The sequence below is a fragment of the Melospiza georgiana genome, chromosome Z (genome assembly GCF_028018845.1).
Source record: "Melospiza georgiana isolate bMelGeo1 chromosome Z, bMelGeo1.pri, whole genome shotgun sequence".
Lineage (NCBI taxonomy): Eukaryota > Metazoa > Chordata > Aves > Passeriformes > Passerellidae > Melospiza > Melospiza georgiana.
In genome coordinates this window covers 61,459,003-61,531,091 of record NC_080465.1, presented here as the reverse complement: position 1 = coordinate 61,531,091, position 72,089 = coordinate 61,459,003, and the positions used below count along the sequence as shown (strand labels likewise).

Sequence of the window (72,089 nt, the reverse complement as noted above, 5' to 3'; positions counted from 1 at the left end):
TGACGGCTTATCTGTTGCCATTCCAAATCTCAATCAAGCGCTGGTGTGGAATGAACAGAGAATTTCTTCACCTGTAGAACATACAGTACTAACAAATCACCAAAACAATCTTACAATCTAAGAAAACGCAAAAAACCATGTAAAGAAAATTCAAGTCCAAACAGCTGAGTTTCAGGAAAAAGTCCACGGACTGAAGATGTTCCTCTTTGCCATTTCTGAAAGTCCTTTTTGGTCCTGAAACAGGCTTGCTGCAGAAAAGTCCATCAATACTTATCAAAGTCCATTGACAGTCATCAAACAATTTCAAACAATTTGAGACAACTTCTGGAATGTCCTTTTATGGCCCTTCAATGCTTCAGAGCTGCTGCCAGCTATTCAACTCTTTTTATTTAATTTTATTTTTTTTTATTTGGAAAAAGCAGCAGCAGCAGGGCAGAGCCAGAGAAAGGCCCTGGGAGGCCCTGGCCCATGAAGAGGCACCAGGAACCTCAGATCTGGCCCACAAAAAGGCGGGCCAGGGCTGGTAGGGGAAAGCACAACCCCCAAACCCATCAGGAGGCCGGGCGGTGGCCCTGGCCCAGGGACCCGTGCCCAACAGCCCAGGCCCAAACCATGAGGCAGGCTCTGCCTTGCCACAGGCCTGCACTCTGCTGCCAGTACAACAGCAGAATCAGTGGCCACACACTTCTTTTCCCCAAAATCACTGAGGCATGCCAGCAGCAGGTGAATAGAAGAAGCCCCAAGAATCCTCATCTCGGGTATAGGAATGTTTGTTTCTCACAGCAAGCAAGCCATGATCACTTCCCGCTGTGCCCTCTGCCTCTGCAATGCAAATGCAACAGGTGTGTCTCCCATCTGCCTCACGGCACCATCCCCTCTGGGCTGGGGACCAAAGGCAGAACTTTCGGGACCCACTTGCCCCTTGTCACTGGGGCTCAAGAGGGGCGGCAGAGATGGCAACCTCCAAGGGGTAGCAAGTGACCAAACACCCCCTAACCCACCAAGAATGCTGATCTTGAATGCCGGCAGATGGGCTGCACCCACAGCCAGCTAGCGAGCACCCCCTCCTCCACAGAAGGAGAGACCGGCGCACTCTTCCCCTGTCCCAGCTTCCCCCGCAGGGGCAGCCCCAGGATAACACGAAAAACTCGGGAGGGAAGCCACGCTGGATGCAGGAGCCGCTGCAGGATGCTCTGAGGGTCCCGCGGGTTCGGCGCCGTCTTCAGCATCATCCCGAACAGGCACTGGCTTGGCTTGAGGAGGCGGGGATGTGCAGGAACACACTGCTGCTGTGTCCCCTGGCTCTGGAAGCGGCAGCAGGCACAGCACAGGGTCAGCAGCGCCTTCTGCTGCTGGCTCTGGGGTCAGCTGCGGAGGCGCAGTTGCAGAAGCCGGCAGAGTGCACACGGGCAGCGGCGGGGCTGGCATAGGCAGCGGCGGAACAGCCGGGAGGGGCAGCAACGGAGGATCTCTGTTGCTTAGCAACATCAGCTCCGCTGCAGGCAGCGGTGTTCCTGAGCTCTCAGGTGCAGGCGTGGAAGCCAGCGGAGGCACAGGCGGGATCGCCCGGGGAGGCGGCCGCGGAGCGGGTCCGAGAGGCGGCTGCGCTGGCCCAGCAAGGGGGGCCTCGGAGATCGGTACCGCCCCCATTTCTGAGCAGGGCAGGGTCCAAGAGGCCGGCTGTGGAGGGGCCTGCCGGGCTTCCAGGAGCGGTGCTCGCAGGGCTGCCCGGGGCTGGGCCTGCAGGGCTGCCAGGGGCGGTGCCCGCAGCGCTGGAGGGGATGGTGCCGCCCACTCCCATCCTCCTGGAGAGAGAGAAGGGGGGGAAGGAATGGCTCCATCTGGACATGCTCTGAAGACAGAGTAAAAAAAACTTTGGCTCGCAGCGAAACTTTGCCCCCCCCACTGGGATGCAAGGGGGCTGGAAAGCAGCAGATCGTCTTCCTCCAAAGGGTCTTCTCCTGCTGGAGACGGGGGAAATGGAGCTTGTCCCTTGCAGTTAGCAATCCAGGGAAAAACAGCTGCTCTCCTTTTCAAAACTGGAAGGAGTATTCTAAATGCTGGATAGATCCCGGGGTAACCAAACCCACGGTCCAAAACGAATTGGAAAATGGAGTCCATGCACTCCCATACAAAAATATCCAGAGCATACAGCAGATTAGTAAAAAACCCAAAGAGCTTTTTTTCAAAAAAACTCATAGAAATCTGTCTCCAACAGGAGAATTCCTCCTCTTCACCTCATTTTTGCCAGAGGGCAATAAGTTTCTCCTCTGAAGCAGAGAAATGAACCTCATCCTCTATGGGGGAAGTCCCCCATATCAGCAGCCACAAACTACGAAGGGCCGCATTTTCAGGAAGGGAAAAGCGTACAGTACATTTTGAAAGAGTCCAGCATGCTCTGGCCAGCTCCATGGTGCTGCTAGGCCATCCAAACATCTTCCTGGAGGCTTTTCAAAAGGTTCTGTTTGTGGTCAGCCTTGGCTGTGAACTCTGTCCAAATCAGGATCTTCAGTTCTTCAGCTCCTGGCTAGAATCCACTTCTGTGGTCACTTGTGAAGCAACCATCAGGGTTTACCCAGTGCAGCACTTGCTCCTCTGGGGTCTCACCAATTGATGGTTTTCCTCCTCAGTCGGGGTTCACCAGTTGTTACAGGGCTTGCAAGGGTTTTTGGGGTGAAGAGAGAGACGAGAATGTTAATTCCATGTTCAGAAGGCTTGATTTATTAGGTTATGATATATATATATTACATTATTACTGTACTAAAAGAATAGAAAAGTTCTCAGAAGCTACCTAAGCTAAGAATAGAAAAGGAATGAATAAACAAAGGGCTGTGTCTCAGCAGAGAGTGAGACCCAGCTCTGCTGTGAGTGGTCAGTAAATCCAAACATTTACCCAAGACCAATCACGCATCCACCTGTTGCATTCCACAGCAGCAGATAACCATTGTTTACATTTTGTTGCTGAAGCCACAGCTTCTCAGAAGGGGGAAAAATCCTAAAGAAAGGATTTTTCACAAAAGATGTCTGTGACAGTAAAGCCCCTTCCTCCCTCCCTCCAAATTATCATAATTTTTTAATTAAGGGCCTCTCAGGCAAAGATATGGGAATAGGAACAACAGTTCTTTACTAGTATGTATAACAAGGCAAAACAAAACTACAATATTTATGGCATTAACAACTAACAGAATCAGGGACCCGGTAACAGTTCCCTTGCCGGCAGTCCCTCTGCCCCTTGGTACAGTTGCTATCAGAGCCGGCAGCAATGAGCAAAAATCCTGGGCTGGTGGGCAAGACATATCAGCACTTTTGCAGTAGCTGGAACTGTGGGGACATGCCGGCAAGGCAGCATGGTACAGGCTACAGCATGGAGAAAATGCAGAGCAGTAACGAAGAAACAGCGGAGGCGGGACAGCGGTGGCCCGGCTCTGAGAAGAGTAGGGAGAGGTGAATTCAGGATTCCACAAGCAGATAGTGATCGGTCATTGAGGGCTGAGATACAGTGGTGCTGGTGAATTCTCCTCGCAGTAAGCAACAGCCTAGCAGTCCGCCTCTGATACTGCAAAGCGAGAGAGGACTGCCCCCAACCCCATCTCCTTTTTTACCTACTCCCATTCTCGCGGTGGTATCTCTGCTCTCCCCATCACCGCCCCCTGCGCCCCCCTACCCCCCCCCCCCGCCAGAGAAACTCCCCAAACCCAAAGGAGTTCCCCCTCCTCGCCATCTGTGCTTATTAGCAACTCAATGGGAACAAAATTCCATATTTAACAAGGAAAGAAGAGAAATAAACCAACATCCAACAGACTGTTGCAACAATAAAAAGAACTTTTAAAAACATGTTAACAGGTAAATGTAGTGTAGAAATAGATATTAGAAATAACATTGGCCAGTCACATCATGGAGAGGGTCACTTCACTGAACAGGGACTTACACAAATCAGAGATGGTTAAAGCCTTCTTTGCTTTGGAACCAAGGGAATAACACAAAGCTCTGTCAAGGAGGGTTAAGCTGTGCTGGGCCAGGAGTTGTCTCAGTGCTACCAGCCTTGTGATGGTATTGTAATCTTCTGAGACTGAGTGTGATTCCCCCCTGTGTTCTCAATGCCTTTATGAAACAGGAAAATATATTTCTGAATTACACTATTAAGGCATTAGAAATCATTATGGTATTAGAAAAGCTGAACTAGTGTTTTTATTATTTTTCTTATACTAAAGAGAAAGTATCTTCATCAATATACATTTTCATAGATATTATATCTACAATCTGGCATGAAAGCATGAAATTAAAACAGACTATCACTGAACTGAGACAAACACTGACCCATGGCTGCCCCCATGGTGTTGGAAGCCTAGATAGTATTTCCACAAGCAAAGCATGAGATGTTTGAGTCACACTAAAGAATGAATAAAATTATCCCTAATCAAAACACAAATCTCTCCTCTAATTTTGTTTTGCAATGTGGAAACAGTGTTGTCTACTGTAAAATGTAGATACTATAAACTTGTCTGTGGTAAAAGTATAAAATTATGCATCAATAGATGACTTAAATCAGCTAGGAATTAAGGTGGTCATTAGAGAAGGTTGGGGAAAAAAAGACAATCCAAGACCATATCCTAACTTTTCTTTAACCTCAGTCTGCAATCATGTGGTTTCACAGGAAAACACAGGACCAAGCAAAAGCAAAAATACTTCCAATTGTACCCAGAGATTGTTCCAACCTTTCAAAAAAAGTTGATAATCACAATAAATTTGAATAGACTTTCAGTATTCTGAAGATAAAACGATGAAAATACAAAAGTGTTGAGAGAGAAGAACTAAGTGAGGGGAAAAAAAGAAGAATGTGAAGGGTGAAATGGCTCATCTCACTATTTTGAGCATAGCAAGAACAGCTACAGATTTGTATTTTCTTGTCAACTTAAGGCTTATTATTCAAACTTCAACAATAATTTTAATGCAGAACACCAAACCTTTTGAATCCCTGCCAAGCATGCAGCATCAGGATGTGATGCTTTCCACAGCTTTTCAAGAGCCATTTGGACCCACTACATATACAGCACCTGACAGAGACTCAGCTTCCTGCTGGGAATGGGAACAGGACTATTGTGTGGTACTATACACTTGTCAAAAGTTCTGGCACCAGTGCACTGCACACCACTAAAATGTTTTGATTTGCCAAGGGAAAAGAGGCTGACCTGCCATGTTTCAGATTTTGCTCCTCTTCAGCCTATGAAAATAGTAAATCTCATTTGTAAGAAGCTTTATAGAGGGAAAATCTGAGGCTAATACTGTAGAAAGAAAAGTGAATTTTGTTCAAGCACATAATTTTTTTTATAACAGGCAACAGGGTTGAAGTGGAAGTATTAGAATAAGTAATCTTCATCACCACTTTCCCCCTGCAGAGAGAACAAGAAGATATAATGGTTACTGGTATATTGCTCTGCATCAGATGCTGACAGTTACAATTTTATTTCCATTTTAATTTTCTGCTATGAATATGCTGCTCTCAGCAAATGAATTTACTGTTTGAAGAAATAAATTCCCATTAGGATCATATTTTAGGAGAGCAGCAACTGCATATTTTTGTATTGTTAAATTATGTAGTCACTACAGTCTAGTTAATTTAGTAGTACAGAAGTATATGCCGGGGGAGGGGAAGAAGGGGATCTCAGTGCCCCTGTTTGTCCATCTCAATTACTCTTACGCTCTGAAGCAAGAGAAGAATATCCTTTCTGAAGAGAATTTACTTACTTCAACAAGACCTGGCTTCCTGTTATAATAACAAATAAACACTTAGAATGCCAGATAGTGGAATCACAGAAAACTTTGCTTTTAAATGGAAATTAAAACTCAGGATTACCTGAGATCTGCATTGAAAACTTCACCTCAAGTTGCCTGAACAAGCAGAAGTTGTTGGATAAATGCAGTTGCTTCTACCTTGAGTATTTAAAATGGAGCTCAGCTACCTGCATGTTGTACTCCAGTTGGACACACACATGGGTAGTCCCTTCAGATATCTCATTAAGTGAACTTTATTTTTCAGATTGCTGAGGACATAAGTCTTTCAGTAGAGCTTCACCCAAACACTCTGAAGAATCTCCACAGAAAAACATGGCTCATGTTAAAATAAGCAATATGCCGTTTTCCTAATGATGTTATTTAACCATCTACAAGTGATGTTAAGTACTGTTCTAAAAGGATTTTATTGTTCAGAAAAATAATAATGGACCTAATGAGCACATTTTTCTAATGGTTTTTCTTCCTCATCCCAAAAAGTGAATTCTCCCTATTTCTAATTCTATATAACACATTACAAGTACCACTTTCTAAACCAAATCATAAAATAGAAATGCAAGGAAAATATTTTGTCTAACACAATGTGAAAAAGTTACGAGATAAAACTAATAGCTAGCACTTGGCTAGTTTCAATATGAAAGTGAAGGACAATAGAATACATATTGGGTGGACCAGGCAATTAATGCAAACCACTGTAGAGTTCAGGATTAATTAAATTTCTTCAAAGTAAGTCTAAACTATTCAAACAACAGAGTCTTATAAACAAGATACTACCTACCATTCACTATGTATAAGATTTCACACTTTTTCACAGAGCACAGAATAACAGCATCCAGCCATATTGAGTCCAGGTCAGTTCTGCTGACCACAGTACTGGAAAACACTGACTACATATAAACAAAGTAGACAAACCAAAAAATGGAAAAATTAACTACATTGTTGTTGTCAGTCTGGTTTAGCTTGATAATTTTTCAGAATGAAGTAAACCTAGTCACTGTGACCGTACCAACTTTACTACTGCCCTCTATGTAAACAAGGGATATAATCTTGAATTGAGACTTTAAGTATGAAATGCCATCACAAAACAATGTGCAAAACACAAGTTTCCTCAAGCACTGAAATTGAAGAGTAAGTTCCAAAAGACTCATTAACATGTAATTATAAAGATGCAAGGTATTACATACCAATGGAATATTCACCAAAACTATAACACAGTTTTTTTCCATAATCATTCCTGCACCAATTTAATTTCTTCTTTCTGTGACTTCTCTTGAAATTTACTTCATGGTACAATAATCTTCATTAGCACATAGCAAATAATAATAATAATAATAATATATTCTAGCAGAATAGGGAACAACACTAGTGCAAAGCTAATTGAATACAAACACCTAACTGGAATGTGTAAAAAATTTTCCTCCTTTTTACTCAGTTTTATTATCATGGGAATATACTTCTTGTACTCATGGACACTAAGTACTTTGACTAAGTAACAATGGGCTATAACTTACCTATGTGTTTCCCATTCTCCATTATTTATGTGGCTTTTGTATTTAGGTGACAAATATGTCTTAATTCCAGCATTTGGGATAGATATTCTACTAGATCAAATTTTATCCAGTTTATCCATTTCTCATCATATTCACATGTTCAGATATCCATGTACTCTCACTGAAATCATGAAACCCATAGAAAAGACTATGAAAGCTATTGAAACCAATTGCAAAAGCAGTTAATTCATTTGCAGTAGTAGTAAGTCTGCCCTGCATTATGGATCTTACTGCATTTTTCAGCAGAAGAGCTTTTGGGATATATTTGTTTTCTTGAGTACTTGAGCTGATAAGGAAACTCTCAGAGCCTTTTGGAGTTCCAAATTTTTATTGGTATAGTAGAAAACCCACCCTTTTTTTTCATTGCCTGTTTTGCTAAAAAGCTCTATTGGACATTTTCTGAATACTGAAGTTACCATTCTGGGAATAGTTAAACAGACACTTTGTTTAGTTTTTAAAATATTTTTTTCAAAATTTTGATGCCAGTTATGTGAGCAGACCTAAGCAAGTGAGATTTATTAGGTTTCAGAATGACACAAGTCTGATGAAATTTTTTTCTGTTTAAAAGTTAAGAGTTGGCCACTAAGGCATTGAAAAAAACTAAATGTCTTAGCTCAGTCTGTCTAAGAAGCTACTCAAGAAATTTTAGTATGTTGGTCTCCCATGCAAAATTTAAAAGTGCTTTACAGTTTCCAGAAGCAGTCCTCAAACTATCTGGAGGGATACTGACTAATGAATGAAGGTTTTTCTGTGTTCTCATAGAACCAAAGAATTATCAAGATAGGAAAAGACTTTCAAGATCATCCAGTTCAACCAACACTGTCACTGTCACCACTGAACCACATCACCCAGTGCCAGATCCACGTGTTTTTTAAGTGTACCTAGGGATGGTGACTCTACCACCTCTCTCACCAGCCTGGTATAGTTCCTGACCACACCAAAATTATTTTCTAGTACCTAATCTGAATCTCCCGTTGTCATGGTTTAGGCCTGGCACAGAGCCAGTGCCCCCATGAGAATACCCTCTCCCTGGTGTCTGCTGTGAGATGTGACCAGGAATAAGCAAAGCAGGCTCCAGCTTAGAAATAAAGAAAACTTTATTAACTAAACTTCAAGAAAAGAAGGGAAAAAAATATAAAGGAAAAAATTGAAAACCTTATAAAAAGCACTTTCCTCCTCCCCCCCCACCAAATTTCCCAATGCAATACATTCCCCCAAATCACCAACTCCCAGTCCAGCACCACCCTTTAGAATACTTAATCTTGAGTTCATGAAGAGGAGAGGAGTCCTTCTTGCACCATAGGCTTCCCCTGGAAACACGTTGAAACCTCATGTGCTTCCATGTCACTCAGCACCGCCCGGAAAATCCTTTTGCATCGTGACATCTTTCCTTCCATGCCCAGTGCTCTCACCACTATGCATGGACCAGAGCTGCTTCTAGGGTTGTCTTTCAAGGATGCATTTTCTCACTCCAAAAAAGGCACAGTCTCTCCTTTGGGACATCTGTCCCCCCCAATTTTTCACCCCTTGGGGCCGAGGGATACCCACACTGAACCCTCCTGGTTCTGAGGCACTGCCTCCCCCTAAATGCAGTCTCTTGTTGGAGAGTTTTGTTCAGACATGGCTTATAGAAAAAGGCCATGATCATATACAGCTGGTTAAGAAGTAAAAGGCAGCTCTAAGCAGCACGTTCTCAGGCTTTTTCCTTAAAAACAATAAACACTGTGTCCTTAGCTAAGTGATGAGAAAAACATGGTGGAAAACATGGAGTCCTTGAGGGTGCTCAATAACAAGTCAACAGCAGGATGAGGAAAACAAGTATTAGCCTGAACAAGAAACCACAGGTATTAACAACAAAGGAGGGGTTGGCATGTAATCTGTAACGAATGATGAGCTCAGGTTTTGCAATATATATGAGCTTAATTAACACTACTATAAAATCAATAAAGTGGAGATTGATGCTCATCAATCGGATGTGTGCTCGTCTCCCTTCACTTTCCTCAAATGGTGACCTCGATCGTGATACGGCGACAGACCGCATCAGGTTCCGAAGCAGCCGTAACAGCAGATAAGCGCGGAGAAAAAAGGAGAAAAAAGAAGCTGAGACGCGCCGTGCCATGGGTGATTGTACAGGCAAGCCCGGCCAAAAAGTGCTGCCGCGACCTTTAAGAGCTGCAACAGCACTGACGATTTAGGTATGGAAAGGCAAGCAGCATATGATTTATTTACTGCCTTTTTACAAAAACGGCAGGTTAGGGGAATAGATTTGCAAAGGATTTACCAGGGCTTTTGGCTTATGGCTATGCTAAGGGAGTTTTTATTAACCCCCATATGGTTCACAAGTTAACGGAGTGGCAGAAATTCGGTGATTTATTGTGGGAGGCTACTTTAGAGGACGATAAAACTGCCAAGAAGTTAGGTAAATTATGGAGGGTGGTTCACAAAGAGATGTTAAAGCTTCAGGCCGAGAAGAAAGCAGCCGAGCAGGCAACAGCTGCACATGGCCGTAATAAAGATTATGATCAGGAAATGGGTACACCGCTCGCTCCTGCAGTGAGGACGGTTTTCTTGCCTGCTTCGCTGTTCTCCTCTGCTTCAGCAGGCCAGGGTATAGAGCGCACCTCTGAGGCTTCCACATCCCCTGAACAACAGGAGCCGTGGCCAAGACCACCCGATAAGCTCCCGCAAAGTAATGAGCCAATCCCTGGGGTGGAAAACGACCTAGCGGAGGCTATTGCGAGGGAGCGACGGGAGGCTTGGGCTGCACTAGCAAGAAAAGCCATGGAAAAGGGGGATAAGGAGGTTATCAGCGCTGCTACCCAGCTGGCTTGTCCTGTTGTATTCAATCCGCAGGAGGGAGGGGGCATGCAGGCTACTATTACAGCCCTTGATTGGAAATTGCTGTCTTAGCTGAGGTCTACTGTTAGTCAATTTGGAGTGAAAAGTGAGCCAGCCAAACAGATGTTAGACTATATTTTTGATACCAGTCTTCTCTTGGTAAATGATTGTCGTGGAATAGCTAAATTGATCTTTACTCAACATCAGCAGTTCTTATTAAATGCTCATTGGCAAGAGCTTGTAAATGAATGTGTAGCGGTACATTGGCAGCAGGGAGACCCTCTCCATGGTATAACTGTTAAGGAACTTATGGGCTTGGGACCTTTTCTTCGTACTGAAGCACAAGCTTTGCTGGGGCAAGATAAGTGCTGAGAAGCTATGAGGTTGGTCAGGCTTGCTATAGAGAGGGTAAAAGAGCCAGGAGGGATACCTGTGTATATGGGAATTAAGCAAGGGCCAGAAGAGTCATTCGGGTGTTTTATTGGTGAGGCTGCTGCCGCAATTGAAAGGGCTGGAGTACCAGAATATCTTGGGGGGGAGGGGGGGCATTACTCAAGGAGTGTGCTCTCCAAAATTGTAATTCTACTACTAGGAGTGTGCTTAATACTCTGGGTGCCAATTGGACTATAAAGGAGGCATTAGAGAGGATGGCTTTAATGCCAATAGAAGCACAAGCCTTTGTAGTAGATGCAATCAAACAATTAGGGCTAGGCTTACAAGAACAGGCAAAGACCTCTCAAAATCAGGTGTTAGCTGCTCTTGCACCACTTCAAGCGTCAGCAGCACTGCCTCCAACATCTAGTTGGTGCCAAAAATGCTGCTCGGACACTCACAATACGGGCGCCTGCAAGCAGAGACCGGGAAGCATGAACCGCAGTGACCGCACACCGACACAAGTTGTCGCTGCCGCAACAGCACCCTCTCCTGTCTCCAACCCGCCACAACATGGAGCCTCGGCTTGGAACTGGCAGCCGCCGTAGAAGTTATGCTGACGGCCCCGCACCCATGAAAAATCCCGACAGGGGTTCACAGATCTATTGTTATACAGGGTCAAGCTGGGTGCTCTACTGTTCGGAAGATCATCTGCATTGGGATTATTTGTTTTGCCTGGCGTCATTGATGTGGACTATGTGGTTGTGGTGTATAACCCTTTCCCACCACTCCAAATTAACAAAGGACTGAGAATTGCTCAGCTGGTGCCACTTGAGCCAAATGACTAAGGGATTACAGGCTATAAAAGGACAAGAGAGGGGAGAAAATGGTTTTGAATCCACCGGAGGACTTACCTTACTGACTTTGAACCTTTCTGAGAGACCCAAGAAAAGGGTGGAAGTGGAATTTCAAGGACAGAAAGGATCATTTTCAGGCTTGCTCGACACTGGAGCAGATTCCAGCATTATTAGCCCTAGCCATTTGCCTCCTCTCCAGGTTTGCATGAATGAAAAACAGCTAACAGCTTTCTTTTTCAGTAGTCCAATTACCACCTACCCTGCAATGCCTGATAAGGCAGGACATTATGGCTCAGTTGGGGGTGGTTTTTGAAATAAACAGGGCCAGGAGACTTCTTCTCCTTTTTAATGCCTTTATTAAAAGTGATCAGCTCAGGATTGGGCAGCTCAGCAGGGCTGCAGTCCCCGTCCTCCCAGGGCGACTCAGAGGAGGAGGATATGCACAGCTTTGTCCACCAGGGGCAGAGCTGGGGATCAGATCCTCGTGGGAGCCTTTAGGGCTTGCTGATCCCTTCCAGTTGTTGATTTTGCTGGCTGTCTTAGCAGGCCCTCATCTCCGGGGACGACTCCCATGGTCAGGGCGAGAGGCTCCGAAGGTGTTCCGCATCTCTGCAGGCTCAACACTCGGCTCCTCACGTCCAGACATCACTCCAGTCTCTCAACTCTTATTTGGCTCGTTGTTTTTGGGGTTTTCTCCCAAAAAAACTTGGGGTTTTCAACCAAAAAAACTCCAAACTTTCTCCCGAGTTTGGAGTCGGGGGTCCCACAAAGCATTCTGGTCCTGGAGTCACTTTGCATAACCCCCCCTTCCAGGTCTCTTCTCACTGTTCGGGAAGGTCCCCATCCGTTACTGTCTCAGGAGAAGGGCCATTAACTCGCCCCAGCCAGGGCTTTTACTAATACAAAAACAACCATTAACGACAACGACCCATAATTACCATAACACAGGCAGCAGCCCAGCAGTAGTGGTAACTTTTTTTCAAGAAAAAATATTAACCGAATTTTTGTTCATAACAGTTTTAACCCTTTGGGGTAAAAGCCATTGCTTGGACCCTGGCTGGGGAACCTTGTGACATATGCTATAGGGATACTAGGTGTGCTTTTAATGCCTTTGCTTATTTTACCTTGTATTTTTAATTGTATTCAAGATATGGTTAGTAGAATGATAGAAAAAACCTGGCAGACTAACCTCCTTGCGCAAAAAAAAAAAAAAAAGAAAAACGGGGAATATGTTGGAGAGTTTTGTTCAGACATGGCTTATAGAAAAAGGCCATGATCATATACAGCTGGTTAAAAAGTAAAAGGCAGCTCTAAGCAGCAAGTTCTCCGGCTTTTTCCTTAAAAACAATAAACACTGTGTCCTTGGCTAAGTGATGAGTAAAACATGGTGGAAAACATGGAGTCCTTGAGGGTGCTCAATAACAAGTCAACAGCAGGATGAGGAAAACAAGTATTAGCCTGAACAAGAAACCACAGGTATTAACAACAAAGGAGGGGTTGGCATGTAATCTGTAACGAATGATGAGCTCAGGTTTTGCAATATATATGAGCTTAATTAACACTACTATAAAAGTGTGTAAGCTGGATCAATAAAGTGGAGATCGATGCTCATCAATCGGATGTGTGCTCGTCTTCCTTCACTTTCCTCAGTCTCTGTGTCACAGGAAAAAAAAAATGGTTCAGTCTATGGCCATACAAGAAAAGTCCAGCCAAAAGGCTACTCCGTCATCTCTCCCTCACTCAAGATTCTTCTGCACTTCCCTTATGGCCCATTCCTTCTTATCCCTTATCTCTCTTCTCATTCAGCTCCAGGAGCATCAGCATTTTGAAAGGTCTCTATCAGGCAAGAAAAGGGTTAAAAATTTCAGTCTCTGCCTGTCCCAGAGCTCCGGAACTCCCATGCTGCCCTGGCCAGGCACCTTCTTGCCGCACTCCCCCCCTTCTCCTCCTTGGCTGGCTGCTATCAAATTCTGTTGCTGGCTCTCCCTCTCTCTCTCCTGGGGGCCAGGGGTGGCTGCCCAATGTCTCTTGGTGCTCTTCCATCCTCAAGGGCCTCCTCACCCCCCCATCTCTGTCCAGGCCCAGGCCTACTGCAGGGCTGCCCCTCCCCCGCCCAGCAGCAGCAGCTGGACGGGGGAGGGAGAATCCACCTCTTCACCTCGAAGTCCCAAGAGAAGCTCACAGGGCCGAAGCTCTGGTTTTTAACCCCTGTGTGTTCTCAGAGGTGTGTCCAAACCCCACTGGCCACATCAGGTGCTAATATCAAAATCTGTGCACCCATTGGTTTGACCACAGCATCCCAGAATTCCTACTTCCTGGTCAAACCAGCACACCCGTGTATCAGCTTGAGGCCTTTGCCTCTGGTCCTCTCTGCAGGCACAGTAGCAGGGACCAATCCCTCTCTCACTGCAACCTCCTGAGCAAAGGGCTTTTTAGCTTCTCACCCCACCAGTGAGCAGGCTGGAGGTCCAAAAGGAGTTGAGAAGGGACACAGCCAGGACAGGTGACCCCAGATGACCAAAGGGATATTCCAGATCACATAGCATCATGCTTTACATATAAAGTTTAGGGAAGAAGAAGGAAGTGGAGGATGTTTGGAGTGTTTAGCTTCTCATCCCAAGTTATCATTACAAGTGATATAAACCTGTTTTCCTGGGGATGGCTGAACACCTGCCTGCTCATGGGAAGGGGTGAATGAATTCCCTGATTTGCGTTCTTTGCATATGTGACTTTTGCTTTACTTATTAAACTGTAGTTTTCTCAATGCTAAGGTTTTTTCATTTTTACCGTTCCAATTCTTCCATCCTCCCACCAGAATGGAGTAAAATAGTGGCCCTTTGTGGCTTAGTTGCCAGATGGGGTTAAACCACAACATCTACTACATACTGCAGTGTTCCCACTACCAGATTTGTTTCCAGGAGATTTTGTGCCTATGCAATTATCAACTGTATGCCCTTGTGTTCTGGCAGACAAAAATAACTGATTTACAAAGCTCTTCAAATGGAGGTCATTAACTTGACTATAATAAAATACATCACCATATTCTATATGAATTTGCCTGTGCCAGATTTTCAGCCTGCACTTGTTTTATTTCATTTCATATCTCCTGATATTTTCAGCATGTTTATTTGCCAATATCCTGCACAAAGTGCTTCAGCTCACTTATTGCAGGTAATTATTTCAGTTTTGGAGCCTCCATTACCTGACACCTTGCCATTTGAAGGAACAGCAAGACATGCTTGAGTAATGTGAAGTGCAAAGGTAGAGATGTGGATTTGCTTTATAATGGAGGTTTTTCCTAATATTTGAAACCAAACTCTACATCAAGCGAATTAAAATGTGACAAGTTAGACATTTTTTAAAAATTACTAAGTAGGAAAAAAATTTCTGAAAAGCACTAATTTTCTGTCTCTAGCTTGCATTTCTGTCATAGCTCAGTCATTTCTTACCAGGTTTATAGGTTACTAAACCCTTTCAGTTTTGTGACAGAAACTTTCTCCAACTAGATACATGGTATACACATCACACAACACACATCAAACAACTATTTTTGCAATTTATCTAAGCACCCTTATTCCCTTAAATAATGAGCGAAACTTTCACAGACTTCAGACCCATACTTTATGATTTTATTTCCATACCAATGAGATACTTCCTTCATTTTGTGTCTTTTAAAACAATCTCAGAATAAAATACTAGGGGCAAAACAAGGATCAATTGAGCCCAGAAATTTTTTAAGGTACCTGAATAATCTGGAGAGAATGATGATTTTTCTGGTTTATAGTTCACCTTTCCTCAAGAGCACCACTTAATACTAAAAATTAATATGTTAATTACAAAAGCTCAAAGATTAATAATGATCAGAAAGAAACTTTATATGTACCACTTGTACTTCCATTTTGGGCATTTGCTAAGGTATTCTGTAGACTGGAGAGGAACTATAACCAGTTACCAACACTCCCATTATACAGACTTTGAAAAGCATACACATGAGTAGGCTATCCAAATTCGTAAGACTCCTCTGTATAGCAGACTCATTCTTCTGGCTGGATTTTCCCATGGACGCAGCACACAAATAATTTATTCCCAATTTTTTCATCATATATTACTGAGATACAAGAGTAACAGTATTCCTCAGTAACAGTAACTTTCTAAAGCTTCTTTTAATCTAACATTGATCTTTTTTGCCTGTGGATTTCTGTCTTTCGGGGGAAAAAACCTCCACCCATATATAAACAGAGCTGTACAGTGTGCTTCACAGACATGTCATGAAAAGAAAATAAGTCATAAACAAACATATTCCTTTATTTACCACAAAAAGGAGAATCCCTGCCACTGCAAAAGCAGAAATCAAGCCAACAAAAGGCAAAGTTAGACTTTCATTAACTGAGTATTTTTGCAAAAGCTGCATATTATTGCTCTGCGTTGTAAAAATTGTGATATTGCATGCAAAACCCAACAAAATTGTCTGGTTTTAGCAGAAACAGAACCATCTGGTGGGGAGGGGGAAAAGCACACACACAAAATAAAAAATCCACAACAAATAAATTAACAAAAAAACCTCCACAAACAAACAAAAAACCTGAAGTTTAATGTCTTACTGTATGTTTGTCTGTCTTAAAGAATAAGACAGTCTTTTATACTCACTAATTCATAACAAGAAATACTACTTAACCCATAGCCCTTTTTGATGGATTTCAGACACACATGTTTTTCAGTAATTTTCTTACAGTTGCTTACACCTGAACCTACCTTAAACAAGGTAACTGCTTTAACTACCAGTTCTTCATACTGTCATCATCTCAGTAATGGTCAACAAACATGTAAAACCAGCTAATAAGCTGCAGCATTGCTAAGGTTCCCATGTTTCTGTCCATAATCAGTCAGTAGATATACTTTGGTCTACTGTGTTCATAACCAACATATTTCAGGTTCTAATATTCTAACATGCTTCTAATCATGTGCAAAGAGACCTCACAAACCAGGCATGTATACAAAATATTTTAAAGTTTTAAGTAATTATATTTATGGTAGCCACATGCAAAACAAAGTTCCTATTATTTTCCCCTTTCTCAGTATTCACAACACCAGAAAGAATGTACTCTTGCCATTGCAAGTAAATTTTGGTGTTAAGCTATTAAATTTAGAGAAGTTTTCAAACAAGAAGAATTAGCTTTTTTAACAGTGGCTTGCTTTCGCTGTCCAGACAGAGGCTGAGGTTACCCTATCATCATCCTTCCTCTTCAAATGAAAGAAAATGCAGTTTGCAGTCTTGGTTTTGAGATTAAAAATCCATATAACAACTAAAAAAGTTTAGATCAGTTTAGTCTCACCTCTAACAGTTAATTACAGTCACTCCCTTGTAAGACTAATGGAATCCTATATATTTACTGGACAGAGGCTCTAATAAACTTTTGGATAATTCATTTGCACTAGCCATATAGGGCAATGTACCTCGTTTTAGAAACTTACTTTTGGTTCACTGATGAATTACAATGTTTGTTCTACTACAATGTTTAGTTAGACAGTCTTGTTTATAGTAGGATATGTTTCTAAAAGTAATCATGCTAGTTAGAAGACATAACTTTCAAAAAATCTTAAAACATCCTTATTTTGGACAATACTTGAATTTCTAAAACCCCAAATCTGTGGTAATTCATATAACCTCAAAGACAGAGTCCATGAATTTAACAGTCCAGCCATTCTAAATAGCAGTTCACAGAGCATGTAAAAATCACAACTTCTGATTGAAATGTTTTACCACTGCTACCATGAAAAGAACTATAATTACCCAGTGAGACATACACAGAATATTACTTGCTAACGGGTTGTTTAATATCAATATGAAATACAGGCTGATGTTAAACAAACAACAAAACAGCATAAAAACCCAAGAAAATAAACCAAAAAACACTGTGTAAAACCAGATAGATCTCTGTCATTGTAAGAACACATATAGAAGGTTCACATCATAAGGTGAATGGGGCAAAAGTCTCACCGACGACCATCTCACAGAAACACAGAATCATTCCGAGTGGAAGACTTGAGATCATCTAGTCCAAACCCTGTGCTCAAGGAAAATCAGCCAGAATAGATCACTCAGAATCATGGCCAGTCAGATTTTAAAAATCACCAAGAAAATCTTCACAAATTCCTGAAAAAACTTTTGCAGTGTTTGACCACTTTCACACTTAAAAATTCCTTGTGTTCAGAGGAAATTTCAGGTGTTTACTTTGTGTGCACTGCCTCCTAACTGTCCAGAAAGCTGAGAATTAACAACAGTGTAGTTTCTACCTCTTCAAGTCTCAGAACTCCCTTTAGCTTGACCTGCTGGCCAGAAGAAACTTCCCTACGTTGCAGTATGAATGATACTCCTGTTCCTTAATCTCCTCTACAGTCCTGCAGCACACCCATTCCAGTGAGTCTGTAACACCTTTGTTCTGGAGAACCCAGAAGTAGTCCCAGCATTCCAGATGTGATCACACTAGCACTGAGTAAGGACAGCATCACTTCCCTAGACCTGCCGTCAGCGCTTTGCCTAACGCAGATTAAAGAAACCCCTGGCCTTTTTTTGCAGAAAGTGTGTATTGCTGCCTTGTGGTCAGCTTGTCCACCATGAACTCTTGGGCTTTCTCTAAAGGGCTGCTTTCCAGCTGGGTGGTCCCCTACATATTACTGCTACATGGGGTTATTCTTCGCCCAGGTGCAGGCTTTGCTACTTTCTTGAAATTCATGAGGTTCCTGTTTGCCCCTTCCTCAGTTTTGTAAAGGTCCCTCTCAACAGCAGCAATCAGCCAGTCTATCAGCCACTTGTCCACTGCACAATATATCCCATCATTCAGGCCATCATAAAAGAGTTGAATTTTACTAGCCCCTGTATTGATCTGTGGGGTTCAGCACTAGTGACTTGATTCAACCTGGAATCATGCTTTGACACTCTGGGCACAGTTACCAGGTCAGTTTTTAGCTCACCCTCCCTGTCTGGATATACACAACACACTTCACTGTGATGTTTACCTTTGCTTTGTGAAACCTCTGGCCTCCACGACATCTACTTGCCTTCACTATGTATTTCTGTGAAACAAGGTAAATGGATATACTTCTATTTGGCCTGTCTTCTAGTTACTGTGATAATCCTAAACCAGCAAGGGAAATCTTTAATGGGTCATAAAGCCAGATTATAAATTACAAAAGCAATTATTCCTTCTTTCTCCCCCTAAATAACCACTCCAGAGCAAGACTGCTGATAACTTCTTCAGAAGAGAAAGCTCTCATTGCTCTGTCCCACAAGTTTTGTAATTTATGCAACCACATTAAGCAGCAGAAACTAAACTATGATCTCAGAGTCTAGGACAGAACAAAAGAGACAAGTTTAACAGTTGACTACAGTATTATATGTCTTTTAATCATCTGCTACACTCCACACAAACCATGTCAGAGCTAGAAAACTAATTCAGAGTTTTAGGCCACATTGCCAAACATTAAGGAGGATCAATATTTCATTCTTTCAGGGCTAGTTAATCTCTTGCTATGAGCCCATTCATCAGGAAACAAGCACCAAACTTATCAGGAGACATTCATCTATATTGAAGCAAGCAAATCCTGCCCTTTTTCTTCTCTCCCTCAAAAGCCATCAAGTCTTGTGCTTTCACATAGGGTACAGTAATTTTTTTTTATTTCCTGAATCTTTCATTACAAATAGAGGTTCTTCTTGAGTTGCATATTTAACCTCTACCTAATTTAACAGCTATATTTAGAGATTTAGATGAAAGTTGAGCCATATGTCATAATCCTTTGTTCTAGCACTTGTTTAAAAATCTTGACTGAGTCACTGAACACAGTCCTTGTAACCCAAGGAAGAAGGCACACAGTTTCATAAGAGTGACATGAACAGCCAATGCAACAGGAAAAAAAATACTACCAAAGTAAAGCAAGTGTAGAGGGTATCTTACTCATTACAATTTTCCTGTCAATGTTGAATGATACTTCAGAGGTAGGCAACATTGTTTAATGTCTGGTAATAGTGGCTAACTTGTGACCAATTGCACTGTGCTATACAAATATGGCTTTAATAACATGACTCATAACTTAATAAAACTTAAGTCAGAAAGAAAATGAAGCCATATTTTAGTTTTGACGCTTCCATACACATTCTTGCTAGCCCTTCATCACTGTGTTTCTTGGAATCAAGAAGAACTCAGTCACATTTGGAAATGACAAAGCATACACAGATGCAGTAAGAAAATAGGTTTTATTTTAAAATTCTATAGAAGCATTTTTAGATTGCTGAAATAAAGCAGCTGGGCAGCAACTTTCTGTATATAATCCAGACAAACTCAAGTACATAAATTAACAAATACTTTGATTTTACAACCCAGCTATTCTATCATAACTATTGACATCCTCCTACAAATATTAAAATATGAACTTATGCCATTAAGATAACATGTAAAAATATTTCTAGAACATAGCCAAACATGCACTTTGCCAAGTGTTCCTACAGAAAAATCCCCAAAGGCACTAGCCCAAATTATGTGCACATTAAGTCCTCTCTAAACATACACAGTTCCCTTCAACATACCAAGTCAATTGTTTTCTCCCACTACAGTAACATTTAGGGATAAACACAGCTCAGTTCACTTTATTTTTCCTGTTTTATGATCAGAGTATTCCATCTTACTTCAATTAAGTTTCATACTAGACTTTTAAAATTAGACTGCAAATTTCAGTGTGACTTCTTTGGACAGCCACAATGGAATACTAAATGAACTAAAGAATAGCGCAGATTCAAAATATTTCAAGTTCTTCAATGCTGAATATGATCTTTTATATTTAGGCAATGGTGTACAAGAACTTTGGTACAAGTGTTGTAATAATGCTTATATTTTTACAGTTTTCTTTCAAAAGTCCCTGATTTGCTCGTAATTTATGTGTGTACAGCAGATACCTTTTCTGAAGTCTTTTGTTGCAGGGCTTTAGTTAATGGTGGAGGCTTGTAGAAATACACTGCCATGATCACAAAGATGATTGTGACGATTTTGCAAGCAGCACCTGAATGAAAGAACAGGAGAGAGTTTTTATCACACTCACTTGCAGTAGCAGAGGAAGTGTTTCACTCATTTATAAAGCTTCATATGGTGAGTTACATACACCCTGTAAGACTGAAATTCACAGCCTTCATTTAAATGTACTCTACATGAATGACAAAGGGCAGATAAAGACAGTCATACAACTGAATTCAGATCACTCACCTGCCTGCCAATTTTTGCTTTGCTCCTGTATTTCTTCACCCCATTCTAGCCTGAAGTGCAAATCTTTCTTATTTCTTGTTTCAGTACTGTAATTTGTTATATGAATATTCTCTTTTCCAGAAACTAAAGCTTTCCACATAGAATATCTCTTAAGTATTCTCTGGTCAGATGTCTTAGAAGGCTATAGAAAGGTGTTTGCACAACTTGGAAGGCCAAGGAGAAGGGCAAAACCAGAGGGATTGTATTTGATCACAAATATGCCTTGAGATCCTTATCCTCAAGTTGTGACTGCTGCTTTTTCAGTTTCAGGATTAGACATCAGTACTTCAGCTCACACACTGTAAATATCACAGTTGCTAGAAGACAGGACATCAGCACTTAATCTCATGCAAGCTTAGCCTACACCCTCTCTCCCACTGGCATATATACCACACGTTTGAAGGGAACAAATTGTTAAACAAGTCAGGATTTTTTCGGACAAGTGTTCAGACATATTTTCAAGAACTTTATATAAAGTTACAGAAAAGAACTGAGATACAAAAAGAGAAAGAAATCTCCCCAGACCTTAACTGCCAACACGCAACCCAGATAATCACAGAATGATTTGAGTTGGAAGGGAATCTAAAGTCTGTCCAACTCTTGTGCTGGGGGCAGGCACACCTTCCACTAGATCAGATTGCTCAAGGCTCCACACCTTGAATACTTCCAGGCATGGGGCATGTATAACTTGTCTGTGAAACGTGTTCCAATGCCTGGCCAGCCTCTCAGTGAACAGTTTCTTCCTAATATTTAACCAAAACCTACTCTCTGAGTTTCAGTCCACTACCCCTTGTTCCATCACTATTCTCTCTTATAGAGTCCTTCTCCATTTATCTTTCTTGTAGGCTCCCCTTCAGATACTGAAAGGCCTCAAAAAGGTCAGCTTGGAGACTTCACTTTCCCAGGCTGAACCAACCCAATTCTCTCAGCCTTTTCTTTATAGGAGAGGTGCTCCATCCCTCTCATCATCTTCACATCCCTGTTCATGCTCACTGCTCTGAAGACAGACTGTAGTGTGAGCCAGTCCCTTAAAAATCTAGTAAATAAGTATGACAATGAAGCAAGATCAAAGACCAAAACTATTTTGTGTAATTTTTAAAGGAGTTTTTAAAGTAATATTTAGGGTTTACTTACTGTGGTGTTTCTCCTTCTGCAATATTTTGCTGATCATTTATGAAAGTAAGTTAAAAAACACTGCTGCCAAAAATAAAAAGTGTAAGGTTTTATATCAAAATAATCCCTATCTAGTGGACAAGGTCAGTATATATATTACCTAGTATATGTATTTAATATAAAAGACTTACTTATGCCCATGAGCAAATAAGCCATTCTCTCATTGTCATATACCCAGCAAGCTCCTTTAGTTTCACATTCATCAATATCCCACAGAGTACAACTGTTGTCTATAGCAGCACCAAACAAAACTGGTCCAGGAATAGAACCTAAAAAACACAGCAACACATTAGAATGTTTGAGTTACTTGACATACTAGTTTTCATGTGAAATGCTAAGCTGGTGGGGAAGATAAAATGGGAGAACCAGACACTAAATGTAACTATTTTAATCAAAGTCATAGGCTTCATATTACATAGTAAGTCTGCACCTAGCAATGCTCTCAGTTAACAGGTAGGATGCAGAGAGTTAATTCATTATACACTTGGTTAAGCAAGAAATTTATTCAAAGACTTGAGATTCTTAACTTCCTCTGTATTCACTAGAAAAAAAAAATTAAAATCAATGGTGAAAAAACTAATCAAGAAATCAGGAATGTAACTGAAAGGAAAAAAGTTCCTTTCTTCTGACCATACACACCACCCTGTTCCAAATTGAGAACTAAAATATAATTATGTTAAATGTTCAGTTACACATTTCTCCCTATTCCTCATATGTAGCAAAGCTTCCAGTAAAAATTTCATAAAAAAAAGAGCACTGTTTAAAATTATTCTTGTACAGATTTTATTAACTCCATGTGATTTTTGTGTGTTATAATGCACAAGTGTATTGCATCCAAGTACAGCCAATTTTAGAATAAACACACCAGGTACATCACTGCATGTCTACCCAACTACCCAAGGCCTAAACTCTCCTAGAGCTAACCAAGTAGCTATGTCACTCACTAGATCTTCAGCTTAAAACCCCTGTGCAATTCTTAAAGCCTACAGCAAAAAAAGGTCCCGGTAAGTAACTCTGGTACTGCCTTCTTCAGCCATAGTACAAGCAGTGCAAAAAGTTCTATCACTCCACAGTGAAGTCAGGAGTTCGAGATCTAGCATAAATATCTGAACTCTGAGTTAAGTCAATCAGAGGGACCCTTATACAACACTGATCACAGACTTCCAGCTTATTTATACCTGTGGGGATGTTTCTTTTATTACACTTTATCAGCAGAATAACTTATATTAATCACAGTTTGAATACAGCAAGGCGGAAATCATTACTGCGAGTGTTAGATATGTAATCTGAAAGGAGAGGGAATGGCTACAGTACTAAATATTGGCATGAAAGTCCAATCAGCAACTGTGTCTTGTCCCAGTCTTGAATTAAATATACCATTTAAAAACTGTCTACTACTAAAACAAGAATTTTCATTATGCCTGAGAAAATTCAAATGCTTGTGGACCAGAAAATACATACGCTTACCCTTGTTTTACTTAAAAAGATTCATCTGTCCTACTGAAATGCTGGAGATGCTTAGATATGGAATTAAAGTATTATACTTCCCACATTATACTCTGTAAATAATTATGCACAATTATCTATCTTAAGAAATGCTGAAGTTAGTAAAAGACATTTTAAAGGAAGAAGAAGAGGAAAGGCTCCACATATTCATTTTTCTTTTAAACTTCTGGATTTCAGATGTTACATGAAACTGTTTTCTATTACATCAGTTCTTCTTATCTCAGTTTTCAGAATAGGCCTTCTTCTGGGGAAAATAGCACCAGGTGTGTTTAACTTGAAAGAATGGCAGTTACCTCTATTTGGCTTGTGCTTGTAAGAGTGAGAAAGGCTAAAGAGAGCATGAATGCCCTATTAACAATGAATTTGAATCCAGATGTAACCTTACAAGTGTATTCCATAAGCCAATGACAGACTGCTTCAAGCGCCCCTGAAAGTTTTTTAAGGCATTATTTTAAAGTTGAGAAAAAAAAATGTCAAATAAGTAGATTTCTCAATGTTTCAACAAGAAAGTCATACCCAGTATTCGCAGAAACAGTAACTTTACTCCAAGAGCAAATGAACGCTGTTTATCTGGTACACATCTGTAAACAAGATTTGCAGTTTAAGACAGAGTAAACAGTTTCTACTTCTGTGCTGTGTCCCTCAGTGAATATGCTTTCTCTATATACTCTTTTAACCTGTTAAATGCTGAAGGGTTTATAAATCCAGTGTGCAGAACAAGTAACCCAACTATTTAAAATGGTGTTTAGATAAAAGACTGAAAAAAACACCAGTAGCCCATCAAGAAATTTTAGATTTAACTAGTTTAACAAAATAGTATAAATAAAAAGGAAGCTTGCTATCAGCGTCCTGATATAAACATTTTTTCCATAGAATAACCAAGGAAATTAAAATAGTGTTAGGATGCAATCCAGAGCTACTATACATAAAGAAGTAAGTGTTGGATTCTATTATTTATAAAGGCAATTAAGAGAAGGAGAATGAGCTCCGCATCATGCAGTAGATTTTTCCTAGCAGTAGAACACTGTCATGAATATATGAATTTATGTTTGAAATTGCACAACAAAGGCTTACAGAAAAGACATTGGAATATACTGTAAAATTTACTGACATTTTAGCTATTTAAATTAGTCTTTGAAAATTAATCTACTTACAGTCCTTTTTTCATAAAAAACTGTTCCACTATTTCAGCTGAATTATATAAGGATTCAAATATCCAAATGTTGCTGCTTAGAATTACTAATATAAAACTATGTCAGCTCAAATTTGAAGATAATGCAGAACTTTATGCTATTCTGCCTCCACACTAATGACAAGCTGTTAATTCCAGATTTACACCAAACCTGGACACGAGGCTATTACAAAGCACTGTTGGTAGGATATTACTGATTTCCTCAGCCTCTCGCCAAAGGGCATCTAGCCACATCCTCACAAAGCAACATGCTATTGCATCATGGTTATCTTTTAACTGGAAGTATTAGAACTACAAGTCAAACTTGTAGTTTGACTTCAACAAACACAAAAGAGCTCTGAATTCAGAATGAGAAGCAGATTTTAAAAATAAAAACAAACAAAAACTATATTTCATGCATATAAGCTTCAGCAATTTGGAAGACGGCAAAACCACTGGTTAACTCACTATCACATTTTATACTAGTGACCACCATACATACAAAATCAGTATCATGGGAAATAGTCTACAGTTCTTGACAGACTACAATTTTTCAAGCTAGAACTCTGAATTGAGACAGGAATCTAAGGTAGAAAATAGAAGACTAATTGTTATTTTGTCCTTTTCCTGACACAATTTGAATTGCCTACGCTATCAATAGGCTAGACAAATATTTTCTTGATCAAAGCACAAAGCACATTTATTCCTTTTTGCTTCAACTAAAACAGTCAAGAGTGCTCAAAATTCATAAAATGGACTTTGCTGCATGCTAGAGAAATTTTTTAAAAATAATTTCAAAACTCATCTACTAACAAGAGTGAACAGTGGTATGACTATGCTCTGTTTAAAGTACTGCTTGCTTACTACATAACCTTGTTAAAATACTGCATTGCAAAGCAAAAGAATTAAGTATTTCACTGACAGTAGTTTTCAAAACAATGTCACCTTTCTTGCAGACCAAAAAATGTACCTGAGAATGGCCACGGTTGTTGGAGTAGTAGCCATAAATGTAAAAACAACAGTAAAAAAGAAGAAGACCAGGAATAAAGGTAAAAGTTTGCATTTTGTTGGGCATTTCCCAGGAACAGCTTCATAGAGAAAGTCTTCTGAACCATTTCTTCTTTTTGATTTCCCAATACAGGAACAGTTGTGGTATGTCTACGAATAATTTATAAGACAAAATTTAGCTCCCAGAACGTCACAAAATGACACCTTTTGGTAAATTTTCATTACATTTGCATCACAGACGACAAGAATAAACATTGACCTTCCTATATGGGAAACAGTTAATTTCCTGATGAGCACATGACAATAAGATTAATTTTTAAAACTGGCTCACCAGAATTTGACTGATCCACCTCACCTGAGCAAAAGGTATTTTTGGATTTTTGACCTAAAAAGACAGTGACAGCCTCCATTTTGTATGCTTTGTAAGCTTTTAGCTACACTCATAAAAAAGTTGCAGAGGTTAGAGGCAAACCATATGCAGAGAGGCAAGCACTACACTTCAGACTTTAACAGGAAAGAATAGAAGCAATATAGTACCACTTCTATATGCAGGTGAACAAATGGAATATGCTCTTTATCTAAACTCACAGAGTTTGTTTTCAAAAAAAAATATAACATGTCAACAAAGTGTGAAATTTTGACTGCAAGAAGTAGTTACTCTCCTACATTTTCTTATGGATAATACCTTCTCTCATTTTCCAATATAAAAGTATAAAGGCCTTTCCTGTGTCAGCTTGCTTTTTGGATCTCTCTATACTGCTCCCACATCCCTTCTCAAGAGTCTATTGTACTAGAAGAGATAAGCACAGAAAGCCCCTCAGTTCCAGGAAGGCTTGATAATAACCTAGGCACTTTCACAGCTTACCATTCCTGCATCAGGGGCTACTGAGATTCAAGTTTTCAAAACTCACGGAAGCAGGTTGTCATGTATATGTATACAATAAACACTGCATTTTGCTTAAAGATCTAGATAAGAACTGCAGGTTCTTCAGAACCTCAAGATAATTGCTGACTTTTCCAATTGTCAATTCTATTTAAAGTACATTTAGATTTAACTTATTTTCAGCATTAGGAAGTCTGGTAGATGTACACTTGGAGAATGGCATCACACAAATGAGAAACACTGTGGCTAACCAGTAAACCCTTAGAACAAAAGAAGGCCCAGAGGTGGGAAAGACTGTTGTGCCCAGAAAACTCACAGAACAACGGAGGCTGTGAATGACCAGAAATGTTGCAAAGAAAGCTATATAGAAAACAAACAGCTGTGCCACTTCAGTGAATCAAAAGAGATGTAAATGCTTCTGAGTTCATTAAGAGAGTGGAAACATTTTCCTAAGTTAGCCAGACCAGCATGAACATGGGGGGTGGTGAAGGGAAGGGAGTATAGTTCCAACACACAGTATAAAAAGCTAGACAACTACCAGCAACATTTCAGAGAGTAATGAGCTTGACCCGGCTTCAACCCATGAATACCTTCCCAATAACTGGGGAGGCCCAGCACTGTGCAGTGAACATGTTGAGATCAGCAGTGGGAGTCACACTGGTACCGTAAATGAACTGTGTATTGTAATTGCTGGATTTTGTTAAATACAACCTATATTTGGTATTGGAGGAAAGACATCTTGAAATACAGTGCATTTTACAGGAAACCAGAACAAACCATATCAGCTATCTTCATTGCATAAAGTACCTTTTTCATGTTGTTTACAAGATATGAGGCACAACCCGCAAAACAGGGAGAAAAGTACTGGACTTCATCACTGCCACAAACTGGGTAGTATATGGAGCGCAAACACCGGCAGTTTGCATTGCATGGTGCTGTTAAGTTATACAGAGTGCCTGTTCTGAAAAGCAGAAGTTAATAGGCTTTTAAAAAAGCAATTGGAAAACAGAAGATATGTAAACAAGCAAAGCAATATTTATAGCATAATAAATTTTAAAATACTCTATTCATGTTACTTATGCACTTAGTTGTTTAAAAATAAGCATAGTAGTTAGAGCTCTGGATTTTCCATTTATTATACACCTAGGGTTTTTTATGCTGTTATTCTATCCAAAGATTATTCCTCCAATTTCCACTTAAAAAAAGAGATTACAAAATTCTGCATCTCAGCCCAAATCTTATATCATCCTCCTCCTCCCACTTAGGTATTTGAATTTCTTCCATTTATAATTTCAAGAAAAAAATACAAGATTAAAACCAGTATTTGGAGTTGTTTATTCTACTGATCATACTCCAACATTCTTCCCCTTTTTTGATTTGAGTCCAGTTGCAAAGCCACCTTACTTTTACTATTTCTAACACTGCCATGGAGACATCTAAATTGTATGAGCACAAAGACAACTGTACACTTTAAATGCAGAGTGCAATGACACCCTGAAGGACCTTAAAGATTTCCTCTGGCTCTTTAAGGAATAACTAATAACAGAGTTTACTTTAACTCTTGCACACTATATTTACTTTCAATTTACTTCTAATACAGGTAATCGTACGGTTTTATTTGAAGTAGTCCCACTGTACTATTAGCATGAAAGATCACATTGGTTTGTGTGAGGACTGTCCTAAGGCATAACCAGAGAGAATAAAAACATCCTTTGATTTTCAAATTGTAGTTCATTAATAAGTAAAGAATTTTCACAGCTTAAAAGTTCAGTCAGCTAAATCCAAGTTCTGGCACTGCCACTAGAGTTTAAATATTGTACTGTAAAATTAAAGTTCCACATCAATTATCTAAAGGTATGTTTATTTGTGAGAATTTGAGATTACAAAAAAATACTAATAGAAGAAATAGTTTATGTAGGAATTAACTTACATACAGTCAGACTTCAAATGGAATATAAGGGACATCATAACTACATATAAAATCAATTTTGTTGTAATTCAGCAGAACGCCACTAAATTAATTTGTGCTTTAAGCCTAAGCAAACTAACTTCAATTCTTCTAAGTACAAAGAATGAACTACTTTGCACCATAAGCAAATTCACTAATCAGATTTGTACATTCAGTGCCTTCCTAGCCTGAGAGGCATGCAAAGCCTAGAAATATTTAATCAATTTGGTGGGATTTGTCCTGTTTACATGTGCAGTGTTTCTTTCCCTGACCTCCAAAGAGGGAATGAACACTTAGTTATACCCAGTCAGAGAAAAATAAAACAAAAAAGATACCCCTGGCTATTCTAAAAAATCTAGCTGATGAGACCATCAATTGCTCATTAAAAAACTCTATTGGAGTTTTTAATCAAGAGACCCAGAGACACGTGGAAATAAAGTACAGAACAGAACAGAAATAGTCACTGCATTTCTGTTCCTTCAAGTTTTAAGGGAAGCACTGGGCAACAGAATTTGGCAAAAGCAATTCCCTGAAGTGCCTGTTGGACAAAATTATGTTAGTTCTGCTGATAGCCTATTTAGTAATAAAAGTAACTAAAAGTAACATGCTGCTTTCATTAACACAAACAAGTGATCCTGTACTCATATATTTCTGAGACAAAACCTGCAAAAGCTTCTCTCACCTTTCTGAGCTATTTTTCAATAAGAAGATAATGCTTGCCATGAAGGATTTCTTTAAATTCTCGACAAAAATCTACATCAAATTCTAAGTCAACTCTCAGAGTAGTCTCACAACTTATTAATTCAGAAGCATTTGTTCAGTAGCATGAAGGCAAAGAACTTGGCTGTTCTTGTACAAGTTTACACATTTATTAGTTTTTTAAATTTCTGCTTTAAAACAGCTACTGCTTTTAAAACATATTTTATTTCTGTATGGAAAACAGTTTAAGAACTGGCACTGTATTAATGCCACTAACTATTCTGATGCACACATCCAGTAAAGTATAAGCCAACCAGTAATACTGCATAAGGTAGAAATGAGCCATTTCTTATAATGGATACCAAGAGAAGAGATATATTTCAGGACTGGTTAACTTCCAACTTGGTTAACTTGCTGTAGCTAAGTAGCCTTTAGCAATAGTTAAGCTACATAACTGATAAAGTACACAAAACTGTAAAATACACGTTAGTGGTATATAACTTAGGATGACAATCAGTTCAGCTGTAACTTTTATCTGCTGCCTGTTACCATAGGACCTGATATACAGGTACCATTTTCTATACTGTATCTTCAGCATTTTATTGATGACTACAGATTCTTTCACTAAATATGTAACTATAACCTTGCTGTAGCCAAAATCTGAATTATGATTCACAGTTCTCAGTTGTCTAAGTCATCTGTCACAAAGCCATATTTTAGTCATCCAATTTCAACACTGGCCTTTAAATATGCTGTCAATTTATATAATAAGTTGTAAAGATGAAATCAGAATGAGTCATAACTTGGGCCTTTTTGGGCTTCAAGGTTTTTTATTTTCTTTCAGTCACCAGTGTATGGAACTTTGTTGATTCATTTTGCATACTTTTGCATACCAGTAAATTTCTACTTTCCACCAACTTGCATGGGCATTTGAGGCTACAAAACCAATTTCCTCCCCAACCCATTTCCTCTGTTTTCATGGTACACATCATGCTAATGTGTCAGCAAACTGCACCACTCCTCTTCCCCATCTCATTTAGCTTCAAGTGTCTCTTTATGCACTGGAGAAGAACTATGAGATTATGCTTTGATACAAGATAGCAGTATCTAGCCTTTGCATAAAATGGGGGATTTGGGAAAACAATAAAATGGTATTGGTAAGTTATTTGTCAACTTACACAGCATACAATTGACACCTATGATTTTTTTAGACGGCATCTATCAGTTCCTAAGTACCAGACTACTTGAATTATCTTGCACAGCCCCATCTAGCTCTTTGACAGACCTTCAAACAGCTGCTGTTGCCTCTGTTAATTTATAATGGGATAACTGACCACTTGAGAGCAGACTTCTGGAATAGCTAGTTGCCTTCCTTCTGCTTTTAAATACTGCTGGTGTGTACTATTTGAAACTATGGCAATTGAATAAATATTAATATGAAAGCCAAGAGTGCATTAAATATATTTACCCATTATATGTTTCATAGACACCTGCAAAAGGCTCATTCCCACATTTAGCAAATAAAAACACTGTGTTTAATATTAAGGCCACTGTACAGGTGACTATCATGAACTTGATTATGCTTTTCAAATCCATTTTGCGCTTGGAAACCAAGACACCACTTATGACTTGGCCTAGTGCTGCTCCTGGAATTAGTACAAGTCCTAGAGGAAAAAAAGACAAGGAGCAGTTACATAAAAGTGCAAGACTTAACTGTGACGCAATTTTATGCTAAGAAAAACAAACATCAAAACAGTTACCTGCAAAAAGCAGTCCATGCGGTATTGCTTTCAAACCATACTACCAGAATCTAAATACATGAGCAATTTATTGTACTGTTACATCACCTTTAGCCTTTCCAGAGCTTTAACTGGAAAGTATAATTTATAGTTGTCCAAAACCCAACTTCGATACAGCCAAACTAGATGACTTAGGAGCACTATGGGGTGGGAATGTCTGAACACCAGTAGGTGTCTCCACGAAAACAGAAAATCCTGTTTCATTCTTTCAGTGGTTTTTTGACATGTCCATGTTCTTTCTTATACATCTGTTATGAACTTGTTAATAAAAGAACATAAACTCTGTTATACAAGAAACACAAGATGCAAGAAGACATCTACTGAAAGATTTAAAGAAGTCTAGATCAGTGGGTCAGATTTGCTGTCATAGTCTATATAGTCTACCATGATTTATCCTCTTTGCACTCCAGATAAATAACTGAGCATTTTTATATGGCTAATGTATAATACAACACAGAACTCAGTATAACTTACACCAACCTGAGACAGCTAACTTTACAAACAGTTCAGGTACAGTGACAAAACTGCCCAGGCCACAGACCTGGGAATTCCACAAACCACAGTCAATGACAGTTTAAATAGTTTCCACAACCATTGGTAATGCTTAGACTGATTAGTTCAGTTCAGGTACAGCCAGCTTTCAACGTTACTGTAGGCATTTCTTTAAAGATGTACATTTAATAGGCACTCTCAATACTTTCAACTCAAAGACATTCAGTCAAGGTCTATTGACAAAAAATGCAACACAGCTTTTCACTTCACTCCTAGTCTCTGGTTAACAACTGAGCATATATTCCAATGTGTTTTTATGTAAAATTACAGATTATTTGTTTTGATGCAATGATACTATCTAATATTGCCCAGAGAAGTAATTTAGGAAGTCTTTCCCAAACACATTTCTGTTGGAAAAAGAGCAGCTCAACTACCACAGTTATAGTGCAGCACTCTACAGCTTAGCATGACACTTTCTATGAATATTAAATCTGCATATTGCAAGCATCTGTTTGCATTATGGACATTTCTGACTTGATCTGGTTGCTATTCTTCAGAATTAATTATGTCAATAACGTGAGTCTACTGAGCACAGCTCTTCTATCTGATGTTTTCTGTTCCTCCAATACTCAGTTTTTCATAGAAGCTCTCTCCTGGTCTACATATAAGTTCTGCATATCAGATAAAAATAAGTGACAGTAACCCAACTACAGCAGAGCCAGTTATATAACAGACTTACTACATATTCTGATCAGTCATGTTATTGCAAACTCATTGTAATGTCATTGTGGAATTAAAGAAGAGAAAGGCAAAATCAACTTCTTATTTGTGACAAGCACTGCTTTTTTTCCCTAGTTGCCCTTCATCGTGATTGTTTTAGTTGGGACTAAGATACTACTGCTCCTTCAGGCAATTTCAAATACAGGAAAATTAAATGTTTTTCACCAAGAATAAGAAAGGAATAAACTACTAGTAAACTAAAAGTTTCATCAGCACATAAAATCCTCAGTCTACTCTGAATATGTAGAGTACTTAAGTAATACTAGAATATTTAAGGGCAGGCAAGAATAACAAAAATACTGCTCTGATTACTGCATTCCACCTAAGTACATTCACAAACATCTCAAACAAAAAAGATACCCATATAATCTTCCACCTCTAATGTTAATGAAGTGTTCAACACAATATATATATAAGATTTAAAATTAAAAAGCCATATTACCTCCAAGAGTTGCTGAAAAACTTGACGACTTTCCAAACTGATTTTCTATAAACTTAGGTAGAAATGTGGCAAATCCAGTGGCAACCAAAGCTTCTGAGGAGCTGGCTACTATTAGACTCATGAGCACTGGATTCCTCAAGAGTATCTATGGGGAGAAATTATCATAACACTCTGGAAATTATTTGATTTTGGTACCAACTAAAGTCATTATATTTTAAAAGGAGATCCTCTGAAATGGAACTCCAGTAATATGCCTTTCTAACAATCTCAGGCATCAACAAAATGAATGTGCATTAAGTTATCAGTAATATTGAAGTTTTCCCTTTCACAACACAAAAAGTCATTTCTATAGGCCTCTAACATCTGGAAAATAATTTCATTTCTCAGAATATATTCAGTTTTAGCAAATTTGAATTTTTTCTTACCAGGAGAGCCATAGGAAAGTCTTTAAAACTTTGTCCAATATCATTGGTCTGAATCAGTACTTGACCTCCATCATCATGAGTTTCAGGGATTTTTTCAGACTGAATTTTTGCAGTTCCTACAAATAGTCATATTTATCAACAATGAAAACACTGAATACCTGCACTCTTAGACAATGTGAACCACAAAAACTTTTGTTTCCTTTAGTTGGGAAAGTGCTTTCAGATATTACAGGTCTTCTTGCCTGTTTTATTGGCACAGATTTTTAAAGAGATCAATACTGTATTGTTGAACAAAGATGTTTGTTGAAAGCATTGTACTTTCATTGGACATTGGAAGGTCTTGGCTGCAAGAAGATATTATCAGGGACATCCTAAAAACTTCAGAGTATGCTGAAGCCCCTTTTTTTTCTAAATCATCCTCACATTCTCCATTTCCTACTTTATTTTTTCTTTTTCTCCTCCATCATTTTTCTCCTTCAATATTACCATAGTAAGTCCCTTTGGATGCTCATGGAATTTCTACACTGTTCTTGCTGTGTAACACAGAAGCTTTAAATACAGTCTTGGCTGCTTAGCTACAAGCACCTTTCAAACTTTGACCACAAGTCTCCACACTTAGGTATTTGTTTCCAGTCCAGTCCATCATTACAGAGAATCACAGAATCACGGGCTGATTTGAAAGGGGACCTTGAAGATCATCTATTCCCAACCCCCTGGCCATGGACAAGACCACCATACACGAGATCCTCCCTCTAGCTGATTCACCTTGTTTTAAAGGCTGCATATTGGAGGAGGAAACAAACAAAAACAACAACAACAAAAAAAAAAAAAAACAAAACAAAAAAAAACCAACAAAAAACCAAACAAACAAATTTGTCCTCAGATTTTAGTCAAAGACAGTTAACTGAGAAACAAAATCAAACAGGAAACATTCGGTTCAGTACTCTATAACTCAAAAATATGAACAAATGTCTCTTTCAAAGTAGCCAAGCATTGCTAAACCTTTACCTGGTAGGTGCTTTGGAAAGCATGAAAAAGGTATTATAAGAAGCCAAACTGGAAAAAAGCATGCAAGAAATCCTATCCACCATGCTCCAAGCCAACGTGGGTCATCTTGATCCATCTTTGTACTGGAAAAGTAATTCAGAAAAAGCAGGTTTACCTTTCTGAATTTCACATTTTAGTGAGTTGGAATATTTCTTTTTAATACATTTTAAAACAAAGCCTTTTAATATTGCTATTTTCCTTAGTTTTATATTAAATTTATTGTTTGCTTGTTTAAACCACCTTCACTGGGCAATTATAAAAATACTGAATTCTACCAAATGTAGCCTTCAACTCATTAGTTAATGTCATTCCAATTTAAAGACTATTCTATGGCCCTGATTTCAAGATTCTGAGGCATTATGAAGATACTGGGAATGCTGGATTTAGAAAGATTCCTCAATCAATGAGTTATACCAAAACCAATTCAGAAGTTCAGAATGCCATTGCATCAATCTGAAGGCTCTAAAACACAGGAAACAAAAGTGTAAATGAAGCTGCTGGTTTAACTATTAGTACAATTTATAACACTTTTTTAAAAAATGGACTATTATTCAACACAAAGATTTTCTAGCAAGCTCTTCTCTAGGAGTTAAGAATCCTAATCCTAATACTCCAGCTCAAGGAAACAGTTCCACAAGACATCAGTAGATGGAGGTTTAACCCCGAATATACAACTAAGCAAAAGGAAAACCATTTTTTGCTACTGAGGTTTAGAATAGCTAATATTTAAATGCTAGAACTATTTGCACTACAGAGAAACTTCCACACACAATGGAGTCACTACTCACTCTAGGAAGTAACTCACTAACATGAAGCCTTTTCAAGTGCAACTTGTTTCCAAGTTAATGAAGCTTTTGAAAACACAGTACTTTCTGAAAAATTTTCTCCTCACAGGAAGAAAAGCTGAATATTTTAGTAAAAATATTAGAAAAAGAAAATAGGAAGCAATAAACTTAGTTGTATCTTGCCTTTTTGGGATCTGGATATCAATATAAACTTGAAGCAGCTGCCCTCCTAAGACATAGCCAATAGCAGGACCCAGCAGAGACATGGCATAGCCAACTCCTAGAAGTGAAAATACATCAAGTTCATGATAACTTCTTTACTTTTTTAAGCTCTCTTTTAATAACATTTTTAAGTCAGCTTCAGACCAAAGGGTTTCTGTAAGTCAACCTGTTCTTTTACTGTCACTACAGTTGTAGCACCTGGAAGACAAAATCTATAATTAACTCTCTACAAAGAAATTTGCAGCTCTCAAAAGATTCAGGTTCAGCAAAAGGCTGATGCACCTTTAAGCATTATTAGATTGCTTTTTTCCCCATTTGTGCCTACATTTAAAAAATAACTAGTGAAAAAAATAGTGAAATTATGAACATTGGTTGTTAACTGTATTAACTACAATCTTTAAGAGCTTTCTTATTTCTATTTTTCAATCTTAAGTTGTTTTCTAGATTTTCTAAAACAAGAAGACAGTTACATCAAAGTGTGTGACTGGAGTAATATCTGCCTTAAAATACAAAGCCAAGGCTCTTAACAGCTCCTGGCAGTTTTAAAGAAAAAAACTCAAACAAGCAACAAAAACAAACACCCTAACCCCCTCCCCCTAAAAAAGAAATCACTAACCTGCAAAGTTGCAGGTGTAACCATACCCTACAAAAGAGTATAAGACTTTTTTGATGTCACAATAGCATTCCTGGCCTATCAGACAAATTTCTGGCAGGCAGTTTAGCACTCACTGACAGCAGGAACACTGTCTCTGCAAATTAAGGTTTCCAATTAATAGCAACTAGATCCATCTTTAATTAATAAACATGCATTCCTACCATTTCCCCAGGTTGAATAATCTGGATTTCTCATTTGTTTCTGAAGTGCATGGATCACAAGTACTTAATTTTCCTCTAGTTAGTAAGAGGAAATGATGGGGGAGTCAGGAGGGTGACAGGGGTGCAGGAGGATAAAGCAATGCAGAATGCGACAGTCAGGTAAGTAAAATTAAATACTGAGTAGATATATCCCAGGTTTTCCTATATTTCAGAAACAGTGACATAGTCACAGGAACTTTCTAAGTTAAGTTCATATTCATCCCAGAGAACTTCAAACTGAGCTTAGAAAGTGCCTATTTTCTTCCACACACTCAATTTAAATACATTTGGAATTGTTTAGCTTTAGTTGTAGATGTACCAGTCCTCATGAACCTGCACCCAATATAGAGGATAAAGAAAATACCAACTTGTAAGTTGCAGGCTTACAGCAAAAGGTGCTGGCAGCTATTTACGGACCATTTTAGGGGTGGGTTCTGGGATTATTTGGTTTTGTTTTGTGGGTTTTTTTGGGGCTTTGTTATTCTTTCTGCACTGCATAAGCCTTCTTGTAAAAGGTAAAGCAACACAATATACTTAAATACTTAACACATTGCATGAAGCAAGGAAAATAGTTAGTTACCTACCCACTCACTTGCATTCCAGTTTTGTTATATTAGGCAGAATACACTGCTCTTCTGAAGTCAACTCAGTTGCCTGAAGACTGTGCATGAATTAGTTTTTTGTATTGATCTTTTTCTAAAAGTATAAACACTGACACCGTTCTCCTGAGTTTTCATGTCACTTCTTGTTTCCCCATTTATGCAGACAACCCTAATTCTGCTCTATTTATTTCACTGGATTCAGGGGAGGAAGAAAAAATTCAATATCATCCCTCTCAAAATAAAGAAACAGCAAAAACAAAACTTGTCTTTTTCATCTCAGAGTTGTCATAGGCACCTATCCTGTTTGTTGGCATCAAATGAAGTAACTTGCCTCGGAAAACTGTGAAAAATTTGCATGCAAACAGATAATTATTTCAATTTTGCCCCTTAAAATATTGTTCTAGTCTGAATACAGTCCTGGAACCTGAGATGTTTTGACTTCCTCCTGCAAGTAAGAAGTATAGATAATATGTTTTGAACCAGCTTACATATGAGGTAGGGGAAATAAATATCTTCATACCCATAGAAAACACACTTAGACTGCAATGAACTTGGCAATAAAATGGCATATAACCTAGAGAATGGTGACTGAAAAAGATTAAAAACTTTTGCTAAGTATTACTACTCCTTAGCTTTTAAACACTCCCAGTGAGGCAATCTCTGTACTTCCAGCCAAGTGCCAAATTTGTATGTGGCTAGAGAACAGGATTGATCAGATGAGACACACCAGTGTTTATGCACTGAGTGGATATGCACTGAGTGGACAGCCTACTATGAGAAGGTAAGTAAATTAAATTATTAAAGGATATAATATGATCTAGCTACTGACCTGACTGATACTTTTAGTCACAGGTGTTGAAAAATACTGTGTAAGTTTTTTGCAACAACTTATTCTGTCATTTACAGACATGAACCATTTAACAATTTTCAGTTACTGACATGAAAAGGTAACACAAGGGTGCTCAAAGAAGCTTTACCATGCTCTACAAAATGAAAATTGATAAGACTTGGTACTTAGAGCAGATTAGTATCTAAATTGCATTGTAACTGATGCAGAAATACTTCATGCACATATGTAATAATCAAAAAATTTTTAAATTAGATGAATTCATAAAAATACTTAAAATGCATTGCAGTCTATAATCTATGCAGACAGTGTTCTATAAACAGTTTTAAATTTACCTATGTAAAAGGAAGACTTGTGTTTTGGGACACTATCATCAATAAAAGATGTCCCCAAAGTATACAGAGGAGTTCCTCCAACTCCCAGCAGCAGCTGTCCGAGGATGAAGATGTACAGATGGTTGCGAAGTGGAGAGCTTGTGCTGGCACTGCAAGTGGCATTAGCAAAGGTGGTTTCTGCAGTTTGACATGTGTCTGAAAAACAGGGACAGCAAGACTTTACAACTCTGTTACCTAACTCACAGTCCAACTTGAAGAATAATCTGTACTAAAAGCTAAACTACAATGAATGCTGTTATGCCAGGCTCCTATTTTAATTTTCACACCTGTTAATATATCCAATATTGCAGTGCCAAGCCTTCTGTGATATCATATCGCCCAAAAGATTTATTAGGAGGGCTTGGGTTTTTTTTTCCTCTCTATGAAGAAACAGGATTGAAATAGCCTTATGAATACGCTTTGGCAACAGGGATCAAATGGCCCTATAAATATGCTTTGGCTTACTGAAAGTATTATTGACCAGAAATTATTGTATGAAAAAACCAAACAACCAACCACCTGTCAAATGGTCATTCCAAAGGTTATGAGTACTCCCATGTAACAGACACTTCATTGTGTGCCTGCACCTTATAACAGTTCTGAGGAGAACTAACAACTCCCACTCTTAGATGACAGAGCAGCCTGCCCAACCTGAGGAAATCTGCCTGACAGAAAGTGAAGTCATTAGCAAAGATAATCCTTTCTTTACATTCAGTCTTTTTAAAGTGTTCGCCTATGAAAACCTTAAAAACCTATACCGCTCTCTCTCAGAACACACACTGCTATGCCTCTAAAAGGAGAAGTTAACGTAAAACCTCTGCATTTATGCACACACACAAAAAGAAAGCAGTGGTACAGCAGCATAAGGCTGTGTCTGCTGGTGTAATATTTGGCACTACAAGGAGGGAAGAGAAAAGAGGAACTGAAAACAGGTAGTACCGTGTTGTCCTCTCCTTTCTCTTGCTATCATTGCACTCTTGGTAGCAGAATACCAAGAGACAAGATGTAGGAGAAACATTTCCATGGTTCTCCTCATAAGAGCATAAAACCCTAAGAAGGAGGATAAACCCATCCATTTGGTAGTAATGAGTCCCACTAAACAAATATATGAAAACGTCATCCAGATCAGATAAGTAGACTGATTAATTCACACTACTTCACTACAAAATTATTACAGCCTTTATTTTTCTTAGATCCTTTTACATCTGAGAATACTTTTTACTTACACATAGAAGAGCCAAGATCAATCCACACTATGGTCTCACAAAACAAAGCTTAAGAAAGTGCTAGCCATGCACCAGGTATTTAAAGAAAACTTATCTAAATCATTATTTCCTCTAGCAGACATAAGCGATACAGTGCCATTGCACAGAAACAGGCCAACATGTGGGATAAGAAAACCTCACATCAAAAGGAAGAGTCTTTAAAGTTTTCCTTCCTTTCAACTTAGGAAGTATCCTGAGTACGCTTGTCCCAATGTTTGACTGTCTTCACAATTAAGTTATTTTCCTTGTGTCAAGTGAGAAACTAGGATTCTCATTTGCTGCCACAGACATACTGAAACATGTTTAATTTTTAAAATAAAATCCGAGACTGAAGTTTAAAGGTACACTGCTTATAATATTTGTGGTTCTCACAGTCCTCCATGCTAATTAATCAAATTAAATTGATTCTGTTAAGGCAGCAGGGGGAGCCCTTGACTGCACATACCACAGCCAGCTGAGGCACCAGCAGCCCATGCAACCTGGAAATTTACCAGAACAGACAGCTGGTTGTACCTGGGTTACAAATTTGAGTCTAAAACCTTTCTGGAAAATAGAAAACACATTTTACAGTGTCTTAAAAAAACGCAAAACCCCAACAAACCAAAAAAAACCAACTCCGCCGCTCCACCCCTTCCCTCCAAAAAACCACAATTCCAAAGAAACAAAACCCAACCCCAAACAATAATTGGCAGACAATTGATTAGCAGATCTTTCAAAATGAAATGGATTAGACTATTTCTAGGAAGTAGTATTATGATAAATAAATTTGCCTTATAAGCCTGTTCAGAAAAAATTCAGTGGTGGATTTTAATACAAGCATAAAATACAAGCTTAATTAAAAAAAAAATTAGGATCTCTATAAACAACCTGCACAAATAACTAAAAGGAACACTTTTGGGGTGTGGTGCTATTAAACCCTGCAACTAATTGTATAGCTAAAATGTTTCATCAACCTCAGAACTAGTTAAACCAGACAACACATAAACCTGTGCTGTGGTTTACTTGACAGTTAAGAGACGCTGTTGCACTGCACCTGAAGATTTATTTTGACTGCCCCAGTGCTGACATTCCCTGCACTCTCAGTCATTTATTTTTGATAGTGTTTCGTTTAAGTCAGCTTAAGATCTGGAATGTGTTCACCACCAGCACAGCATAGGCACCTGCATTACAACAGTCCAAACAGCAGGCAAGCTGTCACCTGACAGTGCTATGGTGAAGAAACACATGCCAATTCAAAAATTCCCCACTCCTTTTAGGTTTCAAAACTCCATGGGGAACATGTACCTAATAAAGCTATCAATATATACAGCCATCTTCAATGATGGATGTTGGATAAAACAGTAACATGCTCCTTGGAATTTCAACTAAAATTGTTTGAAAGGGGGAAAATCAGTTGGAATAACTGGTAATGTACTCTCTCACACTGTCAGTATCTTGTTCCAAATGAAAAAAAAAATCAAACCTTTATGTATTACGTATTAAATTTAGCTTCCCCTTCATCAAAGTGCAGTAGAAAGGTGAATACTGAAACCAAAATTACAGGGCAATGGGACTGTAACAGAGCCAGGACCCTTTTGTCCTTCTCCCAAGAGCTAACAAGTGATTATCTGCTCATAGCCCCCAAAACAGTAAAGATGTTTTCTTCTGACCTTGTTCAGTTAACTTCCATTTCAGATCCTCATTAATTAGATAGGAAAAAATAGCTTGCCCAACTTTTTAGACTAACAAGTAGACAGCTCATAGAAGGGGACAAAATGATTACTACTGAAGATATCAATTTGAGGATCAACAACCTTTCATCATGTTTCTTCATAGCTACTGATTTTTTTTTAGTGAGCACTCTAATATGTTTAGTCATTGAAGGCATTATTTTGATTAAAGACTGCAATAACAAGACAATCCTAAAAGATTAAGTCATCCTGCTTTAAACATATCTAAACATTTCTGTATTATAGGTGTCCCACTAAATTGAAATACAAATAGTTGGCATTAATCACACTGTGCTAAGTCTTGTTTTGTGAACAAAGTTTAAGAACTGAGGGATAGCTACACCAATGACTTAAGTACTGCTTTGTTCAGTACAGTTCAGTACTGCTTGTTCCCTCTCTATTTCAAGTAAATCCTTAAGTTAAAATCAACATCTTTTAAAAGAACTTAGAAAAACTTGATAATGAATTAATCAACATGCCTTTAATAGTTCAAAACCACAAAGAAATGCAAGCACTAGTCACCTTCAGGTAAGATGGCAAGATTAACAGCTTTAACATCATTTCCCCTACCTTGCTAACCCAGCTTGATTCCATCTCCTAAGAGATGCCACATAATTTTTTTCTTTAGTGAATTTTAATTGCATTCCTCAAGGCAAGAAAAAAAAAGCATTTTATTCAAATGTTGCTTAATAGCAAGAACCTCTATTGACACTCATATTCCTTCTGGAAAAATAAAGTTCACTGTGCAGAGAGGCAGCTCTTGAACTTTCAGATTTCAAAGAATCGATTTTCAGTTACAGATAGCACCCTGTTTTAGGACATTGAGAGAGATTAACTGTAACAGATAGCCCTGTTCACTAAACCCCGATATAGACAATCATGTGATTGAGAAATATATGGTCAGCCCCGTATGATTGTGATTAAGAGATACATGGTCAACCATATGATTAAGAAATACATAACCGCATAACCTAAAAATAATATATATCAAGTTACTATTGTTTGCTAAATTCAACCATGTATTGCGCAAATGCTAACCATGCCAAAGGTTAAGGTTTTAGGAACTAAGAGGAGCTAGCCAAGAAACAGAAACCAGCCAAACACCACCCCATATAAGTGTTGGAATCCTTAAGGTTAGAGGGTTTTTAGGAAATGGTTAAAAAAGTATAGGCCTCAGACTGAAGTTTTGTTAGCATTGCAAATACAGCAGAAAAGTTTTCCATGCAAGCAGAAAAGTTTCCCAAGCAGTAGACGTGACAAACCACAATAGGTGTTTGTGGAATTGGCTTCAAGGATGCAACAAAGATTCAAGACTGAGACATCAATTCTTCAAAGAAGACCATCAACTCTTCAAAGAAGACAACCTCATCACTGGACTCCAACTGTGGTTCGAGTTTTTCAGCTTTTCCCTCAATCTTTTAATTTAATTTAATGAATACAAAGTTCAATTTTAAAGGATGTTAGTAATGAAACTTTACATCATTGGCTTTCATGTCTTTTTATAACTTTGCAATATAGAACTAATCCATGCTTTGTTTCTCACATTAGGGCGCATTCTTCACTTCCTGGATTTTTAGTGGAAGGAAATGCAAGAGCGGACAAGTTGACAATGGTCATTTCTAACACATTGCCAAATATTTTTGAACAAGCAAAATTGAGTCATGCCTTTTTCCACCAAAATGCACAAGCACCCATGCGAATGTTCCAAATCACTAAAAGTCAAGCTAAAGCTATCATTCATACTTGCCCTGACTGTCAAGTGGTACAACCTCCTGTTTCTACAGGAGCAATCAACCCCCGAGGCTTACAAAGCCTACAGTTGTGGCAAACAGATGTTACTAAATAGCCTTCTTTTGGTAAATTTAAAAATATTCATGTTTCCATAGACACGTTCTCTGATGCAGTTTTTGCTTCCCTTCACACAGGTGAAACTGGCAGCCATGCCTGTCATCATTTCCTGCAAGCTTTTGCTTCATTGGGTATACCCCAAGAAGTAAAAACTGACAATGGTCCCGCATACATATCTCAAAAATTGGCCACATTTTTAAACGAATGGGCTGTTCGACTCATTTCTGGCATTCCCCACTCTCCCACAAGCCAAGCAATCATTGAAAGAACACATCAAACCTTAAAACGCATATTAGATCAACAGAGAGGGGGAACAGAAATCACCCCACAGATGAGACTGAGTAAGGCTTTGTATGTTTTTAATTTTCTAAATAGTTCAAGTACAGAACCAGATCCACCAATCTTTAGACACTTTTCAAATAGCACACAGGCAAAACTGAAAGAACATCCTCCTCTTCTAATTAGAAACCCTGACTCTGGACAGATGGAAGGTCCGTTTCAATTAATAACGTGGGGCAAATGGTATGCTTCTATTTCCACAGGTGCTGGAATTAAGTGGGTTCCTGCCAAAAACGTCAAACCGTATCGCACTTCAGAACCTGTTGTCGAGCCTAGAACTGAGGAAGCAAGTACGCAGACGTGAACCGAATGGTAGGATCCCGGGTCTCGCCTGACGCCTCTTGTGCCTGACGTTCTTTGTGCATCGGTGGAACCCATGAACTCTGATTTTGTGCCAATGTTATTTATGAGTCTACGAATTGAATGCTGAATGTTTGTTTAACAAAGCTAATTTTTGGCTGAAAATTTAGGTTATTGTTTTTGTTTAGAAAGAATTCTGCCAAAACTTAGTTCTTGAAAGAGATGGGGCAGAATCAAATGGTATACTTGTTTTGCTTGATTTTAATTGTTTTTTGTCGTGCAGATTTGCCTGTGGATCAACCGAAAACGAATGTTTGGGTGACCTTAGCCAAGGCTGTCGGATCGGATACTATATGTTTGTCTAATTTGGAACCAGAAAAGCCTTTTTCAACCTGTTTGGTTGGTGTGCCAGTGAAAGAGTTGCCTTTGGTAAAAAAACAGTAAATGGTAAACCAGGTGGAATTGACAATGGAAACAGTCCTTCCTTCAATTGGAACATTTGGTCCAAAAAACTCCTTAGGGCAGCATCTGAACCTCAAGAATTAGAAATCCTTGTTCTTTGACCATGGATTTTTGTTTTACTTTCATGACTCGTGTCTGGCGAAAAGGTGATCCCCCAAAGTTCAGTGTTACTCCTCATTATTTTGCATATAAAAATTTGAGTTTTTGGTGTAATGTTTCAAACAGTTGGGATGTGTTTCCGGAGACAGATCAATATTCATGGCAATTGCCGAAAGGGTATTGGATCATTTGCGGAGACAGAGGTTGGCAAGGCATTCCAGCTCACCTTGAAGGTGGCCCTTGTAGCATTGGTATGCTCACCATACTTGCCCCCACTGCCAAAGCAGTGATGAAAAAGAAACAAAGGAAAACAAGAGCCATTCCTCATTATGATGAGAACTGTCAGAGTGATTTTATGCCTTGGAATGCCGCCAGAAGGGTTTCAGCAGGTATATTTCTACCCCAATTGGCTTCAGCTGTGGCATTGAGACAATTAGATCGAGTTGGATGTTGGCTGAGCAAACAAGCTAATGCCACATCCTCCGCAATCAGTGATATGTTGACTGATGTTGATAGTATTAGACATGCTACTCTTCAAAACAGGGCAGCCATTGATTTTCTTTTACTGGCACAAGGACATGGTTGTGAGGAATTTGAAGGATTGTGTTGTATGAATTTGTCTGATCATTCTGAATCCATTCACAAAAGCATTCAAAAATTAAAGGATCTGACAGGCCAGATTAAAGAAGATGGAGGTTCCTGGTTGGATGATTTGTTTCAAAATTGGAGTTTTGCACCTTGGCTAAGGCAACTTTGCAAGATAGGTCTTTACATATTAGGTGTTCTAATGCTGATATTGATAGTGGTACCTTGTATACTCTGTTGTGTTCGGCGAATGATGAACAAAACAGTCCGAGAAGTTTTTGTCATTCAAGCAGGAGAATTGGGAAGTAGAAGCACAGAGAGTGTACGAAATCTCACGAAAGCAGTAGATGAGGGTATTGACATGAATGAAGGTTTTGAATTAAGGCCTTGGAATCGACCAGAGTTTTTTGAACGATGACTTGTGACTGTTGCCAAACGTGATTCATATCTCTTTCAGAGATTGGGTCTTCACAGCATTAAGTTGCTGTGCCATAATATAGCAATGCTTCAGTTTAGTGAAAATAGGTTTTCAACCGCAATAAGCAGAAATTTTGCAATAGAGCTATGAAACGCAAGAAGCAAGCGACAAGAAAATGAAAACCTCTGGGTCAAACAGAGAGGGGGAAATGTTGGAATCCTTAAGGTTAGAGGATTTTTAAGAAATGGTTAAAAAAGTATAGGCCTCAGACTGAAGTTTTGTTAGCATTGCAAATACAGCAGAAAAGTTTCCCATGCAAGCAGAAAAAGTTTTCCATGCAAGCAGAAAAGTTTCCCAAGCAGTAGACGTGACAAATAACAATAGGCTTCTGTAGAATTGGCTTTAGGATGGCAACAAGGTTATTTAAGGTATATCTTTAGAAGGTTAGCATGAATAGAACTCGGTTCTTTGTCTCTTATCAACTAGTCTTTGTTTTAGCTACGATTACCTATGTTTTATAAGACTGGATAGAATGCTTGTCAATATGTGTTTTCTGTGTCTGATTGGCTGAATTCTAGTCTGAGATGATTTTATGTATTGCTGTATGAGCCCTGTTGGAGGAGACATTTTTTGGTGTGGATCAGTGAGCTGTCATGTCTCCATTTTGTATTTTGAGACTGATGTGCTGGAAATAAAAGCAAAAATCTCTTCACTGGTCTGGTTACCATGTTATCCATATTTGGATATTTTGCCACGGCCTAGTGGGTTCCTTTTTTAAGGCGTGGGTTCCTGACACCATTGGACTTATACCTGTCCTGTCCCTTGCAATAAGGAAGGCAAGAGCTCCGAGGTCAAGAGTACAGGCCTGAGGAAGACTTCAAGCCTTCATCCAGCGACCACCAGAGGGTAGAAGACGACCCCCTAGCAACAGTTGGAGCACGCGCCAAGGGAAGAACACGTCTACGGAAATGGACTAGTATAAAAAGGGAACTTGTGAGATACTGGGTGTGGCAGTTGGTGGAGTTGGACTCCTCACAACTCCCCTGTCGCCCAGTGCTGCTTTGCTTATTACCTATGCTTGTAATTAATAAATTCCAATTGGGCAACTTAACTCATTGCAGAGTTCCATTTATAACAAATTGGTGCCGTGACTCGGATGGTCATAGGTGAGGGAGCGACGGTGTTTGGGAGGCGCCCCACCCCATTTTCGGGTGGCCTAACATCCGACCTTCCTACCATACGTCCACTGACGAACCTAAAACTTTAGGTAATAAGCAAAGGGAGACCCCATAAAGACTGTGCACAGAAGCCCGGGCGAAGACTCAGGAAGCGTGAGTATAAAGGATCCTGGAGTGCGAAAGGCACTCCAGACGAATGGGCCGTCCGGTTGGGTTTGGGACCCTGGAGAAAGGATCCTGGAGTGCGAGGCACTCCGAAAGGATGGGCAGAAGAATGCTCCAGATGAGCCTGTGGATGGCGAGGGATCCTGGAGTATGAGCAAGTGAGGTGTGCATGAGAGGGGAACCGACAGTCGGATTCCCCAAGTGAGTGTGGACCCTCAGTAGTGCGGTTCCCATTAGTCCGCGAGGACGTGGGCCACGAACAAGGGGAAGCAAGTGGTGATTTGTGTGTGAGAGGTACTCCGAAAGGATGGGACAGGGGAAAAGCAAGCCCCCTATTTTCATTAGGTTTCTCCAGTGCCAAAAGATAGTTCGTTGGGGTTTATGTTAGAAAATTGGAGACATTAGAAAATTGGAGACATTTTCCGGGCACTAAGGAGAAGAATAAAGCTAAGACGATTCACTATTGTGTTGAAGTTTGGGGAGAAAAGAAAAGAAATTTTTAAAAGTGTATATTGGCCCATCAGTAAAAATCCCTTTAGTCAAGAAGAAAGTGATTAGCAATACAGGTCAAGCAACCAGGTACATTGGTGTTTAAATTGGTGGAACGAAAGAAACATGAGAAGAAGAGGGACTCTCCTGAGGAGGACCCCCTAATAGTTCCCCCTCCCTATGTACCTCCACCACCACTTCCACCCCCTCAGGCTCCCCCTCTCCCACTAGACCTAGACTCATAGCTTGGGCAGGCACTGCTGCGGATGCATTCTGTAGCACAGGCATGGGAAGATATTAGACGAAAGTTAGAGAAAGTAGACAAAGGTTGGAGAAGGTAGATAATTTAATTGGCAAGACGGAGGATAACTTGCTGCGGAAGGTAAAAGGATGGTTGAAACAAGGAGTTAGGAAGGAATGAGTTTGGAAAGCGAATAGTCAGGACGCTGGGATGAAGGAGCCTAAAGCCTGCTTTTACTGCGGAAGGAAGGGACATTTCAAATGAGTGTGTAGGGTCAGGATCCGGGATGAGAAAACTTCTCAGGAGAATCAGAGAGGGCGGGAGCTAACGAAGAGGACCGAATTACACCCAGAAGAGGCCTTGATAATAAAGCTAAGAGTAGGTCCTCAGAGCGAAAAACTTGCATTTTTGGTAAATACAGGAGTTTCTCAGTTGTCAGTGGCAAAATTACCCCAGGGATGTGAGATAAGTAGTGAGCGAGTTTCAATAATCGGAATTACGGGAGAGGCTTTCCCTGTTCCTGTAATAAAAGGAGTGCAAATTGAAACAGATAACAGATTTGAAATAAATGATTTGTTGTTAATACCAGAGGCTGAGAATAATATGTTAGGCAGAGATCTAATAATAGCCTTAAAATTACAGATAAAACCCTGTGAAGGAAAACTTAAAATTCATTCTTTAACTGAAGAAGATAATCCTGAAATTAATGACACAGGTGGGCATTCAGGTGAAGTGGGAAAGGTTTAGGATAAAGGAGTCTGGTCCCCTTAGTCCCTCCTGGTCAGCACAAGCCTGTGAATTTTATATATTACTCTGTGCATTATTAATACTAAAAAGGCAAAAAGGGACTGCTTATACAGACTCTAAATATGCTTTTAGTGTAGTATATATTTTTAGAAAAATTTGGAAGGGGACTTATAAATATTCAAAGGAAAGGGTTAATACACGGAAGATTGATAATTCAGATATTAGAAGCTTTAAAAGGCTCAAAGAAAATAGCAGTAGTTCATGTAAAGAAACACCAGAGAGGGAGGGATATTAGAGTCAGAGAAATAATTTGGCTGATAAAGAAGCAAAAAGAGCGACCTTAATTGGCAGCTATAAGGAAATTAAGAGCAACATTTAAGGAGGGAAAGTGAGTTTTTCCTGATGGCAGGATTATGATGCCAAAAACTAGTGGCACATTAAATTTTAGATAACTTGTATAGACAGACACATTGGGTAAAACAAGGGCTTTTTGTGATCACTTTTTTTTTAAAATTCTATGAGTGTATAGGGATATTTGGAATTGAAAAATAAATTACCCAGGGGTGTCTTACCTGTTAAAAGGTAAATAAAAAGGTGTTAAGAAGCCCTCCCTTTGGAGGATGCAAAACAGCCTACCGGCTATTTGAAAAGATCCAGGTTGATTTTATAGAATTGTTTAAAAGTGAGTCGGTAAAAATATTTGTTAGTTATAATAGATCAATTAACTCAGTGAGTTAGAAGCATTTCCAGCAGCTTGAGCTACAGTTCAAACAGTAGCTAAAATATTGTTGAAACACGATTTATATTAACCCTGAGTTATTAAGAAGGAACTAAGCATCCTGGAGTGGCTGCGGACCACAATTCCCTTGAGCTCAGAGGCAGAAAAATGCTGGTGGAAAAAGAATAAAGGACTTTCTAAATCGGTGGGAACAGCCTAAAAAGATCAAAGATCTCCTCCAGGGTCACCCACCAGCAACTGATTACAAAACTGCAATTCCAGAAACTGGAAGTGATAACACCTGTTGTTAAAAGAGCTCAAAAACAAGTAAAATGTTGGGAGTGCGGTAAACACGGTTTAGGGTGTCACCCATGAATATGTATTGTTTGTACATTTTGCTTTAACTCATGGTGGAGAGTAACTAAGGGAGAAAAGAAGGAGAGAATTAATTTATTTGTTTTGCTATGGTTATGTATTTAGCCAGCTAATTATAGAACATATTGCTAGTGATTTTTTGGGATACTTTTTGAGATTGGGAGACAGGACTCTTCCAGCAGCAATTAGATTAATAGGGAACTTAGATCAATTGGTTCCTGCTATATTGGCTATAGCACAAATAAAAGAAGGAACAACTCATAATAATAACATTAATGAAATTCAGGAGAGCCCTATGGGAAAAGGGAATGATTGCCCAAAGACCTCCTTTGGATCTTGCATTACATCAGGTAGAACGTGGAGATTGGGTCCTGGTCTGCAGCTGGAAGGAGAGCCCCCTCACACCTAAGTGGGAGGGACCCTACCAAGCTTTACTAACAACGGACACTGCAATTAAAACCATAGAAAAAGGCTGGATCCATGCGAGTCAAATAAAAGGACCAATAGAACCACCCCGACCAGTGGGCCAAAAACACAAAAAACTCTGAGAGGGAAGTGAGTGAAGTACCAGGAGACCTCAAGGGCTAAAATGGATAGCACAGAGGAACCTCAGAAAAAGTCTTTAAAGCACGAAAAACCATGAGTGTAAGTGATCGGCAACAACTTAAAGCTGTTTATAAGAGGAGCTGTTGAAGATAACTGAAGTGAAACTGATAAATGGAAAACATGAGAATGGAGACTCTGATATAAATTCGCCTTTTAAGCAATACAGACTGCACAGAAGTCAAGAAAGATGATCCCTGTGATGAGAAGGAGGAATACCTGTAACAAATTCAAAAGTAATAAGTGACCTTGGGTGTATGTATGAATGTTGGGATTGGGTTTATCGGACTTTTCTGTTGATAGATAGAAAGTCGGGAAAAATAATCAAAGAAGGGGAAGGATCACCGAACTCAAAAATAAGGGTTATATGTAATGCTCAAGGCTGTTGGGAAATTGTAATCCATTTGTCTGTATTGTTTGCATAATATGTAACGAAAGGTGGTGGACCCATTGTCACAGCGGCTATCCCCCTAGGGGAGCATGTTATAATTGTTATTATACACAGCAAAAATTAACTGAACAGATATTGGCACTTCGAGTAATATCTGAGACACTTAAAGTGGGCTCTAAAAATTGGTATGGCATTTATGTTAAGGGAATAAACCCCCAGTATTATTGTTACCACTCAAACGAACCAACACCATTCGTAATGAGAATTGTTGCAGGGGTTTGCCAGAGGTGGATCCCTGATCTGAGCTGTCTAGCTCCTCAGGTGAAAGACACGAAGTGGTCTAGATACCTCCAACGAATTAGGAAAAAGGGGCACAAAACTCCTCCTGAAGACTACCCTTGCTGCCGAGAAGATAGATCACCCCATAGCTCGCAGCAACCAAGTTGATGGGCGAGGCAGAGGGGCTGATAACTGTGGGGGAGAGGGCCCTAAAATAAGACCTGAACAAACTCGGGACCACTCTAAGCAAAAGCAACAATATCGGAAACCACAAAATTTGGAACAAAGAAATTATGGCAGCCGCTATGACAATTGGAAAAACTACCTTAGGATTTTTAGAATACTTTTAATAATGCTAATGATCGAGAATTGTAAATCTCAAACACACGAGCCCTTTAAATGGTCATTAATTAGGTGGGAAGATCAGGTTGTGATCAGTAACATCACACTAACGGGACCCCCCTCATTTAAAGTAAACCTTACGCAATTAATCACCTCCTGGGGAACCAAGCTCCCAAGTGTCAGTTCCTACATTGGTTTTTACATGTGCCCAGCCTCTAACCCTGGAAAAGCCTATTGCAATTACCCAGGGTATAATTATTGCGGATGTTGGGGCTGTGAAACAATAGCTCAGGGATTCACCCCAGGGGGAGGACCTGACAGATTTTTACAGGTTGGGAGAGGCCCTCCGGGGTGTACCCCTCCACAATATGCCTATGACAGATCGATTTTGGGAGGGGATACTCAGGATCGTGCAAGTTTATATATATATATGAATGTCACTCAGCCAGATGACCCAGGCTGGCTAATAGGAAAAACCTGGGGAATCCAAATATGGCAACCAGGGAGAGATCAAGGAGGGATGATACTCATTAAAAAGGAAGTTGTTCCCCATGACCCCGAACCTGTTGGACCCAACCATGTGATAGCAAACTCGGGCAATAGCTTAGGAAGGGTAGAGAATGAAATAGAAAATAACAAGACGCAGGTAGAACAGGTAGAAGCGACTTCAGCTGACGAGGGAGGTAACATACTTTGAAAATGGGATTAATCTTGCACGATGTTTGTGGAAAAAGGGCAGGATAGGACTCCGGGAATTACCCTACCACAAGTAACCAGAAAGGGGAGATGTATTGGAACTGTTCCAGGGAATAAGAAACATTTGTGTCAAATAACTAAATTGGTGCAGGATACCTTAAGACCAGCTGAGTGGTTAATTCCAGCAGCTAATACCAAATGGGTATGTAATACCCTAGGCGCGACCCCCTGTATCTCTATAACAGCCTTTAATGAAAGCCATGAATTTTGCTTACAGGGAGTAATAGTCCCCCGGATTATCTATCATCCAAGGGAATACGTGTACTCCCAAAGCCATATTTCGAAACATCATTTGCAAAAACGAGAACCCTTTACAGCCCTCACGGTTGCGGCATTATTAACCATTGGGGGAGCTGGGATAGGAACAGGCGCGGCAACTCTTGTACATCAACAACAGGGGTTTAAGGCTTTAAGAGCCGCTGTAGATGACGATCATAAAAAAATTGACAAATCTATCAATGAATTGGTAAACTCGCTCCGGTCACTTTCGGAAGTGGTTTTACAAAACCAAAGGGGATTAGACTTACTGTTTTTACAACAAGGTGGCCTTTGCGTAGCCCTTCGGGAGGAATGCTGCACATATGTTGATACTACAGGAATAGCAGTAGACACCATGGCCGAATTACGTAAACAAATAGAGAAGAGGGAGGAAAAGAGAAAATCCCAGCAAAACTGGTATGAATCTTTATTCAACTATTCTCCATGGCTTACCACCTTGTTGTCCACCATTGCCGGACCGGTGATCTTGCTATTACTAGGGTTGACCTTTGGGCCATGTATATTCAATAAAATAGTTAACTTAGTGAACTCCCGATCTGAAACAGCCCATTTGATGATGATGAAAACAGAGTATGAATCTCTAGGTGCCGTAGAAGTAGAGGACTATTTGGACTAAAGTAGGAAAGAACTTCAAAGGTTTAGTGAACAGAATGATAAATAGAAAAAGGGGGGATTGTAACAGATAGCCCTGTTCACTAAACCCCGATATAGACAATCATGTGATTGAGAAATACATGGTCAGCCCCGTATGATTGTGATTAAGAGATACATGGTCAACCATATGATTAAGAAATACATAACCGCATAACCTAAAAATAATATATATCAAGCTACTATTGTTTGCTAAATTCAACCATGTATTGCGCAAATACTAACCATACCAAAGGCTAAGGTTTTAGGAACTAAGAAGAGCTAGCCAAGAAACAGAAACCAGCCAAACACCACCCCATATAAGGAAGGCAAGAGCTCCGAGGTCAAGAGTACAGGCCTGAGGAAGGCTTCAAGCCTTCATCCAGCGACCACCAGAGGGTAGAAGACGACCCCCTAGCAACAATTGGAGCATGCGCCAAGGGAAGAACACGTCTACGGAAATGGACTAGTATAAAAAGGGAACTTGTGAGATACTGGGTGCGGCAGTTGGTGGAGTTGGACTCCCCACAACTCCCCTGTCACCCAGTGTTGCTTTGCTTATTACCTATGCTTGCTGTAATTAATAAATTCCAATTGGGCAACTTAACTCGTTGCGGAGTTCCATTTATAACATTAACTATGTTGTAAGGAGTTGAAAATAAGGAGTTGCACCAAGTTAATGCAGAGATTTAAATTTTTTGGTTTAACTTTCAAAACAACTGTAAGCTTACCTTCAATTTTACTTCCATACTGGTATTTTCCACTGCTGAAGTGTGGTAAGGAAAATACAAGTGAGCCCAGTCCTAACATAAATGCTGAGAAAGCAAGCCATCGTGGTTTGTGCCCTCTTTCTCCCAAGTAAGATACAAACAGTGACAGTAAACAAAAAGCAATATCATAGCTTGCAGAGATTAAACCAGTGAGGGAACTGTTCAACTCGTAACGCTTCTCAATTGTTGAAATACTAATGTTAATCAGGCCATTTACCACAATACCTACAAAAATAAAAAAAGGAGATAATTAGTCAAAGATACTTTAACTCAATAGAGTTGCAGAGCTAACTTTATATATATTTATACAAGGCTGCTTTATAAGGTATTTACTAGCTACAAAATACAGGTACATAGTAGGTAATACAGCGCCAGATTAGCCAGTCAAATTGTACAGGACCTATGTATTTGTCTGAAGCACAGCTTTCAAACAGAATGCTTTACGGTGTCACAAGACACTTTAAAAATTAAAGGTATTTTAGTCAAAGTTATAACTTGCATTAGAATACATGCTATGGCTGAAGCAAGTTCAGGACATAGTTTTCTACTTACTGCAAACACCCAACTTCCCTGCCACCACAAAGGGAAGATAAAAGAAGGTGAACAAACATGAATCCTCCATAATATAAAAAAGTGTAAAGCTATTCAATAATTCTTTGCAACTGTGTCAGAGCAACTGAGGTGATTTACTTCAACTAATCAAAGAAGGTTTGCCCCTTGAATCTGTAACTTCCCTGAAGTTACAAAACAACCTGGAAAGAAATCACTGCACAAGCTGCCCTACCAAAGCACAGATGAACTGCAAAAAAATTAACCAAAAGTACAACTCAGCTTTTGCACACAATTGCCAGTGCATGCTTAAACACTCTATGTCCATTTTTACACAAGCACTGTTTGTAGACACTGTTTGTAACTTAAATCTTCTACACTGCTTCACATTGTGTTTCTGTGAAAAAGACTAGGTAGCTAAACTTTGGTAAGTTTGGTTTCAGCAATCCCAAAATAGGATTCAGTTACAAGATAAACAGTTGTAACTATAACACTGTCAGATAACTTTATTATAGTCTAATTAAATTAAACTGTACCTATAATAAAAGAGATACCTGAAAAAATAGTTGTGAAGTCTTAGAGTCAGAAGTACAAACATGTTTGAGTTCTGTAACCTTACAGATGACTGATGAGGATCTTCCCTGACACAGGCCCTTCAGTTACTTTAAAATTAAAGCATGCTTTTCTATTGTCTATCTAAGAAAAGAGTACAAGACTAGTGACAGAAATGTGTTTAAGTTAGTTTTCAACAAGCTTTGCACCATCCATAAGTACAACTACTTGAGCTAAGTTTCAACATCTCATTAGAGCACTTTAATTTATTTAAAAAATTACTCCAAATAAACCAGCCATTTTCTAATAGCCAAACGTCAGCTTTCTATATGGAAACAACTCTTCGCACAATCTTAGTTCCAATACCCTACTATGGCCTCTTTATTAAGGCTGACAATTTCATCCGTTAGTTTAGTCATCACACTTAAATTCATTTGGGATTGACACAACTATACAGGTGTCCTTCCAGTGCCATTAGTTATACATTCAGTAACTTTATTTTCCTCTTAAGAAGCATTAACCAAATAACAATACCAGCATGAAGGAATGAACAAACAAGTTTTTCCCACCTGCCAGAACTTCAACACTTACTAAGGCTTTAAAACACTTGAGTGAAGGTGTGCTACACAGCAAGTGGATTACAGAGCTAGAAGGCATTGTCTTTTACAGGTATTTTAAGTTACTACCTTTAATTTACATTCTAAAACTCATAAAGTCTTCCATTTAATTATACTGGATAATTAGACTTCATCTGTAAAAACGCAGATGTGATGAATGGCAGCATAACTTCTCCAATTACATCATCCAGTGATTAATCACTAAAGTCTCTTCAAGAAAGACAGAATCTGACTGATAGTAGTTTGATCAGAAAACCAAATTCTGTAAGGACATCCCAACACTTAAAACTGTAGTATAGAAATTACCAACCAAAACCTTGTTGTCCTGCCACATCTGTTAGGGATTTAGGTAGAGTGTGTACTGACACAAAATCCAGATTAATTATACACCGACTTTATTTGCTATCACAAAACACAAGAGTATTCTTTTTCTTCATCCATTCAACAAAAAACATGTGTTTTGCAGTTGTCATAAGAATGGTGGCTTTAACAACACATAAAAGTATCAATTAAAAATGCCTTGGTAAAAGTACCAGGTCTAATCAGCCTCTAAAATCTTACTGATATACAAAGATTTTAGATATATTAGACTGAACAGTCTTAAACTGTGATTCAGTTTATTTACTAAAAATCATTAATGACATGAGAAATAAACAGTCCTTCTTGTACTCAAAATAGTGAGATAATCTCTGCCTTGTTTTCTACTACAGCTATGAACTGCAGCATATCCAGTTAATGTATTACTAGATGCAATCATACATTTTGGCAACTCTAAGTGCCATAGAGAAAGCAGGTATTAGTCATGTAAAAAAATTCTAGGCAAACAAGTGTTTTGTGCTCTGGAAATACAAGTTTCACATGTACTTGAAACAGAAATGGCCAGAAATTAGAGTTAAGCTCCACCTGAAATCTTCTGAGAAGCTGCAATACAGCATATCAGGTGCTAATGATAACAATCTATTTTTGAGAGCAGCTAGAAAATAAGCTGACAAATACATGCTTTCAGTTAGATTCACAACATACCAGATCACTACAGATAATCATCCATTATGTTCTCTCATTTAGAAAGACTAGGACAACAACTTACATTCAGCGAAAGTGTGTTATGGATTACTTCATTAACCTTCAATGCATTAGGAAACAATCTTTTCTAGAGGCACATTAGGCAAGTTTAATAGATACATCTTATCTTCCTCAGTGATGGTTTCTGTAATTTGGAGGGTAGACCCAAACTAGAGTACAGTGTTAGGTCACATAACTTCAAAATCCTAGGCGTGTTTTGTGTGCTTTTATCTAAACTCTGAAGCTGCAAGACCTGAATATTTTCACAAAGTTTCACATACAAGCCTGAATTTCTTATCGATGAACCTAGTTTTACACATCTCAAAAAGAATTGCAGCTAGTCTTCAGCACCCAGTTTCCTTTATGTTTCAAGCAAAGGAAAGATTCTTGTCAGAAAATCCAGTAACACATCAGGAATGTCACAAGATCTGTAATAGCCCTGCCTACACCTGCTTCCAAAACAAAAATTATTCAATTTCTATCCTTTAAGGCCTTAAACCTGAACTACATTCATTAGGTGCCTGGCGTACATATAGCATTAAATAACCAAAGCAATATTTGGACAAGTGGCACAAGCAACACAAATAACCTCCTAAGGGGACAGAGATTCTTATAATACAAGTTGTTTTTACAGTTGGAAACCTATCCAGTCTACAACCAAGATTTTAAAGTATGCTGAGTTTGTTGTTCAGCTCAACAATCAGATCAGAAGGACTGAATTTAAGAAATTCAGACACATTAGAAATATTCAAGACACTATATTTAGTTTTAACAATCTTTTCAGCGTCATATTAAGGCATTTTTAATTGCCCATCCCTATTCTTATGCCACCCAAAAAAATTTATATGTGTATTCTAAAAGTATTTTACTACTCAGCTACTATTGAAAGCTATGATGTAAAAAGTTTTTCCACAGACACACCCCACCCCCACCTCTTTGTGTTTATAGAGAAAACAAATTTGGCAGGACAACTGCAACAGGAATAATCTCCTGACCCTACCAGCCATAGCATGACCTTCCAAAGTCAAGCAAGAAACAACAGGCTTATCCCAAAACTTTCTAAATACTTCTTTTCTAAAACTAAACCTATATGCTAAGACAAGATCAGAATCTGAAGGGGATTAAACCAGAAAAAGTTCTCAGAAACACATACTAAGGCACTACTTCATGCAAGGAATCTCCAAGCATTACAAGGAGCATTGTAATCTTCTAGGTTTTAAGCAGCGTCTCCAATTCTCTTCTCCTCACACCATTCCAGCTGCCTCAGTGTGGTTCCCCATGGAATGGAGACATCCAAATAATGCATTTCTTTGGTACAGGCTGCTCTCTCCTCTAACATCAAATATCCAAATATTCCCCTCCATGCCTCTGTAGAAATCCCTTTATGAGTAACAACAAGGAGCTTCAAAGCAAATTGTCCAGGAAATACCCTTTTCTTTCCTAGCTAGTCAAATAAAGTTGAAAGGTTATGAATATAGACCCAGTCGTTCCCTTTGGCAGACATGCATCCAAGCTCCACAAATCTCATTTTCTAATTTTTTTTAGAGTAATTCTTCTCCTCCCCTCAGTGAGCATTTCTACTTTCTAAGTCTAAGGCTTACTAAGGCCCTAACCAATCATTACAGGAAACCAAAAGTATGGACAAGAATCTCTGAAGCTGAAAAACAGGAATTTAGGCCAAGCTAAACTTCAGGTTACTCCCAAGGTCAACTTAAATCATTAGTTAAGTTTTAAGACAATGGCTGCACTGTGATTCACAGAACAAAATCACTTTTTTTTTTGCTGTTTTCAAATTTACCCGAAGTCCTACACAACCAGGCCAGGATTCAATTCAATTAGCAAGCAGGTAAGAAAGTAGTGGGGTGCTACAATTTTATATTGGTGTTTTAATTCCTAGATTTTAAGCCTTTGCCTGTGTGTGCACATGAAGAGCTATTTCCCTGTGGGCAGTGGGGATGCAGCACTGACAAGTGCGTGAAGCAAAGAGCCTGGACTTCGTGGTCAATAAAGTACGTGCGAAAAGAGGAAAAGGACAAACGGAATGAAGAACAAGGAATACTGTGGAACGTCCCCATCCTGGGCACAGAAGAAGGTATACTTTCGTCCCTTAGTCAAACCATTACCGTCACTGTTCAGCCACAGCACTAGACGAACCCACCACCCAAAACATCACCAGTCCTTCGCCGCCCTCCCCAGCCCAGGCTCCCGCCCGGCTCCCCCAGCCCCGGGAAGGGGAACAGCATGTGCCCTGGGCAGCAGGGACAGGTTACCTTGGAAGACGGCCAACAGGCTATAAGCAGCCAAGTACCCCTTGGCATTGTTGCAGAACTGCAGAGCTCTGGGGGCGCAGGGACCCCACCCGCAGGGCCCCTCCTCGGGGTAAGGGCCGGGCCCGGCGAGGGCCGCGGCGCCGGCGCCTGCCCCGGCGGGGCCCGCGTGGTACTGCTGGCCGAAGTCGGAGGAGGGTGTGTCGAACGCTGGGTTGTTGATACCACCGCCCTTCATGGCGCCCAAAAAAGCTGTTGCCAGCCACGGTTGCAACCGGCACCCGAGCCCAACGCTCTGCTAAATACCCCGACGGCGGCCCAGCTCCGCAGTGCATGTGGCGGTGCTTCCGCCGCCCCTCCCCGGCCCGCCTCGCTCCTGCCCCCACTCCTGCCCCGCGGCCAGCCCTGCAGAGACTTCTCCCCGCACCGCGGCCTCGTAACATCTACAGCTTTGAGAGATTTACGGAACGTGGGCAGGTGGACAAGCATGTCAATGTTCTCCAACAACATTCTTCTGAGGGGAAAAAGAAGTAATAGTAATAATAATAAATCCCGTACCTGAGAAAAATCATCAGGAATGTTCCTTTCGAGAAGCAGAAAAGAAACCAAAGACATTAAAATGTTCTGTGTAAGTGTTGCAAAAAAGGGAAAAGTTGCAAAATGTACCAGATACAGTACTTTCCCACTTGAGGCAACATGATTTGCCCACAACAAAAATGCTAGACACTTGCAGATGCTATCCTTTTGAAATACTATTCTCTTCCTGTACCTCAGAAACTTTCCACATGCCGGCATTCCCAGTCATTAAACACATCGGCTCAGTTACAGACATCAATCATGAGAATTTGTCAAGGGCATAAGAAAGTCTGAGTTTGTTTGCATTTAGTATAAATTGACTCATCTTTGCAAGCATAACTGGGAGAGAGTCTGGGGCTCCAGACTGAGAGCTTTCACCACGGAAAGCTCTGGGCAGTACAATACAGTCCTGAAAAGTTCTTCACTTTTAAAGAGTCCAAGACGTTTTAGAATCAAGAGGAAGAGGATTGAAACCAGAGGCATCAGCAGTGTCTTTGGTTTCAGAGTAAAAGCCAGGGCATCACCTTGAATTCCCAACTGTTCTTAGATGCAAGCAAACATTTTCCAGTATTTAGATAACAACACAGAAACTTAATGGAGACATTCTTCTGTAAAATGAAAACAAGTAAGTTAGATGAGAGAATATGTTTCTATTTATTCAAATAGGTTGAAAATGGGAAATCAGCTGTTATTGATGTTTCTGCAGCATCTTGTAGGAACAGTGTGTGGTGACTGGAGCTGGAGGGGCATGGACTTCCCTGAGTCTTCTGTACCCTCTTCCTTGGCCACCTCAGGGTCCCTCCAAGGTGCTGTCCCACACCCACAGCCAGAAATCACCTTTCCAAGCCAACAGAAGCGCAGAAAGCTGCTTCCCATGAAGCATTCCTCTGCTGGTCACTGATGATCCCAAGCCCTGAAATTTATTATAATTTTAGGCTTTAATCCAGAATGTTGTTTCCTTAAGTGGCTATCAAGATATATCCCAGTTAACAGCTTCATGAGAGGTCTAAGAATATACCTAAACCAGCTGGCACACCAGTCTGTTTAAGGGAACTTCTTTTTGTGTTTCCAATTTTTTTTTTCTTTTATATCCTCCTAATTATAGTAAAGTATGACATGCCATTTGAAATAACATCCTGATCTTTGATAGAGTTCGTACATGCTTGTACAGTAGGAGTAACCCATGAAATTGCTTAACTATTATACTGCTAATAAGACATTAAAACCTCCCTTGATCTGCCACATCAGCTAGGTTTGTTGTTGCCTTCATCTAGTTGTCACTGTGTCAATTGGTGGCATTGTTTTATCACCACAGGAAGGTGACAGAACGGAAGACAAAAAGAGAAGCTAGTGGAGCTTGATATGAAAAAAAAGAGTGTTCATATGAAGCAAGCAACATTTTTAAGAAAACTGGTGAGGAGGGTAGCATTGTGGTGTCCAGTGTAAATCTAATCTAAAAATTAAATAAGGAATTGAACAATCAAGGAAATTAAATTGGGTTGAACTTAGAAGAGTACAGATTTTAGGAGAAACTCACAGGAACAGGAAGAGAGAGACAGAGAATAAAATATGTGGTTTTGCACTGGTTATGTCTCCAAAAGCAATTTACAGAGAAATGAGGAAGATTTAACCAGCTTTTATAAACTGCTTTCTCTGAGATAGTATCTAAAGCCAAAACAGACGTTTAAGTTCGTGGCATTTAAGACTGGATACAAAACCTACCTGAAAATGGCAAAATATAAGTGGTTTCTTTGATAGTATCTAGAGTGCTCAGATTAAAAAAAAAGACTGTGAGGTGAATTTGGTGAGGTATTTGCCTAGACCAAAGATGCTCATCAAAAGGGCAAATATGACCAACAGTTTATGTGTGTATTGAAGTCAGAGGTATCTGCTAAAATTCTTTTCTGTGTTATTCTATATAGTGTATTACTTGCATCCTCAACTTCAGATGGAATCAATTTTGCAGGATAAAATGTGCAGAAATATTACAGAGAAGTTTGTTTTCTACAAAAAGTTGAACAAAACAAGTTTGTTCAATCTAAAAAGTTGAAGTGTTTAATGAAATATGCAACCATAAGGAAAAAGATAAAATGCAACAGACACTTTCAGAACAAATGAGCAAACTGACTACAATTAATTTTCTCTTTTCCAACTAATTAATTTTCTCTTTGACATTAGAAGCCTTTTAATCTTCAGTAGAGGTGAGTTTTTGGAACACAGTAGTAATGGATTTAAAGAATTTTAAAATTCCAAATGGAGATGTATCAAGTTATAACCAGGATAAAGAAATGAGAACTGATTATCTAGGAAGTCCCTTTCAGTCCCTAAGTGTAAAGGAGGAATAGGAAAACATATCCTAGGGGAAAAATAAGGACATTTATTACAGAAGAATATAATAAAATTTAAACTGGAATACCTTGCAGAGATCCTATTTTAAAGAAAACAACCATTTTAAAGAAAAAAATCGGCAAATTTCTAGAAGAATTATAAAATTGTGGCCCTTCTAACTTCACAGTATTGTGTTTGATCAGCTACTGAGTCTGCACCCTCACAAGTCATGGTTGTCCAGTTGCATGTTATCATGCCATGTCACATTTCTTGCAGCCATGGGAATGCCAGATAATACCTGTGGTTATGTTTAAGAAATATTAATTGCATTATGAAGTCTCAGAACTGCCATTCTCTGAATTTCAAGTAATTGAGATTTTGCAATCAGATAAGGCAGATTGGGGAAAATACATATCCAAAATATTTTTTTCAAGGATCTCAAAGCCATCCCCTGTCATATAAAGGCCAAGTGGAGCACAAACCCACTCTCGTATTGCAAGATTATCTCCCAGAAACTCAGTAAAATATTTTTTCAATACAATATTTCCTTTGAGTCAGCCAGCTATAAAATAAGATGCAAAGTAGATTACCTGGGGTCCTTAGAACAAAGTTTCCAGGCAGCTTTTGAGTGTTTGCTGAATGTTTCAGACTTCAAATGCTTGCACAACTTTATTTCTGATACCTTGCCATTGGGAAAAATCCTCCTTTTTTTAGTTCTTTTGTCACTAGCTCTCTCTGCATAATTTTCTACAGTTTGGGCTGGGTCAGAATTCATGCAAAGAATACTATGAAAAAACAATTTTTTTTTTTTAATGAAGAATCTCCTCTTGCATCTTCTTTCTAAATTTTTTCTAGTTATGAAATTTGGTCTTGAATTTTTACATACCTTTTGCTATTTAAAGATGCAGCTAGCAGTTTTACCAAGTGTATTTCCTGTTTTGAAGAGGAATTTTAGTAACCAGAGAGAGTCAGAATCAAAATAGAAATTAGCCTGCTTGATTGACTTATAGAACTAGGAATTTTATATATTAGTTATTTTTTCTAGACTATCTTCATTCGTTTGTAAGATCTTAATCCTTTTCCCATCCTGATGGTGTGTTTGTTCTCAAAATAATGTTTAAAAAATGCATTTTTATTGCCCATGTGTAGTTTGCTACTTATTTATGTAAAAATTATCTGCTTTGGTCTCCTTTTGAAAACCCTAATATCTTTTTAAGTGGAAAAAGAAAACCTACAGCTATGTACACTTCTGTAGGATCTAAATAGCTGTCTGTATCTCCAAATCCCATTGTGCCTCAGGGAAATCATATTCTTCTGTCACCACAGTAGTGCTTATTTAGACTCTTTTATCTACATAAATTACAGCAGTGTAGCTTTTAGTTTGGACTGTACCTAATTTTGACACTAGTATGGGCCAAAGGAAGCAATATCAACTTTCCTATTTTGAATATATGACAAATGAGATATTTTCTTGAATCTTTTTTAAGGCACCCTGTTGAAGTGAGGGGGAGAACGACCATCCTTTAATGCATCGAACTCCAATTTATTGATCGATCAGTCACTTTAAATAACAGTGTTAATTAACTTCATGCATATTCCAAAATCCAGGTTCATGATAGGCTAACAGAGAAAACTCTAACCACTCCTTTTGTTTTACAATACCGTTAATTGTTTACACAAAACCAAACCAGTGTTCCCACTGTGATATGAAAGGTTCCCAAAACTTCCATATCTGTTCCCAGGGTGCCATCTTTTCCCAGAGAGGATGTTTCGCTTGTTATGGGTAGACTGTCTGAGAACCTTATTGTTTATAAAGTGATGCCTGAGAGAATCTAATTGTTTATAGAAATCAGGCTGGGAACTGCTTTTGGAACTGCTTTGCAACTACCTTTTACTTTTCTCTCAATTGCATGGCTTCATGGCCTTTTTCTTTAAGCCATGCTTGAACTAAACTCTCCAGAGCACCCCATTTTAATTCTTGGGAAGTCCAACCAACATATCCTGAAGTGAAACATATTTAAGTCTGTGCTGGTTTGATTACTAGGTTAGTGATACTAAGAGGGTTAAAGTGATATCCTACTGTTGGAAAAGAAATGAAATTTAGCAAAATATTTAATTATAGTGAGTTGTGTGTGAACTGGTTTGTTAAAAAGTAGTTTTGTAGCCGTTGAAAGTGTGTTGGGTTTTGTGTGTAACCTAGCAGGTAGTCTTAGGGATTTAATAAATAATTAAACTAGTGCAGGAAAGTAAGAATGCTAACCTGTCTGGAGGCAGCATACAATGCTCTTAGAATAAGATAAGCAGAGGATTAATGATCTTGTTTGTGAACCAAGGAATGTATCACAAGGGGTCTGTGACCAGGCAAGGGGAACGGAGAACTGTTTCTTGGAGGCTAGGCAAGGGGAACGGAAAACTGTTTCTTGGAGACTTTGTTGTGAATCGCATGTATAAGAGGGAAGCACCCATACGTGAATTTGGGGGCTCGGACTTTGGGACGTGAGTCCCCCAGTTCCCTGGGCCCTTAATAAAGCACCCACAAAACTTATCCGAGTTTTGTGTCATTTATCAATCGGGCAACACTACAATTAATACCTATAGTTATTCCCTTAATTTATTAAGCTGCCTAACTAATATGTCTCAATATGGAAACTTAAGGCTTCTCCTGTTTTTGTCTCAATGCCATAATCTTTTTGTTTCAGCCAAACCTCACCTGCTTTCTGTAACCTTCATGTTGTTTGAGCTGTAAACATACTCAGGGCCACTATCTAATACGATACTACTACCACTACCAGAGGGATTGATTTTTCATACAGTAAGTTTCATCCTTGGAATTTTCCCAGCCTTGGAATTTAATGAGTAGATCAACAGAGAAGAATGAATTATTTCTTTTCAGAAACACTAATTTCAGTATTTTCTAAAACTGGGAAGTCTCTTTTCTTTTTGCCAGGTTCACAGATTGAACAAAACCAAATTAAATTGGATCTGCTTCATTGTTTGTTTCATCAGCAAATAGATGGCCTGTAGTGGAAGGCAGCTAGTAAAGTGTTATGATATACAGTAAATTCTGCATATCCAGAGCAGGAACATTCACAGCATTTCTGTCTTACATACAATGCTTACAATAATGGCAGTTTGGTTTTTTTAGCAGTGAATTCAATCTAAATATAATGTTCATATTGCAGGTGAAAACACACAGACTCTCTGTATTAAATTTGCTTCACTAGTTTCATTCCCAGGTAAGTTCTATTCATCATGGGTGAGAGCACACTCATGGAGCTGTCCAGTTTGTGCCACAGCAAGAGAGAAATGGATCTGAAAAATGTGCAGTGAAAGCCCACTGCAATGTTGAAGGGACTGGAGAATCTCTCTTATGTGGAAAGGCTGAAATAGACAGGATACTTCAGCCAGGAGAAGAGTAGGCTCTGGACAGGGATCTTATCAAGGTACCTGAAGGGAGGAAGCAGAGAAATCAGGGCCAGACTCTTCAGTGGTGCCCTGTGACAGGATCAAAGGCAATGGACACAAATTGAGACACAGGATGTAGTCGGAACATCAGTTAATTGTGAGGATGCTCAAGTGGTTTCTCAGAGAGGTTGGGGAAATGTCCGTGCTTACACATGTTAAAATGATGACTGGATATGGTTTTGGCACCTGGTTGTAGGTAATGCTTGAGCAGGCTGTTGGACCAGACTGGTTCCAGAGGTCGCTGCCATGTTTGATCACTCTGTGATTCTGTGCTCTCTTGCATAAACACATATTTCAACAGCAGAAAAAAAAAAAAAGTGCATATTTTGGAGTGGCATGGAATAATTCTCTTTTGTCAGAGTTCTAGTTATTAGTCTAGGAAGTAGCCTAGTTGACTTTTCCTCTTTATTAACTGAGAACACTGCTGTAAATATGCATGTAGAAAGAGAAATTATCAATATCTACACTTGGGCTGTTAAAAAAATTCCCTGACAGAAATGTGTAAAAAAGAAACTTGCTAATATCTTAGAGATAGGGCTACAAAAGAAGTCCAGTCAGTACTAAGTACAGCCCATATAGTTAACCTTTAAAAATAGATTATAAAATCAGTTTTTATAAGATTTGAGTTCTAAATTAAATTGGCAGAGACTTGAGACTTTGGTCTATTAATAATAAATAATTAATAATTATCTATTTCTCTTTCCTGAATCTCACATTTTTCTAAAAAATTTAAGGTTTCAGTTTTGGAAAACCCAGTATTTTGTAAGGGATGGGTAAATTGATATGACATTCTTTGTAATGCAAGTCATCAAGATTATATAGGGTGGTTGTAGCAGTCTTGCAAATCATAGCCACACATTGCTTGAAAACATCTTACTAGCAGATATTTCTTTCTAGATGCCAGGAGTATATCCAGATAAATATATAAAATCTGAATTTGTTGCTTTGATTTTCAGAATGTCAAATATTTCTAACTGTTCTAGCCTTTTACCAGAAAATTTTAACATTAAGTATAATAAAACTAAAATTACACAATTTTGCCCCATGATTTTATTGATGCAGCATAAACCTGCCTGGGTTTTTCAGGGATTTTCCCATTTTTCTGAATTTATAAAGCTTCTGTTTGTATAGGAGATTTTTAGTATGATTTAATTCACTTATCCTCCTGGCTAAAAATGTTTCCAGGTTTATTTTTATATGTCATGATAATTGTATATGTGGAATATAAAAGGTGACCAGTATTAATATATATTACAAATTGAAAAATCTGTGCCAGAAAATTATTAATCTGAAGAACACCATAAAATATCTCTATCACAAAAATCTATTAACAAATTAAGCCTTCAAATGTTTCCTTGATGCCCTAGATTGCAAGGCAATATGTATTCTATTTGCCATCTGTTAGAAGTGTGGCAGTTCTCTTCTGTTATTCGGGCAGTTTTCTTTATCTCTTCCACAAACGAACCCTCCCTCCAGGGAGATACCTGCTGTTACTGGGCTGTTGAGTGTCACTGCATGACTGATAAAAATTACATCATCCCATTGTGAGATGCTCTGCCCAGAGGGAGGAGCCAAGCCTGCCTAACTGGATATAAGCCAAGTTTTTGGGACCCCAGAACAGCCTTCCCACTGGATTCCCAGAGGAACAGCTGCCTTTTTCCACTGAATCTTCAGAGGAAGACTACACCCTTCTACAGGATCACTGCTCCAATCGAACCATATCTGCTGCTCCAGGAGGACTGCAACCATCATTCCAATTGGACTGCCACCAACATCCTGACCAACAGGGTGTCAGGTTGTATTCTGACTCTGTCAGTGGTTTTTCTTTTGTATTATTGCATATATTTTAGGATTTTTTTTTCCTTTTCCTAATAAATTGTATTCCTGACTTGGAGTCTCTCACTGGTTTTGCTTTCAAACCAGAACACTTGAACAGAAAAATACTCTTTTTAACAGAAAATTTAAGCTTTGCACGTATTAATTACCTTTTTTTATTTATTTTAAACAAGAAAACAACAAAATACTGAAAATAACATTAAAAAGCAAATGTATAAATTAAAAGCTCTAAATGGAAAGAAAAAAAAAGAGAGAACTTGACAACTCAAAGTTAATTTGCACTGGAGTTCAAATAATTTTAGCTACAAATTAAGCAATTAACCTACTCAGCAGCCCACTGAATACCACGTTCAGCAAGTAGATATAATTCATGGAGTATATCAAACAAATGTAAGTGAAGAAAAACCTCAAACCCTTTGTATGTTAGCTCTTAACAAAGGCAGTAGCCAAATTATGAAGTTAAATAATGAGAAGACTTTTATATTTTTTGCAAAAATGCTCAAGTGACTTATTTGACTGGAAAAGAGTGTTGTTCTTCATTCAATGGTTTATTTTCAAGTACCACTTCAGAGGTCCATAGCACAATAATTGAAATTGCAATTTATTTATACATAAAATGATATGATAGGTGTTGGTCACAAGAAACCATAATAATACATTTCTATTTCTTTATTTTTGATTGAGAGATTGTATATAGCAGATTTAAAATTTGCTTCATATACAGTCTAATTTTGTACTAGATTTTTTTTTTACTTTTATAGTGACTAATGCAATGGAATAAGAAGATTTCTGTTTCAGATCATACAAGTAAAGTATCTGGGTCAGAGCTACCTAATTTGCTGAAGATTATGTGATTAGGAAGCTGAAGCTCTGAGAAAACAGAAATAAGCTAAACTTATGGTCTTCTATGAAATAAATCATATTTACATTTTTGTATAATGTATAGTTAATAAAGTAGGTGATGTTAAAGTACCTTGCAAAAAGGGCTGTATTCAATACAAGATTAAATAACCAAAACCTTACAGTCAATCTATTTAACAGCCTCAAGAGTGACAAAAGAGCTATAGGGTGAAAAAGGATTAGAGGATTTCCCACTAAATACAACAGGAGAGGGCATAACATACCCACCAGAAGGTTCAGGAGACATGGCACTAACAGGAAGGCATGGGAAGATTTTGACAGATCTACAGGCCCGTCTTACTATCACCAGGTTATGGGATCCAAGTTGGAATAGCTTCCTTGAATTTTGAATAGTTTGTTAAGCTCATATTTCTAGGGGAAACACATTTAGACCTCTAATCAAGGAATTATTGATAGTCCAATGGCGATGCTTTTAACATTTCGAGTCTAAGTTGTGTATAGCTAAAATGACATGGAGAAGCCTCTTGTGTTTCCCAGGATGGCTTGAGGCTTCAGTTTGGGTGATGGGAGAGAGGTTGCTATCATCTTTTCACTTATGTAACTTGGAAAAGGACATTGTAAAGGTAGGCAGGAGAGCAGCCCATGAATCTTCTGCTACTAGTCATTATCTCTCAATAGCTAAGGATCAGCTGAAGAGTGGCTTAGTCAAATTTCTCTATAAACACCCTGAATTCTCCAAGTAGCAATTTCAGCACTGACACACTGAGACTGTGAAATTTCAGGAGACCTGAGGGAGCAGAAATCAACTTCAGCCTCACAGAGAGTTGGGAAATAATCAATGACTGTAGAGGGATAGAACACAAGTAAATAAAGGTAGTATAGAAAGTAATCTTACCTCCCTAAAGACTTGCAGCTGAGCCAATTATTAAGGATTAGGAGTAGGCCTGATGTTAACAGGCCGCAGCTGTAGCCAATAAGAAGAGTGTTTTAAAAGAGTAGATTGGTTAGCTGAGGGGAACTGGAGTCATTTGGCTGCTGTGAGGACAACGCTTAGAGTCAATGCTTAGAGGAGGTGCCTACAAGGAATATCAAGGAGGTATGAAACTCTAGCAATATGGAAATCTTGCAATGTAATGGTAATAGAACTCTTGCAATATAATGACAACAAATGACTGTGTAAGGAGTAGCATTTTTTTGAGACGTCAGGTAGCATAACCCCTAATCTGAGGTCAGGGAATGAAAAGGACCAGTGAGTGTGCCAGGGACTAGGATCTAAGAGGAAACTCCAGAAGCACAGCCAGGAAGGCAGGGCAGGGGCCTCTCCTCTGTTCTCCCCTGAAGCCCCAGCTGCAGGCAGGAAGGCAAAGGTGTGGGTGCAGACCCCATATAAGGCTTTCAAAGCCTCAGACTCAAAGTGTCTTATTGTGTGTCACGAGAGGAAAATCAAAATCTCAGGAATAATTGTGGGTAATATGAAAGTGAGAGAGAAATCCATAGTGTTTTCCACTTGGCAATCAGAAGCACAGGGTGGACATTTGCAACCTGTCATAAGAAAAAGGATATTGAAGGTTATAAAAAAAGCTGTTACAGAGGGCAAACGAGTGAGCAGTGGTTGAGTTTTGGAGGCAGTACAGCTCCATCACTGTTAGACCTGTGAGCATGATGAAAGTATGTTCATGACTGGTTTTGTCAAGCAGCAGCACTTGCTGCTGTGCAGTTTCTGGGGCGCCAGGCACTGAGAGCATCAACACCACAGGTAAGGAGACCTGGGCATGATGCAGCTCCCAGGGGAAGCAGACACAGCCCCTGGGTTGTAAGGTATGTGTGTATTCTCTTTGCCATCTCTTAGAGGTGAGGCAGTTTTCTTCTGTTAATTGGGCAATTTCTTTATCTCTTCCAAAACCAATCATCCCTCTGGGGAGATATCTTCTGTTAATGGTCCATTGAGTCTCACTGCGTAACTGATAAAATTACATTATCCCATTGTGAGATGCTCCACCCAGAAGGAGAAGCCAAGCATTCCTACCTGGATATAGTCTGAGATTTAGAACAACAGATGCAGCCTTTTCCCACTGGATTCCCAGAGGAGCAGCTTGCTTCTCTGCTGGATGTTCAGAGGAAGACCAGGCCCACCTACACTACCATTTGGCCTTCAGAGGAAGACCCTTCTACAGGATCACTGCTTCAACAGAATGCCCTCTGTCACTCCAGGAAGACTGCAGCCAACATTTAATTGGACAGTTAGCAACACCCTGACCAACAGGGTGTCAGGTTGTATTCTGACTCTGAGAGTGGTTTGTTTTCTGAGTTGTTTGGGGTTTTTTGTACTATTGCTTTTATGCTTTTTAATTTTCCTAGTAAAGAACTGTTATTCCTACATCTTTTCCTATATCAGTTCCCATATCTTTGCCTGAGAGCCCCTTAATTTCAAAATTATAATAATTCAGAGGGAGGAGGTTTGCATCTTCCATTTCAAGGCAGGAGCCTAGACACTAGGGTAGCACAGCTGCACCTTCAGAGCTTGTGTGAGCACATCCATGGAAACCTGAAGAAGAGATAAATGGGAGTAAGGAGTCCGGAGCACTGGACATCCTTGTTGACCTGGTTAAAGAACTCATATTATGAATATTTGTTCTAATTTTCTTGAACTACTTCATTTCAAATAGCACCAGCTGTGCATCTTTCCCATCTGTTATTTCTTTCATTGCTATCACATGTCTTTCTTCTTTTGTTCCACACCCTTGTTTAGATGGTAATGGCAGCTGGGGACACACACATTTTTTTGTTGTGTCAGTATCCTATTATTTAACTTCCAAAAAGAATGTATTAGTAGTCTTATTTGAACCTTAGATAGTCTTTTTCTTGTTCCAAGCAGGCAGCTCACATCCATGAAGATGCAGAAGCCTTAAGTAGTTCTTAAAATTCATTCTGACTTTAGAAATTTTTCAAATTACTAGATTACAACCAAGAAGAAAGTGTACAATTTATTCTACTTAGAAAATATTCTCTTTGGAAGAATGTTAGTCATCTGAGGAAAACTTTGAGAAGGAATTTAACAGATTGGATAGCATTCTAAATAAATGAAGACCAGCAAGTAATCACTTGTGTGAGTAGGAACACTACAATGTGTATTCACTGTCAAGAGTGTATGAACTCTCAATAACTGCAATATTCTGCTATCAATATAGATTTAACTGCTAAGGAAATATTTTTAGAAGATGTAAAGGGTTACTACATGATGAAACTGATAAGACCCATGTGCCTCTAGTAGTAGATGATGAATGAATTCTTTAAATGGAAACATAAAAGTTGGTAGTTTTCAGGATCAGCAAGGCCTTTGACACTGTCTCCCACAGCACACTCCTGGATAAGCTGGCAGCCCACGACTTGGACAGAAGCACTCTTTGCTAGGTTAGGAACTGGCTGGATGGCCGGGCTCAGAGAGTGGTGGTGAATGGTGCTGCATCCAGCTGGGGGCCAGTCACGAGTGGTGTCCCTCAAGGGTCTGTGCTGGGACCAGTTCTGTTTAATATTTTTATTGATGATATGGATGAAGGGATTGAGCCTTTCATTAGTAAATATGCAGATGACACTAATCTGGGAGCGTGCGTTGATCTGTTGGAGGGTAGGGTGGGTCTGCAGAGAGACCTGGAACATTTGGATGGATGAGCAAAGTCCAGTAGGATGAAGTCTAAGAAGTCAAAGTGTCGAGTCCTGCATTTTGCTCACATAATCCCCTGCAGCATTAAAGGCTGGGGACGGTGCAGCTGGAGAGCGCACAGGAAGAAAGGGACCTTCCTTCACCTTTCTGAAGCTGTGGCTCTCTCAGTCAACCGGAGGTGAAAAAGCGGCTTCTTCGCGCAAAAACGATTGTGCCACTCACAGTACTCTCTGGAGCGCGGTTACTGCCGAATGGCGCCCGGGAGCCGCGCTTAGCTCGGGGGAATGCCGTACCTTCGTCTTCAGCGTATCGTGTCATCTACATCTTAGCAGAAAGCTTTTCCACTATGTCTGGCAAGGAGAAAATGTGCAGGCAGAGGAAACATCTCCCATCGTGTTTTAGAAGTTGCACGGAGGTCTGCAGAGTGTTTTGAATGAAAAAAAGGAAAGTTGTCCAAAACATCTTCCAATCGGACCTTCTTGTGAATGGAAAAGGCAGGAGAGTGGTAGGGTACTGTTTTGTACCATTTGGCAAGCTGCACAATAAAGGCAAGTGCTGCGCAGCTTCGTTCTTCACCTTTGCGAAGCGGCTGCTCTGTCCGGCTCCCGGAGGCGAAGCAGCAGCTTCATCGCGCAAAGACGATTGTGCTGCTCAGAGTGCTCTCCGGAGCGCGTCTTCTGCCGAAAGACACCCAGGAGCGGCGCTTAGCTCAGGGGAAGGCCGGACCTTCTTCTCTAACGTCTCTTGTTGTCTACATATTAGCAAAAAGCTTTTCCGCTATGTCTGGCAAGGAGAAAATGTGCCAGCACAGAAAACACCTCCCATCATGTTCCAGAAGTTGCACGGAGGTCTACAAAGTGTTTTGCAGGAAGAAAAGGAAAGTTGTCCTGAACAGCTTCCAATACGATGTTCATGTGAATGGAAAAGGCAGGAGAGTGGTAAGGTACTGTTTTCTATCGGTTGCCAAGCTGCGCACACAATCCCAGTGTTGTACAGCTTCCTTCTTCACCTTTCCGAAGATGCCGCTCTCTCCGGCTCCCGGAGGCGAAGAAGCGGCTACTTCGCGCAAAGACGATTTTGCCGCTCACAGTGCTCTCCTTAGCACGACTTCTGCCGAAAGACTCCCGGCAGCGGCACTCAGCGGCTCTGTACCTCCCAATTCAATGTTTAGGCTCGACAAACCAAATGGTATACTTGCAGCAGTAGGGCAGGACATTGAACTGGACTTTCTCCTTTTAGAGAGAAGCTAATGAAAAAGTTTCACCAGAATCAGAGCAGGCTGTAAAACAAGAAAAGTGTCATGAAAATAAGCCAGTCTCATCCTCTTAGTCTTGCTTGTTGTGATTGGCCAAGAATGAAATGTGTCAACTCTGTGTTTCTGGGTATCACATCAGTAACAGGTACTTCAGCTGCTGTACTTCTCTCCTAAAGTTAAGAACAGAATCCAAGGAATTGTGATTCCATGGTCTCAATTCACCCTATGAAAAAGGAGTGGAAGGTGCAGGGGTCAATTAACTTGAATGGCCTATGTCAATCAGCGGCCACTGATTTCCTGAAGGCTTCAACAGGTTA

The 72,089-nt window shown here is 39.4% G+C and overlaps 1 protein-coding gene across 1 annotated transcript; it reads right to left on the bottom strand.

Annotated features, from left to right (window-relative positions):
- Positions 1–20,333: 20,333 nt before the first annotated feature.
- Positions 20,334–58,028, bottom strand: LOC131096034 (solute carrier organic anion transporter family member 4C1-like). Its single transcript, XM_058044260.1, has 13 exons — positions 57,794–58,028; positions 52,705–52,968; positions 37,717–37,911; positions 35,039–35,135; positions 34,032–34,153; positions 33,024–33,139; positions 32,599–32,743; positions 30,554–30,749; positions 27,246–27,399; positions 25,518–25,705; positions 23,893–23,957; positions 22,002–22,139; positions 20,334–20,458 (listed from the first exon to the last, which is right to left on the bottom strand). Exons 1-13 carry the CDS (start codon positions 58,026–58,028, stop codon positions 20,334–20,336), a joined length of 2,040 nt encoding a protein of 679 aa, XP_057900243.1.
- Between the last annotated feature and the right edge of the window lie 14,061 nt (positions 58,029–72,089).

Coding starts and splice junctions, on each gene's coding strand:
- LOC131096034 (XM_058044260.1), bottom strand. CDS start 58,028: ATGAAGGGCGGTGGTATCAACAACCCAGCGTTCGACACACCCTCCTCC. Junction 27,400..30,553: donor GTCTATGAAACATATAATGG/GTAAATATATTT, acceptor TCTGCTTTTCAG/AACAGGCACTCTGTATAACT. Junction 22,140..23,892: donor ACTGTTTCTGCGAATACTGG/GTATGACTTTCT, acceptor TGTGTTTTTTAG/GTTCTATTCCTGGACCAGTT.